Source organism: Malus sylvestris, chromosome 17, assembly GCF_916048215.2.
Source record: "Malus sylvestris chromosome 17, drMalSylv7.2, whole genome shotgun sequence".
Taxonomy (NCBI): domain Eukaryota; kingdom Viridiplantae; phylum Streptophyta; class Magnoliopsida; order Rosales; family Rosaceae; genus Malus; species Malus sylvestris.
In genome coordinates, this window is record NC_062276.1 from 7726756 (window position 1) to 7797626 (window position 70871).

Consider the following 70871-nt stretch of genomic DNA (forward strand, 5'->3'; position numbering starts at 1 on the left):
TTTTATTTTACAAAATTTGTTTCATATTTTTTCTTAATTTCATTTTTTCCTATAACTTCTATTTCACAAAATTTGTTTCATTTTATTTTAAATTCTATTTTTTTCCTATAACTTCTATTTCACAAAATTTGTTTCATATTTTTTTTTAAATTCTATTTTTTTTCCTATAACTTCTATTTCACAAAATTTGTTTCATATTTTTTTTAAATTATATTTTTTTCCTATAACTTCCAAAGCCATTATACAAGCCCTATGGCTCTTTGGCCCTTGGTTGGAGACGTTTTTTGGCCCTTAGTTTTTTAAATTATGTTTTTTTTCCTATGGCCCTTTGGCCCTCGGTTGGAGATTGAGGCAAATATGATCATGTACTGTTCATTAAAATATTAATATCTTGAAGGGCCAGAGGGCTAAAACGAGCCTTTTGGCCAGCCCTCGGTTGGAGATGCCCTAAGCCCAAGCCCGTGTAAACCCAAGCCTAGTGGCGAAGCCTAAGCCCAAGCCCAATCTGGCCCAACCCAGCAACCTAAGGTCTCGCGTGGACCTGTGTTGACACGCCCCGACCCTGATATTCCCAGAATACCAGGATAGACACGTGTTGTCCGACTCCTGAGGGTGACGAAAGCCATTAATTGATACAAAAGCTAAGACTAAGAAATAAATAAGGGTTATGAATTTAAAATAGAATGAATTAATAATTTTAGGAACGTGTTCAGAGTATACAACTAGCTAGAGCTCTAAAAGAATTAATATAAAATTTAATAAATAAGTGGATGTGGGTCCTTGATAGGAGCATATTTATGCGACTTAGTATGTTTGTTTTCGTGCATTTATGTTCTTAGTTCTTAGTTATGTTAGTAGTTTAAGCCATTTTTGTGTGTTTGTAGGTTCTATGGGCCAAGGATGCAAGAAGGTGCATTTTGGAGCACTTTGGAGCATTTTTGGGCTAAGATTGGATGGTGCAAACATGGAGACATGAGGATGGACGTTTTGGGCTTTTGTGTGTGCAAGTGTGTGTGTGTAATTGCAAGGATAAACACATGCAAAGAAGCCCACATGCAAACTCAAGGCAAGAGAGGGAGAAAACACATGCAAAGAAGCCCACATGCAAAGTGAAGACAAAACTCATGGCAAAGGTGAAGGAATTGTGTGTGTTTTGTGATTGAAATGATGAAGCATGTGTGTGTAAATGTAAAGGGGAAAACATGGCAGCAAACACATGGCAAAGAAAGCAAACACATGGCAAAGAGAAGAACATTGAAGCATACACATACAAAACTCATGGCAAAGGTGAAGGAATTGTGTGTGTTTTGTGGTTGAAATGATGAAGCATGTGTGTGTAAATGTAAAGGGAAAAACATGGCAGAAAATGTGTGTGTTTTGTGGTTGAAATGATGAAGCATGTGTGTGTAAATGTAAAGGGGAAACATGCCAACACACACCCACACAAGCTCACATGCAAAGGAAATGGAGTGGTCCTATCTCAAGTCTATAAATACCACCTTCCATATTCATCAAAGTCATAAGAGATTTTCTCTCCAAATTTAGCCAAAAACCACCCCTAGCCACACCACCCATCAATCCTAAACCTTTCCATACCATTCCCCATCCATTCTACACCATAAAAACCACCCAAAACCGTCCAAAACTTCTAGTGCCGCAGCTTGCAAGTAAGGAAGGAGAAGGAACATCTTGTGTCGTGCCTAAGCCCAAGCCTTGGGAGTGTTGGAGCGTTTCTAGGTGTTTTCTATCTTTGATTTCAATGTCTAATTTTATGTATCTTTGTTTTGCAAGTATGAGGAACTAAACCCCCCTTTAGCTAGGGGGTGATTCGAAACTATGTTTATGCTTGCAATATGAATTGATTATCTTTGGTTGGAATTTCATAAGTTGTGGATTCAATTTGTTTAACCGTTTGATTGATAACTTATTTATGTATGTTTATTGAGAGTGCACGCTTAATTTTCATGCATAAATATGACGCTAGAATATAAGTGAGTTTCACCTAATCGTTATGAACTTATATTCACAAGTAGTGGAGGTTGCTTATAAACAATCGCGTTAAATGAATTCTTGGCACTAGTTTCATGCTTTTCATAGTAACGAATGCCTCGTCAACACTTATAGTTTTCATGATGCTTAATGATCTTTGATTGTATCTTTATTGTGCTTTTCACGTAAAGGACTTTTGGAGAATGTTGTGAATTGCGTTGCGCAAACCCATCCAATTCATTAACTTAAGGAGAACTTGACGGTTAATTTAAGCGGACCTAATTAACCTAGGGTGTTGAGTTTCATAATTTATCGAAAGACCAACTGAGAATCGATCTTGTATTGCAAGTGTGACATGTGTGGAGAAGAACCCCTTAAGCTATTCCATCATCCATATTTTTCATTGCATTCATATTTACATTTTGCCCTTAATTATAATCTGTCCATTTAATTTAATCTCGTCAAAAACAACTCAATTTCCCCCCCCCCATATTTTGTTAAAGTCTTAGTCTTTCAAATCTATCTTATTTTATGCTTTTAAGTATTTGGAGTCTTTTGAACTTGTTTTGAGTCTTTTGGTTTGTCTTAGTGTTTTAAAAGTTAGTTTTATTTATTTGAGTCAAGTGTTTAGCACCCCTAGTTAATCCCCGGTTAGAACGATCCCTACTTACATCATTACTACAATTGTCACAAATAGGGTTTAATTTGTGTGTTTATATATTTCGCATCAGTCCTACACCGAGAGGACTCGAATATGCCAATGCGAAAGCTTTGATGTCAGGATCGTATGCCTCGATTCTAAATCCTGAAAAGGGACGCAAAACAAGGGTGAGTGGACCAAGTTCATATACATACATAATGCGAAAACAATTATAAACATACTAACCCCCAGGTTTATATATAATGAGAACTACTAGCCTAATAAATGATAGGTTTTCTGAACTTTAGCATGCCATAAAACATCTCAACAGGTAAAATGCGAAAAAACATCATATAAATCATTGTGTGTATTGTCTTGTAAATGCGGTGTGCTGCTAGTAAGATCACTGAATAAATATATATCTCCCGACCCTATGCCAACACCGTGGTCTCTACGCCCGTAGACAGATATTACCAACTCCAGGCCCAATGCCTGCTCCGTGTCCCTCAGCCCGTAGCTAGGGATTATTTCTCCCAGCCTAATTGCCAACACTAGATCCTCGCCCCAGGTTGCATAGTGTCCACTAGGTACGCACAAATAGTTACGCCTCTCATAAATAACCATTTCATAGTATAAAATCATCCATCGTGTATACTATAAAGAGGGGTTTCTAAAACATGTTCTAGCATCCTATCATCATCCATCAGATAGTCTACCAGTTCATGGTTTTTATAGAAAATACGATATATTAAAATATAGCTCAATATAGGCCAACAATTAAATTCCTCACCAAAAACACAAGACGAAAATCAACAAATTCAATAAACATGCTTAGCATAAAATCAGTTCATAAACTCGTAAGGCATGCTATTCATTTATACAATTGAACTATAAAATCATGTAAATTTTAGAAGGGGTCCATTCACCGTACACCGATGGTGCAAAGCTATACCAACAGGACTAATAGAATCATCGTTCATATTTGCACCTATTCACATAAAGGAATACCTTTAGTCAAATTCTATTTAAACGGTTGAATTTGGGAAAACTGACTTTAAAGACGGGTCCAGAACGTCGAAATTAGCCTAGGAGAGGTCCCAGACGAAACCCCGAAAAATAAAGTCTAAAAGTCAACGTTGACAGGTCAAAGTCAAAGTCAACGCTGACCTTTGACCGAGTCAATGGTCAAAGGTCAACTAGGCTTGGATTTGGGTTGGGCCGAATTTAAGGCTTAGGTCTTTGGGTTTGGAGGATTTAGGGAAATAGATTTAGGATGTTGGGTTTTTAGGTTTTGAGCTTAAAGCTCTTATCAGAAATGGCCCAAGGGCCCTAAGGGTTTTTGGGTTCAACAAAAGGGCACAGGCCAAAGCCCTTAAATGTAATGGCTCAAAAGGGCCTTTAGGTTAAAAAGGCTTAGGCCTTAACAAATAAGGCCCAAAGGCCTTACTTTAAACCGAAAACAAAAATAAATAAATAAAATAAATAAATAAAAGAATTAGGTTTGGGCTGCAACGGGCCTAAGGCCCAAGGGTTTAGAACGGCCTGAAAAGCCTGGGTTCGACGGAGATACACGCCGGAGCTTTCCCAGCTCCGACCGACTGCAACCAAAGGTCCAAAGCTCTGATCTACACACCAAAATGAAGTATAGAGAGAGAGAAAAAGGTTAGTACCCTTGGTTCGCCGTAGATCGGCTGGGAAGTGGTCGGATTCCCCTCGACATCCATGATTTCGCCGGAGATGGAAGTGGGTTCCTCCGAGTCAATCTCGTTCTAAAAACCTTACAAATTAACAAGATTACACTCAAAATCACATCCAAGCTTTAATCTAGAACAGATAGAGAGAGACCCGAGGTTTACCTAACCAGAAAAATGAAGAAATCTCGCCGGAGAGCTCCGGGGTTTCCTCGAGTTGTGCAGCGACATGAGAGAGAGAAAAAGACGAGGTTTGATGATGATAATGGTTGATTTCCTCGTGCAGGTACGCAGTTGGGTGTGTGTGGGTGTGTTTCTAAGGGAAAAGATGAGAGAGTTGCAAAGAGTTTCGAAGAGAGAGAAAGATATACGGGATAGGGAAGAAGGAGAGGGACAGAGAGAAGAAAAGAGGGGTCACAGGGTGGGGGGACCGAAAAAGAGAAAAGGGAGAGAGTTAGGATGCTGCCACGTGGCGGTTTAGGGTGAAACCACATATAATATCAATAATTGGGGGGTGGTTGTAACATGTGCAGTGTCGGCGCGTGGACCTCATGCGCCGCCGAAGCTGCCACCTTGCGGTGGCGCATGACCGTACCCGAGGTCATTTTTATGTTTTTCGATGTCCTGAATCCATTTATGATGTCTATTTCCTGAAATTCAATCGTTTGAGTATAGTTTTATCAATTGTACCCTTTATGTGCTTAGGTGGGAATATTAGCAACGATTCTGTCATCCCTATTTCGTACGACTCTTTGACGACGAAGTATTTGTGAGTGGACTCCTTCTAAAATGCATGTTTTATTAGTAGAAATGCTTACAAGCATGATTTAATATTTACGTTTTACATTTTACGAAACATTTTATAAGTAAATTGGATTTACATTATATGATTATCATGCTATATTGAGAATATTTTGAAATATCATATTTTATCGAACTTATGTTCTTTGTAGTATATATGATGGATGACTATATACTATTTATGAACATGTTTTCTTTACATTTCTTTATAGTATATACGATGGATGACTATATGTTATGATGATGATTTTGAGATATATGTACTTATGTTTGGAAATAGTATGTTCAATGTTTTGTGCATATCTAGAGGTCACTGTTTTTCTTACGGGTAATGAAATATATAGGCCTTCGGGTCGGGTGATATATAGGACTTCAGGTCGGGTGATGTAGGGGCCTTCGAGTCGATTGAAAATTTATATATAGGCCATCAGGTCGATTTGAAGATTTATATATTGGCCTTTAGGTTGGGTGATGTAGGGGCGATTATGATACCACTAGTTAGCACACTATATACGAGATATGTTTTATGAAAGGTTTTATGGCATGCTAGGGTTTTCGGAAAACCTATCACATATTATGCTATTAGTTTTCATAAAACTTTGGAGTTAGTATGTTGATAACTGTTTTATTATATATATATATATATATATATATATATATATATATCAACTTGGTCTACTCATGTTCGTTTTGCGCCCCCTCAAGACATAGGAACAAGGAATACGATTCAAGATACGAGACTTTCCCCTACCAGTGATACCATGTCATCCTCTCTGCTTGACATCTATTGTAATGCACTTCTCTATCTTACCTTCCGTTTGTACTCTGGATTGGTTGTATGCTGTAAACATGTCATGCATTATCATTAGATTAATTGTTGGGAGTTGAATATTAATATTGTGATAGTATCTTCACGTAGGAATGAATAGTCACATCCTATTATTTTGCTACAATTTATGTAGTTTGAACGCAATTTATACGCATGAGTTACTTGTTCTCAACATATGCATTCATTAAATAGCTTGCGTCACCTTCTGGTGTCCACCAGCACGTGACCATTCCGATGTCCCTTGGACATAGGGATCGGGGCATGTCATGTTAGTTGCAGTAAAATAGGATTTTGAGAAGAAATATGTTGTATATATAAAGATGGCAAAAACAGCAATGGTGTTTTTGATCTTTTGGATTAACAAGTCTTTCTGTACATAACCCCATTTGCCATTAGATCCATGGGGTGCCCTTTCATCCAGTATTCTTTCTGCAAAGACACAATCTTTGTGCAACCAACAGATTTTGAACATGAAATTCCCGTGCTCGAAAGACGGAGAAATGCTGCGAACCACCGTCTGGTTGTTGTGCTTTCGTGATTTCAATGCTGCCTAAATTCGTGTAGCACAATGAAGAATAGGGAGTACTTGACAGATACAAAGAAATTACCACAAAAACTTGAAGGCCAATTTCATCTGCACACATGGTTTTAGCACTACTGCATTACTTGAACTCCAAGCAACCTTTAATTTGCTTCCAAACACAACCAAAGCATAAGGAAATTTTTTTCCAAATTAAATTTTAGCTACTCTATATGAAAAAACTAGGTCTCATCATCTGAACTGAAACCCTCCTCCACCCGCCGTTCTGCAATTGCTGGAAAGAGCCGTTGACGCATATCTGTAGGTGGTGGCTGACGATTTTTTGGAGTTGTTTCTGTCGCTGTTGGGACTTGACGCATAGCTGTAGGTGGTGGTTGACGAATTTCTGGAGTTGTTTCTGTTGCTGTTGGTGCCTGGGCCTCTGTAGGTGGTGCTTGACGATTTTCTGGAGTTGTTTCTGTCGTTGTTGGTGCCCGGGCCTCTTTCTTGGCATTCTTCGCCGCCCTCATTGTTGAATTTCGAACCTCTGTGCATATCTTGTTTAGAATTACCAAGAAATCACGGACAATCGCAAATAAGCGAATGCCTTCATCCCTCCCTGCGTTCCCGTGGAAGTAATCCGCTGTGCTTTTCACAAGAGCAGTTATCCTCTTTTCTTCTTCCAACAACCATGTAATATCAGATTCTGCGTGCTCCACAAAACTGACTAGTGTGCGTTGGAATTCACTATCTTCATCCAGATTCTTCATCTCAACATTTATAAAATCTCGAGTTTTGGTTAGTGATTGGCCAAGATTTGCAACTGTCGACACTAGGCTATCAGCATCTACAAGTGCCGCCTTTTTCACATCTTCAAGTTCATCGCTTAAACCTGAGACAACCTGAAGACCGAGGCTACACAAGTGCTCCTCTGATTCATCATTGACATCCTCAGCTATGTCCTCTGTACTCAAGTTTGACATGCTCCGGCTTTCTCTGGCTGTGCGAATAGCTCTTCGACCCTCAGAACGGATGATCTCTTGAACAACAAAGTGCATGAGTGTGGTTTTGCCATCAGTGCCTCTTACATCAGCAAGTTTCAAAAGTGTATCAAGCCTAAATGCCTGTGCACCACCACGGTAGGTGCCATCATTCATACGGTTTCCAGTTTTAAGAACCGCTTCTAAAAGTTTTAAGAATAGCCTGTTCTTTCTGAGTTTGTTGCAAGCAACCTGACATTTACGACGAGGAATAGTAAGATAACAGAGAAACATTGAGGTTTCTTTGACTGGCTATAATCGTTCAAGAGATATAGTGCTAGTATCTCACCTCTAAAGTTATAAAGGACTCTTTAGTGGTAGAAACGTCCTCTGGGAGGGAACACATGAACAACAGTGACTCCATGCGCTTAAAAGCAAATGGTATGTCAGCCATGACTTTGAGGAACCGCTCTGCGGCACCAAGTTGAGCAATATCGCCTGTGAATAACCTAAGCTTCAATTCTTCTTCTGCAGTCGGTGCCATCTTCAGCAAGGTTTGGAGGAACTCCACAGGAAGCTCATTACCTGACTCAATCAATAAAGGAAATAACTATGTTACAGATAAGAAATATCACATAGACTAGCCCATCGTTCTTTATAACTTATTAAACATGGTAGTTCCTGTTTTTATTCAATTCAAACATGGTTTTTTTGAATTCTTAATTTCTGAGGTTCCATGTTATGTTCTTTCATTTTAGGTTTTTATTCTTCGTAACATGATAATCGAGGTGGTATTTCAATTTTGTACATGGCCCCGACTTACTCTATTGCTTCTCATATTTTGGTACTTGGAATCAAAATTGGAGAAACATAACATGGAACTTCATAGTGGCAAACGCCGAAGGATGAAGAGTTGATCACATGTAAAGAGCATACAAAATGGAATATATCCTAGAAACATTTCTCACGACGAGAGAAACAGAGAGAGTCACCTTCTCGGAGGGCATCAGCAACTTCTTCCGTTGTCACATTCAATGCTCGTAGAAGAATTGCAAGATTTTGTGCTTTCTTTCTGTCAATAATTTGAATATACTGGACTGCAGGTTCTAAGGCTGATGGTTCCTTCTTCCGATCATTTTTAGCTTTATCCACTGCGTTATAACCAAATAGCGACTCTATCTGCTCCTCATTGAATCTGTAAATAAGTTGGAAGTTAAATTGCAGTTTCTTTAAGTAATTTTGTGGATGAAAAATTCGATCCATCAAGAGAAAGTAAAGCCTTACTGGAATGATCCTGCACTGATCTCATGCCACACCATTGACTGATCCGAATTGGCATTAACCTTATCCCAGAAAAATGGCTTTAGCTTGGTCTTTTGAGATCCCTCAGCATCCATATCGCCACTATCGCCACTGTTTGCTTTGCGATTAGGTCCTATAGGTGGACGGTTGATCTTACCGGCCAATGGTTTCGGTGGAGGTGCAACTTTTGGAGGTGGTGGGGCTTTAGGACGAGGAGGAGGAGGTGGTGGTGGACCTGGTGGTTCAGGCGGCGGAGGAGCTTGTCTTCCAGGGGGAGGTTTTAGGGGAGGAATTGACCCTCCTGCCATGGCTTCTGATGTAGTTGCATCACCCGGTGCAGATTCATTGTCTTTTTTCATGGCCATATTGTTTACAAAATTTGCGTTAGTGCCAAACTCTTTGTTACCGGAGCTTTCTAAACTAGTAGACTTCTGAGAAGAACCTGTGGCATTCAAAGATTGTGACACGCCTCAAAATGCGAAGAAAATCATCATCAATCAGCGCAAGAGATCTGAGAATTGCATACATACCAGCGGATAATGTGAGAAGAGGCCTGTCATCATTTGGTCCATTTCTTGGACCAATTTTTCGGCTTCTCCTTTTCTTAACACAGCAGAAACAGATAAGTGCAACAATGACAAGTGTTACTACTGCAATTCCAACAATAGCAATTAGTTTAATCACACCGCTGTTATCCTTTTGTGGCGCCTTTTGTTTTCCGGATGAGGGATTCTTCGCTGGTGGATTTTTCTTTTTTGGTGAGGCATTCGCATCCTTTGATGTTGGATTTTTCTTTTTCGACGAGGGATCCTTTGATGCAGGATTTGGACTAGCACGTAAAGTAGTATGAGTTCGTTTAGAAGGTGAGGGTAAAGGTGCTTGACGTCTAGGCAACTTAGCAGCAGGGCCAGGAGCTATAACTGGAGTAGGCCCTGGAGCTAGAGATGGAGAAGGGCTTGGCGTTGTTAGCCTATGCGAATCACTGGCCAAATGTCTTCTAGGAGCATCGGGCCACCCTAAAAGCCACTCTAAGTAGTTGATGAACCAATTTTTCGAGGTAGCCTTTTTTCCAGAAGCACGAAGCAGAAGCCCTTTCTTTCTTAAGCAATCAAAAAATGTTTGTTTCACATGAGGAGGAAGAACTAAAACTGCATGGTGTATGTTGCTTTTCATTAAGAACGTTGTTTCAGAGTCAGCGGCTGCTTCCTGTGGAATGTACAAGTTAAAATTTTTGACAGCATCTTTCACGTCTATCAGTTCTTTCCTGCAATGAAGCCATGCCTGCTCTACCTGTAGTCAAATTTATCCCTAATTAAATTCATACAACTATATATGTATCTACCAAATTACTATCCCCATTACGAAATGGCAAAATGTTCAACCTTGAAATTAGTCATAACATGGCTAAATGCATGAAAAGGAGAAATAATCTGCACAAAAAATAATTTAGAGGGTAATTCCATACCATGTCTTCGTCTATCTCCTCCGAAAGCCAATCGCCACCATTGCCGGGAAACGTTTCTTTAGTCCTCCTCACCCCCTCCGACGCCCCTATCACCAATGCACAAAGCAGAATCACAAAAACAACCGCATAACCGTCTCTTCTCATTTCCACCCCGTCCATATATTTTCCTTCTCATTTCATCGAACTTGTGGCACAATCCTCCAATTTTCCCTCCAACAAAACAGAAACGAAACGTTTCCAAATTGAAAAAATCAAATATCAGCCTCCAAGCTCCACCTGCAACAATGGCGGCCGCGCGCTTCTGCTCCTCCTCCCAAAGTGATTAAAAATCTTCAATTTTGACGACAACCCACGTCAGATTTCTCAGCTCCGAGAAGAACCCACAATGTTTTAAACCATCTCGATCGGAAAATCCGAGACGTTGAAGATTTGAACGTGGAGATATGAACATGCAAAAACAACAATGCCTGAAAAATAAATTTATACTTTTTGATACGTCAGAGCATTGTTGTGTTCACGACCGCCATTGATAAATGCAATAAAAAAGATGAATCAAAACATAAAGTCATGGGGGGCTGTAAACTAATTCAACCCCAGAAGGATTTTAGCTAATTTGGATTTTTTTTAATAATATTTTTGTGTTTAGATTTTTGTTCGCCGGCATATTTCTTGTTTTTCGGGGGTTTAGGAGAAGAGAGAAAGAGAATGACGCGTAATATAAGACGTGAGGAGAACAATGTGGGACGCCCATGATTGTCTTTAGACTTATTTTGGTCATTTGTCTCTTGACCTCCTTTCTGGCTTTTACAATACTTGCCTTCAATCAACTTTTTGTTTTTCTAATTTTTTTTCCTTATCTAATACTTTCCATATTTTTATCCTAAATTTAGCTTCCACGTTTTTTTATTAGAGTAGAGGGCAAAAATTGAACTTAAGCTCTCGAGTTAAGTGATAAATAATATTAATCAATTGAGTTACAAACTCTTATATTTCAATGTTGTTTAAAGAACGTTTAAGGAACTCATTTTCTTAGCACTTGAGTTTGAATCCCCCCCCCCCTTCGTTTAAAAACGTTACGATGGTAGTCGCAATTATCTTGCCTCTCTGCACTACTGCTTCTCTGAAGTGCGTAGAAGTTTTGGCTGTTTATATACAAATATTTGATTGTCATGCGTATACATATATAACATGTAACAATGTTGCTCATCAGCTAGCAAACGATGCTTTTTAAGTTGTAGACTTGTAGTAGGGATACAGTATGGATAGAAGACGTTCCGACTTGGTTGGAGGTCTTTGTAGTAGAAGATGTACCTGTACCCCTTGATTTGGGTTCAATGAAATCAATCATTCACCCAAAAACAAAAAAAATTATTTGTACAATTGAAGCAAGCCTTTATTCATTTTTTGTGTAGTAATAAGGGTAATTAGCAGGAATGATCAGTTTTAGATATTTGGTTGCAAAATGATCAATGTTTATTATATCTGTCATTATATTAGATTTAGGATCGTTATGTGGTTGTTATGTCATCGTTGAGTCATCGATATATGACTAATATGTCGTCGTTACTAAAAACTGATCAGTTCTCCAACTAAATGATCGATCATTCATGCTAATTTGCCCTTTTAAGAAGTGTAATATTACATTTAGCATACTATCAAACATCTATCGTTTACATATGCATGTGTGAATGATAACATTTTAAGAAGTGTAATATTGGACTAAGCATATGTCTATAAAACTAAAATCTATTTAAAATTGTTTTCACTCTGGACTTGTACTTGTAGGTCTCGTTGTTGCTTAGGATTGTATAACTCACTAAACTAAATGAATGTTAAATGGAAATATGGATATCAACTTTCATATTTGTCCAAGTAAAGGTAGATGATAGAGAAATCATGCCGAAAAATTATTTATCCTAATTAATCCCCACAAAATAGTGGGATTTGAGGGACAAGTTTTCTTCATGACTTCTCTATCTTTTATCTTCACCTAGATAAAATATACAAATTTATATTTATATTTTCATTCAATATTCACTGAATCTAGTGGGTTATCCAAGTCAAACCAATCCAAAACCACAAACGAGCATTTAAACAAGTCCAATGGTACGTTATAATAAGAGTTGTTCATTAAACAATCAATCGGGGATGTAGCTCAGATGGTAGAGCGCTCGCTTAGCATGCGAGAGGTATGGGGATCGATACCCCACTTCTCCATCCTTTTTTAAGCTTTTCGGTTTTTTTTTTCACTTTTTTTAATGAGAGAGGCAAAAGAGGGAGAGGAAACTGAAATGCCGGCCATCTTCACGAGATTATCAAATATATTTACACACACACACACAAACTACTCAAAAAATCTCTCTGCACCTTCACTCTCCATCTCAAACAACAATCTCTCAGCCCACCATTCACTTCCCTGCAATGCGGAACCACCTTCAATCCCTCGCCAAAACCAAATCCTTCCCAAAAGGCCAGCAGCTCCAAGCCGTCGCTGTCACCACAGGAAATCTCAACAACAACACCTATCTCTGCACCAAGCTCGCCGCTTTCTAATCAAGCTGTGGTAAAATGCCGCAGGCGGAGGTGATTTTTGATGGCATTATACTGAAATACTCGTTCCTGTGGAATTTCTTGATCAGGGGTATGCCTGCAATTGCTGTTCGTTCAAGTCTCTGGTTTTGTACCTTGAAATGCTTAGTTCTGGACAGAAAGCGAACAATTCTACGTACCCTTTTGTTCTCAAGGCGTGCGGCAATCTGTTGGTTTTTGGAAATTGGGAGGAGGGTTCATGGGGAGGTTGTGGTTAGTGGGTTGGAGTCGGATATTTATGTGGGCTAATGCTCTTCTTGCAATGTACTAGAAGTTCAGGGATATGGGGTTGGCAGGGCGTGTAGATGACGCATATTAAGACCATGGAAGTCAAAACCTAGCAGTGATACATGGGCTGCACTTCTTTCTGCTTGCAGGCTACACAAGAATGTTATGTTAAGCTGGCGGACATTGCAGCACAAAAAGTTCCGAAATGAACCCAAATGGAGTGGGGAGCTACATTTGCCTTTCCAACATTTATGCTTCTGAGAAGAGATGGGATGATGTGGAAAGAGTGAGAGCCAATGTGAGAAGGAAGGGAATGAAGAAACACCCGGCTACAGCTTGGTGGAGTTAGACAAGAAGGTTCACAGGTTTTTGGTTTGAGATAAGTCACACCTACTGACACGATATATTTATGCCAAGTTAAAAGACTTGAATCTGCAGCTCAAGGAAGCTGGGATACAAGCCTGACACCACTTCAGTATTCTATGACGTTTAAAGGGAAGTAAAGGAGAAGATGCTTTGGGATCGTAGCGGAGACTTGCGATTGCTTTCGCCCTTATTAACCCAACCAGGGACAACAATCAGGATAACCAAGAATCTTCGTGTATGTAGCGATTGCCACACAGTAACAAAAATGATCTCTATGCTTATGAATCGAGAGATTATAATGTGAGATATCCGTAGGTTTCACCACTTTAGACATGGAGTTTGCTCTTGTGGGGATTATTGGTGAATGATACTGTCATAAGATTATCTGTACATTCATTCCATGGAAAATACAGATTCTTTTATTTAAACAGCAGACATCTCAAATTGTTTTGACATTGCCACCCTATGCCAATTTATTGGTTGCTTCACTCCCAGCTTGGCAGTTGTATCGCTTAACTAGAGAGAAGATTTTTCTTATCAAATTAGAGAGTAGCCCACCAAGTCCACCAGCTCCACCACTGACACTCATATCTGTTTCTTTATCCCATGGGAATGGCTCCAATGCTTTGGTTGCTTCCAGAAGATCTTCAATCGAAATCTCTGGTTTCGACTGTTTCAGAGGACCTAGGTGGTGATTGTACTTCTCTGGGTCTGAACAGTAATCCTGCATAAATGAGGGATCTGATGACATATTTCACCAGGAAAGAGCATGTCCTTAAGGCACATACATAAAGATTTGCTTACCTGATCAGCATGCATCTTTTTTACAAATATCTTGAATGTATCAAGATTCGTCTTTTGTAGTAGTTCATCAGACAAACGAAGGAATGTCACCCCGTACATCCTTAATTTTGGTTGGCCGTCTTTATTGATGGCATTTGGTCTAGCATTTAGAAGGATTTGGTCATAAGCCACACTGTCGTATCTAGAAAGTGCATTTTCTCCGGCAACTTCTATGTTTTCTCTCCAACCTCCACTTAAAACCTGCACATGTATTTTGCAAAACATGATTGTCATAGTATGCAGTTGTCCATTTTCAATGCATCCTCGGTTTAACTTGTTTGTTCCTTCTTATTTGTTAGTGATGCGCTTTTACTTTCCATATTTTTCTCATTGACAATAGTATAAATTCGTTAAGATACATATTTGATTCCGAACCTGGGTGTTACTGGACATCAAGAATCGAATTCATTTTTCTGATTCTGTATACTTGTAAAACTGAAGAAAGATAATTTTTTGTAGGGTTTTCCAGGAGAATCATTTCAACATGTTTTATGGAGGGAATTGTACAAGAAGAGAACAGTAAAACAGTATTTTCTCAACGAGAAACGAAACTGAAGTAGGAAAGCTGGTCTTCATAAATTTCAAGATCTTTACCTGCTGAACAAGTTCCTGAGGCGCACTTTTGGCGTCAGCACTTTGTTCAGAGTTCCTCATCTCTAAACATGTGAAATTCAAAATTGCATGATGCCTTGACAGCATCCTTGCTATAGGTCGGTACCCATCTCTATCTTTCACGTTGTAGTATCCTGCAGTAAGCTCCGCGGCATGATTATCAACTTCATACCACCAGTGAATTCCCGATACCTGCTTCGATAATCAAGCACAGACTCTTGGATTAAAATGGGGGTTAAGATGGTAAGTAATGCTAGTATGAGTTTGTTACGACATTAGAATATTTACTTTGGCAGCTAGCTTTAATTTACAGCCCTCAAAAACTTTGTTGGCTTCATCCAGGATCTGATCACCATGGATCAGTAATTTATTAGAGTACCAAGTCAAGAAGAACTTCCCTTTCTCAGTAACGTACGTCCCGTTTGATCTGAAGAACCCTGAGGATTCAGGAGTATCATTGTATTCTCCGGCGTTAACTGGCAATGCCCATTCAGAATGACCTGCAACCGTTGCAGCCTCCTTAAACTCTGCTTGGAGATACTTGTCATAGCACTGCAATATGGAATAGGTAATGTGCTTAAAACTTAAACCTGCTTAATATTTCCAGTAAGCCATAGGATTGTCAAATTAATAAATCAGTCCCACCTGAAATTCTCCAATCCCTGGAAAAGCCCATCCTTGACTTTCCGGATAAGAGGGGTACCTGAGCTCTCCTGCAGGGCCAAGCCCTACTTCAATGTCTATAATAAGTCCGGTTTCTAGAAAATCCGACATGTTCTCTCTGAAGCTTTTCATGTAATCGCTGTATATCTGTATAACAGAACGATTAACGATGTAACCTTGATAAAATGAACGCTAGCTGATGGCATGAACATTTTACATGTTGAAATCTTGTGAACCTTACCTCCACAGCAGTTCGTCCGTCAAAGAGACGCAGGTTATCCACACCTAGAGTGAGGTATTCCGGGTTCCTGTTACCTTTGAGATTGGTATAAAAGATATCGGGGTCTGATTCTCCGATCTCAAGTACCCATTTGGAAATGGGGATTGTTACAACATCTCCGACATTCTTGAACTGATTGAAACACGCTCCTATAAGCACTCCAATCATACTGCTTAGGCCCTTTGGATTCTATGATCCCCCACCACACATCTATCATAACCCTATCAACACCTGCCGCTCATAGCTCCTTCAGATCCTTCACGAGTTTGTCTCTGTCTTCCAAAACATTGTCAACCGTAACAAATCCCAACTGGTACGAAGACAAACCCAAAAAGAAAAATTAGAACTTTTTGTGATGATCATTATATTTCAAACTATAATGCATACATAATGCTAGTGAAAGGAAGAATTATGACTTACAGGGAGCATCACGAAGATCGGCACATAATTTTTTAGCATCGTTTCTTGATAACTAAGAGAAGTTGCCACCTGCATTGTTGTGTAAGAGAAGATCTTTTAGGGTTTGATTTCTCTAAAACGATGGAGTTTATGCAGTTTTACTACTCCAGCCTGCTGCCTTTTATAGAACATATATCACTATCTTGATGACCAAAAAAAGAGATAAGCACTTCTTCTGCTGCACCTTATCTTTGCACAAATTATTGGTAGCCCCAATGGGGGGTCATTTATCATCTAAAATCCACATGCTTATTTTGTTTGCATTCTTATCTGCTATTTGGACCACCTCTGAGAGTCTGATACCATATATAGCCCTCAAACAACTTTACAAAACTAGGTCATAGATGCATCATACAAGGAGCATTAAGGTCATTGAACTTACCTACAGCATCATTAATCTTACAGTGAAAACATAAACTTGCCCTCCTTTCAGCACATGTTCTAGGCTTTTTAAAGATTCAAACTCATGGATTTTTTTTTTGTTTGGTCAATATTTCAAACACATGCTTCTTGTGTCTGTTTCATGACAAAAACTTATTTATGCCATGCGGCAGTATCTCAAACCAACCACGCACTTTCTTACACGAGTTATTGACTTAAGATACCGTCACAATAACCCCTTAATAAGGAAGTTCTTCTCTTGTTGCAGCCCTTAAGATTTTTATGAAAGAATTTGTAGATGAGAAGATTGTGAGGAAGTCATTACCTTTCGTTCTGTGGTGGAAATTTCAGATGCAACAGCTCGAGGACTTTGGATTACACTGCAGGAGCGGAAAGCTGGGGCTGAACTGGATCGTTGCCTCCATACTCTACTTGCTCCCTCTGCACTCTCGAGCACGTTTGAAAGTGGAACATGCGGGCAGAAGAAGCACCTACTGTGATAAGCAGTTACTTTCTCTCCCAAACCACTGAGAGCTGTGCTTGTTGTCATGGGGACTATACGTAACGACGATGCTACCACGCTGTAATATTATGGAGCAGAAAAGAGGCCGTGCGACATGAAGCGTGATGTAGTATGAAAACTCTGGTTTCTTGTTGCCTGCATTGATATATAGGTTATGGTAATGGAAGATTTTCTAGAGAGTTTTGGTTGGAGAGGAAAAGAGAAGACGGTGGCCACATTATTTTCTGGCCATGCTTATTGTTGTCTTCTTTTCAAGTCATTGTCTTCTCCATTTTTTGTGGACTTGAGAGCATCTGTTCAAAGATAGAAACAAAAAATGCATCCGAACAAGAAAATATTGTATTCCTTTGAAAAGTGGTATGCTTTTTCGTTTTTTTTGACGAATGATAGGATATTTATTCATAACAAAGCTCCGTCACTCCAATACGTTAGTCACAACTGTTGCTACACAAGAAATTGTCCGATCATTTTCGCTGTTTCAAGAGCCAAAGCGTCTCAAGAGCCAAAGCAACTCGCTACGACCCACTATTGCTACACAAGAAATTGTCCGATCATTTTCGCTGTTTCGTTGCGAATGACGGCTATGAAGGAAAGATGCTTGAAAAAATGCTTCAATGAGGTTAAGGGTAACATAGGTGGCCAAGAGAAACTAACCAAATTGTTGTGCGAGCTTCATCTTGTTTTTGGGATAAAATATTTCTAGAGCAGCTCTTAGTCACGACTAGTTATCAAACTCAACATAAATATTCTTCGGCCATACATTCAAGTGAATCAAGCCGGATACATCCTCAATGAAATGGAGACAAGTACCACTAAATCAAATGTGTTACTTGTTAATTGTGACGTGAATCAATGGTTTGGACATATTGAGCTTAGCTATCATAAATCCAAGATCCAAGTTAGCCAAACCAAATCTAGAGGCTCGCAACTAAGAGCAAGTCCACCCCTAAGGACTTTACGTCAGCACCCAGCGTATTTATCCACCCAAGTGAACAGTAATAGACCCCAATGAACAGTAATAGGCTAAAGCAGCTCCACCCCTAAAAATGGACTGGCACCCAGTCCATCTAATATTATATTATTTTATTCATATCAATTAATATTTTATCATTTAATTTATTTTTTCTTCCTTTCTTTGTCCGGTCCTCACCCTTTTATTCTCTCTCTCTCTCTCTCTCTCTCTCTCTCTTTTCCAGCTCACTCCCGTGAGCTCTCTCTCTCTCTCTCTCTCCTTTTTCTCCATGTTTTCTTCTTCAAATGAGCACCCAGCACCTGAAATGGACCTCTTCCCCCAAAAATGGGAGGTCGCCGTGGAGGTGCTCCACACCAACGGATGGGATCTCGCCGGAGCTCCACACAAACGCTCACAGGCACCTCGTTGTCGTCTCCTCACCGGAGCTCGCCATGGAGGTGCTCCACACTCACGGAGTCGGATCTCGCCGTGGAGGTGCTCCACACCAACGCTCCTCGAAAAATGGACCTCCTCCTCCTCCGCATTACCCAGCTGGCGTCAGCATGAGTCAGATGTACCGGGCAACACCTCAGTCAATTTTGGACTGGGCTACAGACCAGCTTGCGCTGGGTGCCAGTCAATTGGGTCGGGTGGAGGGGTTTCACAGGGTGCTGGGCAAAATGCCCTCCGCTGGAACTGCTCTAAAAGGCTTCAAAAGCAATGGAGCCCATAGGACAAGATTGTAAATAGGAGGAAACCGAGGGTAAGTTGTTAAAATCAAGTGATCCAGCTCAGAGGATTCTTTTCTTGGAAATGTAAGAGATCCCGTGATCATGACCTATTACCGTATATTATGCGATAAAAAATTATTTTAAATTTTAAATTAAATATAAATATTATTTAACGAAAATTGACTGCACGATAAATAAAATGATCCGGCCAGATCCTTTTCCATCCATCCAGCTCCATCCCAAGGGGAATGACATGGCACTCTGGCAGGCAGACAGGGTTGGTGGCTCGACTTCCAATATATCCTCTTCAACGGCTTCACTTTATTGATGCCCCTACTATTACAGATATTAATTACTCCTCACCTAAAATACCCCTATTAGAGCAAAGATACTACAACAATGTCATTCAAGTAAAACTTACATGATACCAGTCGTAACTATAACGGTGTACTCAAGTAGATTATCGTTCCAAACCGCACCATATAAGTTGTTCTATTAAAATAAAATATTATCCGCAAAAGTATAAAGCCTAAAATATTATCCTATACTGGTATAACTTCATGTGAAATGCGTTCTAATAACTCAAATTCTCGAACAATAAAAAATGTTAAATTAGATCAGCTGACCCTCTAATCTCCGAGAACAATGTAAGTTACATCCTTATTGGTTATTAATAAAATAATAATGACATCCTGTGTTAATAACACTTGCCTTTATATTATTAGTACGACACGCTCGATGACGATAAAACCATGCCTTTACCCATATGCTTTCCACTTTCCCATTTACCCTAAATTGGTCTTCACGTGGCCACAATTACTTCTTTCTCCCAAATTCCCAATCCTTAAAACTCCAAAAATACCCACACACCTTCACTACCCTCACTCTCTCCCTCCGCCTTCTAAGCCATGAAAAGAAGACGACGCAAAACACCCAGCAAATCCCACCACCACCGCCATTCTGTCTGAACTCAAACCCAGCAAACCAAAATGTGCTATGTGGGGAAAGCAACAAAGATCTTCATTTTTGTGGTGACAGTGCTGGTGGTACTTGGGCTGGTTTTGGGATTTGGGGTTCTCCGCCACGGCTTCCAAAAATCCCACAAATGCTCCGCCGATTCGTATTCCTGCCGCCCTCTCTCCTCCCCACCAATTCAATTCCCTAACCCAAATTCCGGTTCGAACCAGCCCATCCCACCAAATTCCGATCCAACTCTGACCCAGCCCAGCCCACCTAACCCCAATTTCAACCCGCCTCCTCCGCCTAACCCAGATTTGACCCCGTCTCCGCCGACATCAATCTCAACCCCGCCTCCTCCAACTCCGCCGACATCAATCTCAACCCCGCCTCCTCCAACTCCGCCGACATCAATTCTAAGCCCACCTCCGCCGACATCAATTCTGAGTCCACCGCCGCCTAACCCAACTTCCAATCCGCCATCTTTTCCGCCGCCTCCGCCGGCTACAACGGCGGCGCCGCCATTCAGTCCGCCAAGTGAGGCCCAGGTGACTTCAAGTCCTGCCCGTGTTTAGCTGCAATCTCATAGTACAAGTTCAAATTGGCCCAATTTGTTATATATTTTGGAAAGCAGCCGTTTTTATTCTTTTGATTCATATTCTTGGATTGATGATCAATGGGTTGGGTTGGGTTGGATTTGTATATAAGATGTTTAGTGGACGGATAAGAATCAAACATCGACGTCATATCGATCACAAGATAGCATCATTTGTCATGCAATTCGAGAATTTTAGTGAATTTAGACAGTCTCGGTCAGTGTAACAGTGTTTCTTTTTTTTACTATGAATCTGATGACTACTTTTTTTCTTTCTTGTGTGGGTTTCGATGTGTCCGTATGCCTTTTTGTCAATCAGGTTGACTACGTTGCCCTACTGCTACAATATTTGGATTTTTTTTTTCACATTGCAGTTTCTGTTTTTTATATAGGGTAATGTTGGGTAAATCAAATTTTTGGACTAAGTTTACAAATTATGTAACGTGAGTAGACCAAAGTTTATAATAATACTAATGATAGGAAAACCATTTTATTTACGAACATACTAACCCCCTGTTTTGAAAACGCATATATATATATATATAATACTACATAGTAATTTCCAAAAACCCTACAGGCCATGAAAACGTTCATAAAATCAGTACGTATAAAACCATGCTCAGAAATGATAATATAGCCGCCTGAAGCCAAATCCGTAAAACCTCCGTAAATCATATCAATGTTGTACTCTCTAAGGGTATCATAGTTGCCCGAAGGCAGTACATGTCCATTACCCGAAAATGAAGCTATACGACACTGGGTTATGCCAATGAAGAAACATGGTAGGCCCCATCACCCAAAGGTGAAGCTGTACGACTCTGGGTTATGCCAGAGAAGAAATATATAACATCACACACCGACACTAGCTGTGGCTAGTGGAGCTGTCCGACACTGGTTTTGCCAGTGAAGTTGAGGGTATGGCATAAATATCTCACTCCTCATTCGCCCGAAGGCAATACTTGTCCATCACCCGAAGGTGAAGCTGTATAACATTAGGTTACACCAGTGAAGAAACATGGTAGTCCCCATCACCCAAATGTGAAGTTGTACGACTCCGGGTTACACCGGAGAAGAAATATATACATAGACATCCTCAACTGTGTCCTATGGTCATAGACGTCTACATACCCGTGTTGTGTTGATGTGTTGTATGATAACCCGCTAGATAAGTACCGAAAACATATCTCAAAATCTCATCTCAAATTCAGAGCTCAAAAGCTCAAAGTCTCATCTCATAACTCCATCATAACTCATGTTCCGTAAATAAATCGTATCCACAAATCCATAGAATTTCATCTACGAAAATCCAATAATTTATAAACCTTTCGTAAAACATAAATTTGATAAATCGTAATTATCTCGTAAAAGCAATTTAAATAAATCATAATTTCTCTGTAAATCATAAATATAAAAATCCGCAAAGCATATTATAAATCATGGAGTGTGATATCCACACACCGTTTTTTACTTCTCACACACCCTTCTAATTTTCGGCCGTCGGATCAGATGAATTGAAGAAGATCAATAGACAGAAATTAACAAAGGGTGTGTGAGAACTTAGAAGTAAAAAGGGGTGTGTGGATAGCACAGCCCTAAATCATGCTCCATTCCTGAAATATGCAATGCATGCAAACCCAGATTTGACCTCGTCTCCGCCGACATCAATCTCAACCCCGCCTCCTCCAACTCCGCCGACATCAATTCTAAGCCCACCTCCGCCAACATCAATTCTCAGTCTACCTCCGCCTAGCCCAACTTCCAATCCGCCATCTTTTCCGCCGCCTCTGCCTGCTACAACAGCGGCGCCACCATTCAGTCCGCCAAGTGAGGCCCAGGGGACTCCAAGTCCTGCCCGTGTAAGGCTGCAATCGCATAGTACAAGTTCAAATTTGGCCCAATTTGTTATATATTTTGGAAAGCAGCCGTTTTTATTCTTTTGATTCATATTCTTGGATTGATGATCAATGGGTTGGGTTGGGTTGGATTTGTATATAAGATGTTCAGTGGACGGATAAGAATCAAACATCGACGTCATAAAGATAGCATCATTTGTCATGCAATTCGAGAATTTTAGTGAATTTAGACAGTCTCGGTCAGTGTAACAGTGTTTTTTTTTTTTTTTACTATGAATCTGATGACTACTTTTTTTCTTTGTTGTGTGGGTTTCGATGTGTCCGTATGCCTCTTTGTCAATCAGGTTGACTACATTGCCCTGCTGCTACAATATTTGCATTTTCTTTTTCACATTGCAGTTTCTGTTTTTTATATAGAATAATGTTGGGTAAATCAAATTTGTAGACTAAATTTACAAATTATGTAATGTGACATTAATGAGAAATAAACACGTTAATTAATATTAAAGTAATAATTTAATCATCAATAACCATGTCATTGTTTTACAATATTCAATCTAAATAGTTAGTCTCTCTACCATAATGCTTTGATATATCAATAGTTTGTAAATAACCATCAACGAATATGTCTATACCATTAATGGATAATTTTGTGAAGGAAAATACTTGCATCCATTTTATATAATGCATCGCATTATTCACTTTTTGTGACTAACGTATTTTGACCTTATAAATATTGTAATCGGAGCCGCTTATGTTTAAAGATCATATATATAGAATATCAACCAAAGAAAATATGATTTAGTCATCCATATAATTGAACAAACAAACAATGTTGTACTAATTAACAAACCCACGATGAACCATCTAAATTCACCATATAACCCTTATAATTCAACTTGTTATTTACAAAAAGTATAGATAGTTTGTAAATAACCATCAAGCAATATGTCAACAACATTGATGCATAGTTTGTGTAAAGGAAAATACTTGCATCCATCCAAGGGTCTAAAATGCATTGGTCGTGCCACATCTCGATCTCGATATTTCTTTACTACTAGGATGGGCACATGCTGGCTAATACCCGAAGGTGACGAAACCATTTTTAAAATGCCGACGAATAAAATATGTAATCAGAACGAAAATGCTAATGCAAAAACGTGTTCAGAGCATACAACTAAATAAGAATAATATGAAAGAATTATAATAAAAAAGTTATGAACGAAGGGAAGAATCATACACTGAGAAGACTCGAATATACCTATGTGGACGTGCTTTGACGCCAAGATCATGTGCCTTAATTCTAACTCCTGAGGGGCGCAAAAACATAAAAGGTGAGTGGACCAAAGTTTATAATAATACTAATAACAGGAAAACAATTTTCTTTATGAACATACTAACCCCCTGTTTTGAAAACGCATATATAATACTACATAGTAGTTTCCGAAAACTCTACATGCCATGAAAACGTTCATAAAATCAGTACGTATAAAACCATGCTCAGAAATGATAATATAGTCGCTTGAAGGCAAGTCCGTAAAACCTATGTAAATCACATCAATGTTGTACTCTCTAGGGGTATTATAGTCGCCCGAAGGCAGTACATGTCCATCACCCGAAGGTGAAGTTGTACGACACTGGGTTATGCCAGTGAAGTAACATGGTAGGCCCCATCACCCAAAGGTGAAGCTGTACGACTCTTGGTTACTCCAAAAAAGAAATATATAACATCACATACCAACACTAGCCATGGCTAATGAAGTTGTCCGACACTAGTTTTGCTAGTGAAGTTGAGGGTATGGCATAAATATCTCACTCCTCATTCGCCCGAAGGCAATACATGTCCATCACCCGAAGGTAAAGCTGTACGACATTGAGTTACGCCAATGAAGAAACATGGTAATCCCTGTTGATGCACAAAACCGGAGGTCTTGGAACAACGTAAATCCGACCGTGAATCCGCAAGAAATGTAAATAACACAAGATGTATCGTGGTTCACCCCAATGTTTGGGCTACGTCCACGCTAATATTGTATTTCTCTGTTTGTGAGAAGATGAGAGCTTTTTTGAGGGTGAGAGCTCTGTAATGTGAGGGTGAGCTCTCTGAATGTGAGGGAGTTTGTGAGGTGAGAGTGAGGCCTCTGGGGGTGAGGAGGCTCTCCCTCAATTGTGAGGGTGAGGAGTCCATTTTATAGAATAAGGGCTCCTCACTTATTACATATTTGCCCATTCCTTTATTACATAATTACATTTAAGTCTCCCGAGTATTTGTACAAGATCTAAATACGAATACCCTAAATATGGTATAAACAATAGTCCCCCAAGTCTTCAGTCAATAAAGTCTTTTGGTTGGAGACTTGAAATTCAGTCCATGTGTGGGCCGAAGTAACTAGATGTCGTCTTGAACTGATACTCGATATGAGGTGGTGCTCAATCTGAAATGATGCTCAACTAGAAATAGCACATGCTGCGAGGCTGCTCGGCTCGTGGCTTACGTTGCCTTGGTTAGCTTGGCTTGTGGCGTTGAAGGTGAGGGAGTCCATTTTATAGAATAAGGGCTCACTCCTCAATACATGAATGATGGGCTAGAGTTGATGCTCTCTAATGATGGTGAGGGAGTCCCTTTTATAGAATAAGGGCTCGCTCCTCAATACATAAATGATGGGCTAGAGTCCCCCAAGTATTTTTCATGAGTGCTTTCTAATGAAAGTGAGGGAGTCCCTTTTATAAAATAAGGGCTCACTCCTCAATACATAGGTGATGGGCTAAGTCCCCCAAGTATTTTGTATTTTTCATGAGGCCCAGTTGAGGCCCAATATATGGTACATAATGTAGTCCCCCAAGTCTTCGGTCAATAGAGTCTATTGGCTAGAGACTTCAGATTGAATCCATGTGTGGGCCGAAGTGGCGGTTGTTCGAAGGCAGTATTTGTATACCCTGCACTGAAGCTTTGTAGGTGAAGCTTTGCAAGTGAAGCTTTGAAGCTAGAGCTCTGTAAATGAAGCTTTGCAAGTGAAGCTTTGAAGCTGGAGCTCTGTAAATGAAGTTTTTGAAGCTAGAGCTTTTGTAAATGAAGCTTTTGAAGCTAGAGTTCTGTAAATGAAGCTTTTGAAGCTAGAGCTTTTGTAAATGAGGCTTTTGAAGCTGATTGACATGAGTGATGCTCATAAATGTTTATGTATGATTGATATGAGTGATGCTCATGAATGTTTATGTATGATTGACATGAGTAATGCTCATGTATAATTTGAAGTACTGGGCATACTTTTGATATTGACATGAGTAATGCTCATGTATAATTTGAAGTACTAGGCGTACTTTTGATCACCTAGTTCGTGATAATAGCAGCGGGCTGCCGAATAATTTGGAGTACTGGGCGTACTTTTGATCACCTAGTTGGAGATAATAGCGGCAGGGTGCCGAATAATTTTTTGTAGTATTGGGCGTACTTTTGGTCACCTGGTTGGTGATAATAGTGGCAGGGTGCCGAATAATTTTTGTAGTACTTGACGTACTTTTGGTCACTTGGTTGGTGCTATTTTGGCCTTATGGGCCTTTGCCCTCCACACAACATTCCAGCCCATTTATTTTGGGCTTTGCCATTGTTTTTTTTTTTAATTACCATCTGATGGGGTTTATACAGATATCTCTGAAAGATAAAAAAAATAAATCACATCATACAAAAACAAGAAAAGTAAATCACATCATTCTGGTGGGGTGTTTATTCCTTGCTTTTGCTTTCTCTTTTCTTTTCTGCTTTTGTTTTTCCTTCTGCTTTTCTTTCTACTTTCTGCTTTGGATATGTCACTTGATGACATGATTAAGGGCAACAGGGGTAATCGTGACAGAAATAGAAAACATCATGGTAGGGGTTCTCGTGGCCTCGGTGGAGCACGTGGCTCCTTTAATGCTGAAGGGGTGGCCTGGTTGCTTTCGGCATGGTTGCTTTCAGCCTGGTTGCTTTTCTTTTGCTTTTGCTTTTCCCCATCTTGAGATGATGGGCCACGAAATCCGATATCAAAGACTGTCCGTAACCTGAATAATCATACTCTACCAAGTTAACTTGGAGGTGGAGACTCAACTCACTGGACAACTCGTACATCTGACCCAGATCAACTGTGTTCCTATGTGAGTGCAAAACAGTGAGCTTCATTTCTGGTCTCCCGCACCGAGGAAGTCCACAAGGTAGTTCTTCGCAGAGCTGCTTCAATAGTTGGCGCAGGCAATTATGGTCAGGAAAATTAGCGAACTTGTAGATGGAGACCACCACGAGAATCTCATTACTCATTATTCCCCGTATCTCCTGCTTTCGCTTCGTCACCAAAGCCTGAGTCTTCATCTGCATCGCCAGCAGCACGTTATGCCATGTGTTCACTCTCGAATTCACCTTCCCGTACACCCCTACATTCACATCCGGCAAATCCCGCTTTTCCACTACCAGAACCTCACCCGCCTCTACGCCGTCGAGCATCCAAATCAGGCACGAGCATAACCCCTTCGAGATCTCCGAGTTGCTGTCCGCCCGGAACCTAATCCTCATTGCCTCGCCTATCTCCACCTTTGCCGCTACTCTCTCAGCCAAAGCCACCATTTCCACCGTCGGAGGCAAAAGAGGAAGCGGAGCTACCGACGCATTCTAAACGGCGCTGTAAGAACGGGCTAGCGACGCAGACACTTCTTAGAGACGAGGAAGAGAAAAGATCAGGTTTAGGGGCCTGAAAGCTGTAGTAGCTAGTGTGCACCGAAGTGAAATGCCTGTAAGCAAGAAGACGACTCAGAAGGCGTTGGCTGAGCAAGGTCCTCCTTTCCAGTCAGCGGTTGAGGGATAATAACAGCTGCAAGTTTCTGCTCAAGCTTCAAGTTGAAAATCGCCGCCTCTTCCCTTAAGCTTCAAGTTTCTGCTCTACTATCTATCTTATCATATAAAGATAATTGCAGGAGATTTGAAGTCACACGTGCGTGCTTAATAATAACAGCTGCAACACATTCGGAGTGGAGCGACATGACAATACCGTCACTGTGACAAATCGACAATTTGACAAACTGACAATCGAATTGAATGCGGTGGTTGTGGTGGTGGTTGTTGAAGTTGCAGAGAAAGACTGAGTGAGATAAGAGGTGGCTCCGTGGGTTTTCTGGAAAAGTTTTGGATTCTTGGTTTCTGCAGATTCACGGTGGACAGTGTGGTGAGGTCTCATGATGGTGAGATGAAAAAATGAAAGAGAACTAGCATATTTTTTCGTGTCGTTTCCCACAGACGGTGCCAAATGTTGATGCACAAAATCGGAGGTCTTGGAACAACGTAAATCCGACCGTGAATCTGCAAGAAATGTAAATAACACAAGATGTATCGTGGTTCATCCTAATGTTTGGGCTACGTCCACACTAATATTGTATTTCTCTGTTTGTGAGAAGATGAGAGCTTCTTTGAGGGTGAGAGCTCTGTAATGTGAGAGTGAGCTCTCTGAATGTGAAGGAGTTTGTGAGGTGAGAGTGAGGCCTCTGGGGGTGAGGAGGCTCTCCCTCAATTGTGAGGGTGAGGAGTCCCTTTTATAGAATAATGGCTCCTCACTTATTACATATTTGCCCATTTCTTTATTACATAATTACATTTAAGTCCCCCGAGTATGTGTACGAGATCTAAATACGGAGACCCTAAGTATGGTATAAAGAGTCCCCATCACCCAAATGTGAAGCTGTATGTTATGCCAATGAAGAAACATGTTAGTCCCCATCACCCAAAGGTGAAGCAGTACGACTCCGGATTACACCAGATAAGAAATATATACATAGATATCATGAAATGTGTCCTATGACCATAGACGTCTACATACCCGTGTTGTGTTGATGTGTTGTATGATAAACCACTAGATAAGTACAAAAAACATATCTCAAAATCTCATTTCAAATCCGAAGCTCAAAAGCTCAAAGTCTCATCTCATAACTCCATCATAACTCATGTTCATAAACCATAAATAAATCCTATCCACAAATCCATAGAATTTCATCTACGAAAATCCAATAATTTATAAACCTTTCGTAAAACATAAATTCGATAAATCGTAATTATCTCATAAAAGCAATTCAAATAAATCATAATTTCTCTGTAAATCATAAATATAAAAATCCACAAAAGCATATTATAAATCATGCTCCATTCTTGAAATATGCAATGCATGCAAACCTAAGATTTTATAAAAACATGCAAGTTTAGAAGGGGTCCACTCACATATATTTTGTTGCCCGGGAATCACTCGAGCTAGCGAGGATGGAGTCACTTCCCACTGATGTGCCTAACCATAATTTGAGACCATTTAGTAAAACTATACCTAAATGATAGAATTTGGGAAAACAGACGGCGAATTCGGATTTGGCACATCGAAAAACCTAAGGAGGGACCTCGGGTTCCCACCACGCGCTGCCACACAAGCCACCATGAGGCGGCGACTCGGAAGGCCACGCGCTGCACAAGAATGTAGATCTTAATGAAATGAACAACTTTCATACATGGGTTGAAGCCCAATTCGGCCGAGAAACACCTCAAATCACCCTCAATCCGTCTGAAACCCAAAAAATGAGTAAACCCCGATTCGTCAAATCTGCAACTTTGCCGCCCCTAAACTTGTTTGAGCTTTGTTCCTGACCTCAAGAGGAGTTGAATGAAGGCGGTAGTTGTCGTCAGAGTTTGCAATATCGGTGGAATTGCTGCCGTGGAATTCGGGGACCGACGTGGGTGTTCGTCATGGAACAATGATTAAAACAGCTTGGGTTTGATGGAGAAATGAAGATGAGAGGTCTCTGAGTTGATTTATGGTGGTGAATGGCTGCAATTTGCCAGAAAAACTGAAGAGAAATCGACGAAAATTTTGAAGGGAACCGAGTCGGGTCACACGGGTCAAGGAGAATCCGACTGGTTCCTCTCATTCTCTCCTCCCTCATTTCCCCTCCTTTCCTCTTTCCTGATTGGGTAGCCTCTCTTCTCTGTTCATCTTTCTCCTTTCATCCTTTTATCTTGGCCACACACGTGACACCAGATTGATACTCTAACAAATCTGGAGCCTTCCAGATTTATGGTCAAATGATCATTTTGCCCTCAACTTCAATCGTTTATAACTCTTTCGTTATAACTCCAAATATGATTTCGCTTACGCCCACGTGTCTGTAATGCTGAGTACTACAAGGATACGCTAAGGGAATGAATCTTACGTGACACAATAAGGTGGTCAACAAAAGCCAACACATTTTCCTTGAAAGGCATTTTCGTAATTTCACATTTTAAAATTATAAAAACCTTAATTTTTTTTTTGGGTCGGGTTGTTACAAGTCGGGCGACGGGCATGAACCGAGTGCAACTTTGTCCAATTGTAGTTAAGTAAAATTGGATTTTTAGTTATAGCTTGAACATTGTATACAGTAAACACATTAACTGCACAATGAATTTGTTTTCCAAATGCTGAAGTACGCCTGGCAAACAGGTCGTGTTTGTCGTGTTCGTGTCGTTTTCGTGTAACACCTGTTATCTTAACGGGTCGTGTCGTGTCACACCTGTTATCTTAATGGGTCCTTAACAGGTCGGGTCACTTTACCCAATGGGTAAAGTGACCCGACCCGTTATGACACGTTAAGAAAAATATAATTTTTTCTTAAATTTGCACATACCACACATTACCACATAAATATTACTTCAAAACATTAAAACAGATTTGTCATTTAAGTACTACATCTACACTCGAAAATAAGAGCCTAATAAAAAACAAGTTTGACGGTTGGATCGTTAAAATTAGTTTCATAGAATTAATATCCCATCAAAACGATAGATTTACTAACACTTTATTTATACTTTCATTAAGTATAACATAAGATTTTATGGTATCCACTTGTGTAAATATTTTAAATTGACGATCAAATTCATTCATTGTATTCGTATAGGGTCAAGGAGTATAGTTGTAAAAAATCATCAAAATTGGAGTTAAAATAACTGTTAAATCGTGATTTTTTGTTTTATAACCGTCGGAAAGCTTTGTCTCATTACTTCATTTATGAATGTTTGTTTTTTGTGATTTTTGGCGTATACGATCTCGAAGCATATACAAACAAGTTTGACGGTTGGATCGTTAAAATTAGTTTCATAGAATTCGTATCCCATCAAAACGATAGATTCACTAACACTTAGAGTTTATTTATACTTTAATTAAGTATAACATAAGATTTTGTGGTATCCACTTATGTAAATATTTTAAATTGACGATTAAATTCATTCGTTGTATTCGTATAGGGTCAAAGAGTGTAGTTGTAAAAAATCATCAAAATCAGAGTTAAAATAATCGTTAAATCGTGATTTTTTGTTTTATAACTGTCGAAAAATTTTGTCTCATTTCTTGATCTCTGAATGAGGATATCCGAGGTAAAGTAGGAGTAGCCGAAATTGTAGGAAAATTGAGAGAAAATCGGTTACGGTGGTTTGGACATGTGCAAAGAAGGCCTACTGACGCTCTGGTTAGAAGATGCGACTACGGGACAGAGGTTCAGGGCCGAAGGGGTAGAGGAAGACCTAGGAAAACTTTGGAAGAGACTCTAAGAAAGGACTTAGAGTATTTGGATCTAACGGAAGACATGACACAGGACCGAGCACAATGGCGTTCTAAGATTCATATAGCCGACCCCACTCAGTGAAGAAGGCTTTGGTGTATTTAACACAATACGTTGAAATGAAGCAAAACTTATTTATTGATATCTCCGATAAGTTACAAATATGTACATATACATGAGTCAAAATAAACAAACAAGAGGGAGCCTTCACAAAGGTTGCTTAGAAGAAGTCTCAGCAGTCGGTAGAGCCCCTGAAAGAGAAGGCACCAGAGGGGGATCATTCGGAGCCTCAGTACTGGACAGAACCCTAGAAGGAGGAGGCATCGGAGGTTGATCATTTGGAGCTTCATTACGCGGTACAACCCCAGAATACGATGGCAATAAATGTCTTTGGAACAAACCCACAAACCGCTGATGATCAAGTAAAACCTGACCATCAGATTCCTTCATCTGGTCAAGCTTCCTCTTCATGTTTGTAGCATAGTCATGTGCGAGCCGGTGCAACTGTTTATTCTTATGCTTGAGCCCTCTAATCTCCTGTTTGAGACTCATCACTTCAGCCGCCAATGATTCAACTTGGCGGGTTCGAGCAAATAGGCGTTGGGCCATATTAGACACAGAACCTGCACACTGAACACTTAAAGCCAGAGAATCCTTAACAGCCAACTCATCAGATCGTTTGGAAAGTAGTCTGTTATCTTTGGGAGTGAGAAGGTTCCTGGCCACCGCCGCAGCAGTCATATCATTCTTCATCACGGAATCCCCAACGGTAAGAGGACCAGTAGGGGATAAAAAGGATGGGCGCCATATGTTGTCTGGAGAAGGCGTGGCTGCCTCTTCAACAAGGTTCAAGTCAAAACGACGGTCGGAGGGGCTAGACATTTTCAAAGCTGTTGAAGAGAGAAGAGGTCGGACAAATCAAGATCTTAGAAGTGCAAAAAGGGAGCTTCTACTGGTGAAGATTCAAGTGTGCTTTGGAACTTAATGCCAGCCTCTATAAAAATCTGCACTTGACGGAGCTTCAGAAATCGAAGAGGCGCCTGCCCAGAAATCGAAGAGGCGTTTGCTTTCTCAAAAGCTGGGCTACTCAGAGACCACGAGGGCCGATCTCAGAAATCGAAGAGGCGTTTGCTTTCTCAAAAGCTAGGCTGCTCAAAGACCACGAAGGCCGATCTCAGAAATCCTTTCTCAAAAGCTGAGCTGCTCAAAGACCACGAGGGCCGATCTAAAAAATCAAAGAGACACCTTCTTTTTTCAGCCTTGTCAGCACCTGTCACATGCACACTCAGCTTTGCTGAAATTACGGGCATTCTGTTGAAGATTTCTGGTGAAGTAGAAAGCACGTGAATCTTACTGTTCAATCATCCATTTTCCACACGCACCATCAGCTCATGGGTACCACAGATAACTTTGACAAAGATCTCTGACAAAGTTTAGACACGTGAAGCTTGCAGCTCCCACTACATCGCTATGACCAAGAAGGGTAAAATAATAGCAAAGAAACAGCACTAACAAAGTTTAGACACATAAATTTTGAAGGTCTAGTTACCATATTATTACCCACAAGGGTAAAGGAACAGCACAACTGCTGGATAATTGGAAAGTCCCTGTGTGTCAACCTCTGTGCTCCGTGGCAAGGTAGACTAGCAAACATGCCCAACCTTTACTCACATTCGAGAAAACACTCCCAACAAGATTGCTTGCTCCAAAATCGAAGAGGCACCGTCCTCCGAATTTCTAGAGCCAGACTCCCAACATGATTACTTTCTCAAAAATCGAAGAGACACCGCTCTCCGAATCTCGAGAGCCAGACTCCCAGCAGGATTGCTCTCTCAAAAATCGAAGAGGCACCGTTCTCCAAATCTCGAGAGCCAGATCCTCGACAAGATTGCTTGTTCGAAAACCGAAGAGGCACCGCTTTCTCAACTTCGAGAGCCAGATCTCCTTGGATAAAGCTCGTCTGTAATCTTCACACGCAACATCAGCTTTCCAGATACCACAGACCACTTTTTCAAAGTGCTCTGACACACGTGAAGCTGGCAGCTCCTACTACTGTGCTATGACCAAGCAGGGTAAAGGAATAGCATTACTACTTGTTGTTAGGGAAACTCCTATATATGTCGACCTCCATTTTCAACGGACAGGCAGACCTGCAAAAATGCTCAACCCTTCCTCATATCTGAGAAGGCACTCCCAACGAAGCCTCTCGAAATACTCAGCTTTCTTTCCCTCCGATAATACCTCTGCAAACAAGCTACACCAGAGCAAGAATATCTCATATCATCAGGGTTAAAAGCAAGAGTATCACATATCATGCTTTTTCCCTGTCTTTTCCTTTGGCCTTGTTCTTACCTGCAAGACAAGGAGAAAGAGAGCAATCAGTCAGCACTTGGAATCAAGCTTCCAGTCAGAAACTGATTGCTTGGAACCCCTTACTTGATTACTTACCTGGCATTGCTCTCGAGTACTCATCTTCAACATCTTATGCTTCCAGAGAAGATACCACATCTGCTAAGGAACAGATAGGGAAAGTGAGACGAATACAAGGAAGCATGTGGAGACAAACGTAGTAGAACACGTGCCGATACATCCACTACTTTGTCAACAGCAAAAGTATCCCATATCAGCAGGGTCGAACATACTCTAGATTTGATGGACTTGTTTTGACCCTCAAATTCTTCAGTTGGCCTTATACTCTGGAGGAAACCAGAAAATCCTCCAGCCCAGTTCAAGAATAAGCCTGTGGAAAGTTACTTCTTCAAAAGCAAAAGTATCTCATATCATTTATTCTCCTTTTCTTCTCTTTATCCTTCATGCTGCCTGCAAGATAGGGAGAATGAGAACAATCAGCCGGAACTCGAAATCAAACTTCTGATTTGGGACTGATTGCTTACCTTGTCTGTCATCTCTTTCAGCATATCCCTTAGCTCGGCGACTTGGGGGACTCCTACTACATGGTTTGTATCGTGTTTGACCAAGCCTGAAACTACAAGTAAGCTTCAAGTGAAATTGATACATTACCTTGTGCATCTCCACCAGTTAAAGATACCACCCCTGGATGGAGGAAGAGTACTTCCAGAGAAGATGTCACATCTACCTATGAGACAAATAAGGCAAGTGAAGACGAGAGCTTGAACCTATGTCATTTGTACTAAATCATTCACTTGTACTCACTAAATGAGAGCTTGAACCTATGTACTTGTGTAAACCCTTCACAATTAATGAGAACTCCTCTACTCCGTGGACGTAGCCAATCTGGGTGAACCACGTACATCTTGTGTTTGCTTTCCTGTCTCTATCCATTTACATACTTATCCACACTAATGACCAAAGCAATCTAGCGAAGATCACAAACCTAATACTTTATGTTGTACCAAAGTCCTCACTGATTGTGTGCATCAACAATCCTTAAGTCCTTACCTTTTTGCGTTGGTAATTGATGAGTTAACAGGACATATTCAAGATGATATTCCTTGGTGTATGCTTTTCGCAAACGATATAGTGTTGATAGATGAAACTCAGGAGGGGTAAATGCGAAGCTTAACCTTTGGAGAGAAGTGTTGGAATCTAAAGGTCATCGCCTAAGCCGATCAAAGACAGAATATATGGAGTGCAAGTTCAGTGCAAATGGAGGCCAAAATGAGTTAGGGGTGAGGATCGGAGATCAGAAAATACCAAAGAGCGACTGTTTTCGCTACCTAGGATCTATCTTGCAAAAGAACGGAGAATTAGATGGAGATCTCAACCATAGAATACAAGCTGGATGGATGAAGTGAAAGAGTGCATCCGGCGTGTTGTGTGACTGTCGTAGGCCACTAAAGCTCAAGGGAAAATTTTATAGGACGGCAATAAGGCCGGCGATGCTGTATGGCACATAATGTTAGGCGGTGAAACATCAACATGTACACAAAATGGGTTTGGACATGTGCAAAGAAGGCCTATTGACGCTCCGGTTCGAAAATGTGACTAAGGGATAGAGGTTCAGGGCCGAAGGGGTAGAGGAAGACCTAGGAAAACTTTGGAAGAGACCTTAAGAAAAGACTTAGAGTGCTTGGATCTAACGAAGGACATGACACAAAACCGAGCGCAATGGCATTCTAGGATTCATATAGCCGACCCCACTTAGTGGGAAAAGGCTTTGTTGTTGTTGTTGTTGTCGTCTTGATCTCTGAATGTTTGTTTTTTGTGATTTTTGGCATATGCGATCTAGAAGCATATACAAACAAGTTTGACGGTTGGATCGTTAAAATTAGTTTCATAGAATTCGTATCTCATCAAAACTATAGATTCACTAACACTTAGAGTTTATTTATACTTTCATCAAGTATAACATAAGATTTTGTGGTATCCACTTGTGTAAATAATTTAAATTGACGATCAAATTCATTCATTGTATTCGTATAGGGTCAAGGAGTGTAGTTGTAAAAAATCATCAAAATCGGAGTTAAAATAACCGTTAAATCGTGATTTTTTGTTTTATAACCGTCGAAAAGTTTTGTCTTATTACTTGATCTCTGAATGTTTGTTTTTTGTGATTTTTGGCATATGCAATCTCGAAGCATATACAAACAAGTTTGATGGTTGGATCGTTAAAATTAGTTTCATAGAATTCGTATCCCATCAAAACGATAGATTCACTAACACTTAGAGTTTATTTATACTTTCATTAAGTATAACATAAGATTTTGTAGTATCCACTTGTGTAAATATTTTAAATTGACGATCAAATTCATTCATTGTATTCGTATAGGGTCAATGAGTGTATTTTTAAAAAATCATCAAAATCGGAGTTAAAATAACCGTTAAATTGTGATTTTTTGTTTTATAACCGTCGAAAAGTTTTGTCTCATTACTTGATCTCTGAATGTTTTTTTTTTTTGTGATTTTTGGCATATGCGATCTCGAAGCATATACAAACAAGTTTGACGGTTGGATCGTTAAAATTAGTTTCATAAAATTTGTATCCCATCAAAACTATAGATTCACCAACACTTAGAGTTTATTTAAACTTTCATTAAGTATAACATAAGATTTTGTGGTATCCACTTGTGTAAATATTTTAAATTGACGATCAAATTCATTCATTGTATTCGTATAGGGTTAAGGAGTGTAGTTGTAAAAAATCATCAAAATCGGAGTTAAAATAACCGTTAAATCGTGATTTTTTGTTTTATAACCGTCGAAAAGTTTTGTCTCATTACTTGATCCCTGAATGTTTGTTTTTTGTGATTTTTGGCGTATGCGATCTCGAAGCATATACAAACAAGTTTGACAGTTGGATCGTTGAAATTAGTTTCATAGAATTCGTATCTCATCAAAACGATAGATTCACTAACACTTAGAGTTTATTTATACTTTTATTAAGTATAACATAAGATTTTGTGGTATCCACAAGTGTAAATATTTTAAATTGAAAATCGAATTCATTCATTGTATTCATATAGGGTCAATGAGTGTAGCTGTAAAAAATCATCAAAATCGAAGTTAAAATAACCGTTAAATCGTGATTTTTTGTTTTATAACCGTTAAAATTTTTTGTCCCGTTACTTGATCTCTGAATGTTTGTTTTTTGCGATTTTTTTGTTGATGCGATCTCGAAGCATATACAAACAAGTTTAACGGTTGGATCGTTGAAATTAGTTTCGTGTATCCCATCAAGTTCAATGGTGTGTATATATATATATATATATATATTATGTAGATTTAAATCTATTTATTTTGTACATATAATTATTATAGTTTTTAGGGGTATAAAATTTAATTTAAAACTTAATATATATATATATATATACATATAATTATTATAGTTAATTTAATATATATAATTAATATAATATTTTTTACAGTTATAAAATTATTAAATTAATATTCTGCTTATCGTGTATCGTGTTACCCACGTGTATACCCGAACCAACCCGTTATCTTAACAGGTGCTTATCAAGTTACCCGATAACACCCGATTCATTAGCGTGTCGACCCGAACACCTGTTAATTTCGTGTCGTGTTGTGTCGGGTTATCAGGTCGTGTCAAGGAATTGCCAGGCCTATGCTAAAGGAAGCAATCATAAAATTGGAATAAAATGCTGAGGAAATTTTGTCACACAGAAAACACAATTGAATACATTTTTCATGAACAATAACGTAAATCTTCCTTGCTTAAAACCTTAGTAGGCTAGCAACAACATGATCACAACGCTGAACCCCATAGTGAGACTGATTGGGAGACCGCCTTTGTAGTTCGATGATGATGCAGAAGGTTGCCCTGAAGACTCGGTTCGAGAAATGGAAGTAGGAGCTTCAATTGAAGGAATGTCAGTAGGGTTTGATGCAGGACTGATGGGCAATCCGGATGGCAAAGTATGGGGCAATGTGGGAGCATATTGTGCTACCGATTCTGCTGGCGAGGCAATGGAAGTTTCTGGAGCCAAACTAAGAGTCTCCGGTGAAGATGATGGAACTGAAAGAGATTCTAGTGGGGAAGGGCTTATGGGAGAAGCTGTTGGTGTGGCAGAAGTTGCAAGAGTGTTGACTTCAAGCTTCATTCCTTGACTACAATGTCCAATTGTTCCACAGATGAAGTACCTCTTGCCTGGAGAAGATAGAGGAATTGTAGTGCTTCCCCCAGTGTAAGACTGAATTGAGTTACTTGCTTGGCAAGAATCATAGTCTGCCTTTGGCACTTCAATCACATCATGGTTTGGTGAGTACTGAAAATCTGGATTCATACAAAGGTATGTGTTCATTAGTAGAGGAAAGTAGATGTGAGAGTAAAAATTGGGAAATGTTATTAGTATTTCAAAATCGTCATCGCGCAATCTTCTCTTTCTTAACTGTATTTTTTTACTAAGGACTGCAGAATGACTATTGAAATGTGCGAATATCAGCTCCTATGTTATAAGATATTTGCATTCAGCATCTTCGAGTATGGAAATAACTTACTGAGATTATCTCCGACTAAGAATGACTGCAATGATGCCCACGTCTGAAGGTCAGTACTCGAATCCCATGCGCCGTTTGGACCTCCGACCATGTAAGTGGCTGCCATGGCCAATTCTATGAGCATGGTCACAACAACCAAGCTCATCAATGTTGTTCTTGGAGCTGCCATATTTGCTTAATTAGTTATGAAGGGGCGAAGAAGTTGAAGGATAGAATGAAGAAGTAGAGAGAGTCGACCACGTAGATATAAATTTAGGCACTTCATGTATATAGACGCTGAATGAAAAAGGAGAGACATTTGAAAGTGAAGATAATATTAATTTAGGGTTTAGTTGTTTTAGTTGGTCAAGTACCATGATGATTAGGCAAGGACAGGTTGTAGATAACGTATTGAAGTAAATAGTTCAAAATTTTCTCTTCTTTTTTAACGAATACATAATTGAAATCTATGGACAATTAAAGGTGGAGATAAATTTTAATGTGTATTGTGGTGTATCATTTCATGTGTTATAATAATTAAGTGGATGAAAATGTTGATTTATCACACTTTTAGACAATGGCAGAGACACTATGGGACCAGAATGGTCCCTGGCCGATCTTGCCAGTTTTTTTTTTCTTCTAGCTATACCCTTAAAATTCTAGTGTGTTCTCAATTCACACTTTTTCCATTCTAGATCATGCCTCATTTTTCTTTCAATCTCTCTTATTGCGGTGCAATCTTCATTTCTCCTCCTTATTATATCAACTTTTCTTTGGCTTTAACTTATATTTTGAAAAAATTCTTGCTTACTCTTTACCTATATTCAAGTTTTTTTGTTTGTGCAATGTTTTTAGTTCTCTCTATTTAGGGTCTTTCAATTTTTATGTAAATTACTCCAATCACTTATGTTCTGAGTTCAAATTACTTATATATGTGATCAGAAGCTTTTCTACACATAAAATTCTAACTCCACAACTACTTTTAGATTACATTAATAAAAAACAAACACACGTGTTATCATTTGTGTTGAATAACACTTTCACGTGGTGGTGTTACAACTTACAACTACACCGAAACAGAATCTGATGGTTAAATTTTGTTAACAAAAACAAAAAGTAGACCTGAAAAACAAAAGAGCGAAGCCAAACTTATGCAATGGAGTGGTTTATGGCTTCCACGTTGAAGGGTCAATGGACAGGGTGGCTAACTTCATCTTCATGCATGTTTAGTAGGTATACATCGATTCACCTAATCTACTAATCCAACCCAGCAGAATGTTAAATAAGAAAATGTATGAAGCTTTCCATGACGAGGTCCATTGAGATAGTGACACGTTTCATTTCCAAATGTCTGAACACAACTAACCAAACCAAGCATCCAGATGCTCTCCTTCAAGAAAAAGATTCATAAGAATTACGAGGATGCAGCCTCGATGAGGCCCCGTGCAAAATTACGAAGAGATTGTACTAATTTTTCACGTGTTATAATAAGAATGAACGATATAATCGATACGCTTTATTTTAAGATATATTAATACAAGATAAATTTGCATGTTATCATTTATGTAAAATAATAACGTCCAGTTGTCATATTTCAAGTATATTAAAAGTTACTTTTGAAAACAGATCAAATGTATGGATGTACTACTCTTGAAAATGAAAAATGTCCACATATTCTAATACAAACTTTCAGCAGCTACTGAGATTTGCATGTATAGAAGAACATGAAAGTTATAGCTTCACCAAATTCTGGTTTGGTTTACCAAAATAGAAGGTTCACCAAATTTTGGTATGGTGAACAAGATTTCAAACAAGGGGGACAGGAGAACTGAATTTGTAGATACTATGTAAAATCTCAGCACAAAAGATTCAGTTATGAATGCTAATAGCTTGGGGTAAACAAACTGTGCCTTCCATTGACCTGCAACATGCATGTCAAGCAAAGAAAATTGTTGATTTGTGATCTCCTTGCTATTTAGTGATTGCTTTTGTAAGGATGTGAAGGTAAAAGAGTCACATTTGGTGCGAAAAAAAAAATAGATTGCAAGAGATTATAAGGAGTTTATCGAAATGATTTTGGTATTACTGGTTTGACAATTTAAGTAAGTTCACAACATATACTGATCAAATTTGGAATGACTGTAACAAAATGCTTTTTAGCTAAAATGGTCTCTGAGATTTGCATAACTTCTTATTTTGGTCTCTAAGATTTGAAATAGATAGAATTAGTCCTTGAGTTTGTCCACAATCAATCATTATGGTCATTCCGTGAAAAATCTCCATAAAATAAGAATAAAATGACAAAAACACCCTCAATTTTGGTCAAACCATTTTGGCCCATTGTTTATTAAGTTGAGGGTAATTTTGTCATTTTGATCCTTATTTAACATAATTTTTTACCTAATGATCAAAATGATTGATGATAGACAATCTCAGGGATTACTTCTATTGATTTCAGATCTCAGGGACCAACGTGAGTAGTTATGCAAATCCCAGAAACAATTTTGGCTAAAAAAACCATAACAATATGGTGTTCATAAATGTTTTGCTCATCCCGGGGACCATTTTGGCTAAAAAGCCATAACAAGATCTAAGTTATTGACTATATCTATGGGTGAGCGATATCTTAAAGTCAATGGTAAAGTTTTGAGAAGAAATAGTGATGATACTTCCACAATTGTTAAATGGCATCTGCCGACTAATAGTTTTGTTAAGTTAAATTTTGACGGTTCGGTGGCTGGGGACAAGGCGGCAGCGGGATTTGTCTAAAGAAATTATAATGGGCAGCTTATTGGAGGCGGAGCTTTAAATCTAGATGGTGCCACTATTTTAGAAGTGGAGGTTAGGGCTCTCAGGAAGGGCCTTCTTTTTGCTCAAAGGAAGGGCTATACAAAGATTATAGTTGAAGGTGACTCTAAGTTGGTCATTCAGTCAATGTTGGACCGGGGTATGACGCCATGGAATCTGGTTCTTATTATTGAAGATATCAAGTGGAAGGTGACCAATTTTGATTGCATTGACTGGAAACATATTTATAGAGAGGCTAACTTTGTAGCGGATGCCTTCGCTCACTAAGGCCTTCTTATTACTGATTGTCATATTTGGAATCATTGTATTCCTTCATTTGCTTTTCATGCTCTTCAGTTTGATTCTGTAGAGAACGGTTGTACTCTAGGGTTTTCCCTTTAATATATTTTCTTGATTAAAAAGAAATAAAAATCAAATCAAAGTTCGTATACATAATTTTCCAAGTTTTTTCTAGGACCTACATTTTTGTATAATAAAAAATGACTAACAGTAAACTAATACTTTCTGGCTAGCTAGATAGAAGAGAGATCTAATATCTTTCCAATTATTGTGACATTGCAATTACTAGCTAACCTAGGGAGGATGGTGTTGAGTGACTGTAAGGTCATTTACCGATTGAGCTGCATCTTCTAACTTATCGAGTTCAAATCCACCAGACTTCTGTGAATTTGTCGAGCTTTCCTGCCGGATATAAAACGCTGGCTGCGACGGCACAGCGGAGGTTGTTGAGTAACTATTGAGCATCATAACAACCTCCGACATGGTAGGTCTTTCAGCCGAAGCTTCTTGAACGCATAGCAACCCAATGTGGATACACTTCAAGACCTCATATCTAGGCCACTGGTCTCCCAGACTTGGATCCAATAACTCCAATGATGTTCCCTTGGCCCAATATTGCCATGCCTATGTAACAATTTTAAGAGTTCACTTCAAGTCAATCTAAATTTACAAAGCTTATTCAACCAATTTAACATGTTATGTTGACATACAGTAAATGTGAATTGTTAATCAAGTGATCAGTTCTTGTGCGGCTGTCAGATTTTTAAAAATATAACATATACATACTTACATAACTTTGAAGATTTGAGAAAGTGCTGGAATTCTTTCGACATGTTATAATTTTCAAAAGATTTTTATCACAAATGTTTCTTGAAATGGATCCATATCATCAAGATGATCCTTGAAATTGAAAATCGATTAATGTAGTCCCCGAAAATAGGTGTTACAAATCAATGTGGTCATTTTGTCACAATTTCGTCAAAATTTCTATTATGTGCTGATGTGGCACATAACTAGGTCCCACAATTCAATTAAATATTATTAAAAATATTTAAATAATAAATAACAAATTTTATTTGTATAGTTAAAAACTAATATATATATATATATGAACAGTACTGTTAATCTTCTTCTTCCCCACCAATCACCCTTAATTTGTTTTTTCAACTTTTTTTTTCTGATTTTTGTGGGGATAATTAAGGGTAGGTCTCATCGGTCTTTGTCCTACGCTTTTCATGGCCAATGGGAGCACAAGGGACCTGGATTTTGTTTCACGGCCACCTCTTCTTCCAGATTCGAGGCCAATAAACAAACTAAAACCAAGAACTCAGAAAGATTCAATCTTGGGAAAAATGGTCGACGAAGCCAACAGAGCTGCGTTCTTGAAGATTCAAGGTCGCATGATTGAGCTCATTGCGAAATTGAAGCATGTACAGATGCACATGCAGAGCAAGGAAGGAGAAAATTAGCAGGAGTCGAGGAGGAAAGATGAACATTACTGTTCATCTTCCTATTCCCCACCATTAATTTTTTTATTTTTTTTTAGTTTTTAATTATACAAATAAAAATTGTTTTTTATTATTTAAATATTTTTAATTCACATGGTAATTTTTTTATTTATTTGTGGAATTCAGTTATGTGTTGATGAGACACATAACAGAATTTTTGACGAAATTGTTACGGAATGTCCACATTGATTTGTGACATCTATTTTCAAAGACTACATAAATTGATTTTCAATTTCAAATATTATCTTAATGGGATGAGTCAATTTCAGAAACCGTTTGCAATAAAAACCCTTTCCAGAACTACAATCCCAAAGCTGGCTTCTGGCGTATTTGGAGGGAACTCGGATTCTACCGCACGTGGCTATTGAGTTATGGAAGCAGCAAGTCAATGAGTTTAGGGAGGCTATGGTGGATAAGATAGTGGAGGGAGGGGAACAACGAAGAAGTAGGGGGTCAATGGGTCATGGATGGGGCGTAGTCCAGGGGAAGGGCTCGCGGGACGGGGTCCCAGTCGGGGGGGGGGGGGGGGGGGGGAGATGTCTGTCAATGGAAGAAACTCATTTTTGGGGAGCTAAAGCTGAATTGCAACGCTGCATGGAGGAAAGACACGAAGGTGGGTGGGGTTGGATGGGTGCTCCGGGACTTTGCTGGGATCCCTAGGCTTACGGGAGGGGTGGGAGGGGGAGCGGTTCGTGGTGCAATCATGGCGGAGGCAGAGGCAATTAGGCAAGGGATGGAGATGGTTATTGGAAGTGATGTCCGGTACTAGATTAGTGGTGGAATCGGATTCTAAGGGATTGATTCAGATGCTAAACAAGGATATCACGGTTGATGTGATGGGAGATTTAGCTGGGATGAGTTAGGTCCAGAGTTCCTTCTTAATATTATAGCAGAAGATGCAAATGTAACTGTTCGTATCTAAATTCAACAAACTTCTACCTTTCGACAAAAAAGAAAAAAACAAAAAACAAAACAAAAGGCATCAAATTTGGTTGCAAAATTTTCATTTTTAGCATATTCTAGTGTGATGTATCCCCTGCAAGTAATGCATGAGTTAGAGAAGCATATATATCAAGCGATGAGCATTGCGGATCTAACTAGGAATTAAGCTTAGTGACATACAAAGTACCAGATATGCGATATGTATTGCCATGAGTTTGGCTTCCGTGGAACAGTTTTGCCAAACCAAAATCCGATATTTTAGGGTTCATGTCTTTGTCTAAGAGGATGTTGCTGGGTTTCAAATCTCGATAAATAATTCTAAGTTGAAAATCTTCGTGCAGATAAAGTAGCCCTCGTGCAATTCCAACGATGATTTTGAATCTTCTTTCCCATTCCAAACTAAATGTTCTCCCATGATCTATGTCCAAAACTTTAATGAGTTCAATATGAACATAATTTTAATGTGATGAAGAGAAAAAAAAATACATAATCTACACCAAAAGCAAATAACCTAGGGACAACTAATTAATACCAAATAATATCTTGTCCAAGCTCCCGTTGGGTAGGTATTCGTAGACGAGTAACATCTCTTCATCTTCTGAGCAGAAGCCCAGCAGTCTCACCAGATTCCAGTGGAGTAACTTAGCAACGAGCATTACTTCGGTTTTCAGTTCTGCTAGACCTTGGCCTGAACTATGTGACAGCCTTTTCACCGTTATGTCCTGTCCATCAGGCAGTTTTCCCTAGAGGTGCATATATGGACAGTGTCATTTACGTACAAATGTCATCAAACTGTAGAGAATGCATTAATTGCAATTGAACTGGAAGTACGTACCTTGTAAACTGGACCAAATCCACCTTCTCCGAGTTTATATGCTACTGAGAAATTGCCGGTTGCAACTTTAAGTGTATGTAGTCCTCAAAAGTGCATCCATTATATTGTTACCATCTTCACGAACATCCGAAACATCATCTGCATGACAATATGCAAAGCTAATGTCTTTGGGGGCATATATAAGTTAATGTCTTCATAAAGCTTGTAGCTCAAGTGATTCATTTATGTGGCCATCCGAGATATCCTAAGTTCGATTCCCCCTTCTCCAATATATGTATATAAAGTAGAACTTAATGCTTCAATTGATAAGAGGTATGTATGATCCACTTACCAACTCCATTTCTCCTGGTCCTTTCCCACAGCAAACAAAAAGCGCAGCTTGTGGGTATCACAAACCCCACAAGAAGTGGGATAACTATGATAATTAATAATGGTTTTTGAAATCTTCTTCTTTACTGCATAAACATGAAATTATTACTTCTCTAATTCATATCTAATTCTCTAAAGGAGTACTCAATTCATAAAACTAAAAGTTTTGTATGCTAACTAAGTTAATTAGCATGATGATTGATTTGATGCAATTGATTATTCTCAAGAGTATCATAGTAGTTACTTTCGCGGAATTGGATAAAGGGAAATGATTTCCACTTTTTTCCAATGTACACACTTGCTTATTTCTGGCACTTGAATCGAATAAACAAGGTGTACGTGCATAATGAGAAAAAGAATGTAAAGAAATCATTTCCCGTTGGAGTACCATCTTGTAGATTTTACATGAGCATGCAGGAAGCTTTTGAATGCATCAAAAGAACCTAAAATTTTACCAGGACTAGTCTTATTAGTGCCGCTAGTAGTACTTGAGTTAGACTCAAGCAATGAAGGAAATAGAGAAGATGCCGCTGCAGGTGGTGGATGTTGTAATGGTGACTGGAAAAACGAATACATCTCATACCGGAGATAACAGCTCTTAGAAATTAGTGTAATCCCAACAAATCCATCACAGCACTCCGACACATAACTGGCAATCTCCTGCAGGCAAATTAAGCAGCTATTTTCTGCTAGGTCTTGGGTGCACTGAGTCATGCCATATATATCGTTGAAATCCGTGTAACTGGTGACCCCTATTGCGATTTTGAAGGATCGGAAGCAGCTTGTATGATAGGTTCTTAACTAAGTTGCCTACCTGACGTTTGCAAAGAACGGGGTCAGTTGCTGTATGGACGTCCTATAAGTTCCCCCTTGGGAAACTGTCTAAGTAGAGAAGAAACGCAGGTCGAACGAGCAATTTATGTAGCCAACCGAAGCCTGCTTCTGGCAAAACTGCCTGATCTCAGTTGCTGTTTTATTTGCTCAAGCTTGGCAATCAATTTTAGAGAGATCACCGCGGCATTGAACAAGGCCATAAACCACATCATTGATCTGACCCATGCTTGTGACGTAAAATCCTGTTTGAAATGCATTGGCAACAAGGAAAGTGAGGGTAATATTTATGTTTTGCTCATAGACACTCCCGGAAGTGTAATTGCCAGTGGTATTACCGCTCGAAAACTGGTCGATCTTTTGCGCTTTTGCGGGATAGTAAATTTGAAGAAAGCATGAAATAAAGAGAAAATAAGAAGCGTATAAATATAATGCGAGGAATTGCATTTTATAAGATGATAAAAAGGATTAGAAGCAGAAAAATTTTCAGGAAATGAAATACCAAAGATTATGTGATGAATGCTAAATAAATGTGTCCCCTGCAACATTCTAAGTAGAATACATACAGTACTTTCATTGACCAGTACCGGCACGTTTTTGTCGGCGAAATAATTTATATCTAAAAAAAAAACCATTAAATAGTTTTAATTTAAAGAAAGTACTTAATTTAAAAATGGTGAAAGAAAGATTATATATACATATGTAGCTTTTAGAATCTGATTATGTGTAGTTCTTCACTTCTGCATAATTTTAATATCATTGTTCCTTTGAAGATCAAAGTAAATCCAAACAAAAAATCCACGCACACCATGAAAGAGTCAAAAGTAAACAAGCCGTACATGACCATCCTTTAACTAAGCAACCAAGTTGAAAAATAGATACAAAACTGAAAGAAGTACGTACTCATTTCTGTCAACACGAGTTGGTGAGTGTTGGCAACGCCTTAGGACATTTTATCAAACACTTAGTGAAAATTCATGGGCCCTCGAAACCATTTTCAGACGTTGTTTCCGATCTTCTGTGAGTTCCAGAATCATCCTTGTTCCACCCCTGATTAAAGCGCATGTTCAGGGTAAGATTTCCCTCACACAGCTCCCCAGGGGTTTGGCACTTGATGTGTTGTCGGGCTTGTTGTTAGATCTCACACTGCCCAGGGGAGTGGATCCTCTATGTCTTATATGTACATGCTCACCTCCATATAGCACGAGACATTTTGGGAGCTCACTGGCTTCGGGTTCCATAGGAACTCCGAAGTTAAGCGAGAATGGGCCAGAGTAATCCCAGGATGGGTGACTTACTAGGAAGTGTTGCTCACGTGAGTTTCCAGAAACAAAACCGTGAGGGCGTGATCGGGTCCTAAAGTGGACAATATCGTGCTACGACAGAGGCGAGGCCCGAGATGTGATGAAGTCCGGGTCGGGATGTGACACTTGCACTTGTTGTTTGGTGTGCTGCAATATAAGTTTTTAGTTAGTTTGAAAGGTGCCTTTGTGGGGCCTTAGCTGTAGGCCTTGAGGCTCGTAATCAAAACTAACAAAGTGCTAGGCACGCCATTGTTATCTCAGTATAACAAATGTGATTTAAGTTGATTACTTGCGCCCCAAGTTACTCAAACTTCTTGTTATCAAAGGATTGTCACAAATGGGTTAAGTCTGCATTAAGTTCTTTTTCTTGCCTTGTAAATAAGGACTTTTAGTTCATAATCTAGTACGTCCAAAACAAAGGGAGTTCAAGCCCCTTTAATACTATTTCCTCGATTACAGTTCACTTTAATGAAGGTAGATCCATTAACTTAACCATATTCGAATGCAAATGGGGCTCCTAATTAGAAAATAGTTGGAAACAAATTAAATACATACTGAAAAATACATTAAGCGACAGATCTACTAAATTAAAGTACAAACAAAGAGACTTGAGCAAGATTTAACCTTGTTGGGTAAAGTTGAACTTCTTGCAACCACTTCTCTTTGGGTTTACAAAGGTTATATGCTAAAAAGGATGGATGGTAAATGGGTTTTACACAAGGGAATCGATACTACAACACTGAGGGAATGTAGCAGAGCTTTTATACTAGACAAAAGATGGCTTTTCTAAGGGGAATATAGCTAAAAAGGACTGAATCTGGACAACTTTCAGCTTTCTGGGTATGAACTGGCTTGAAAGCAGAGTTTGAATGTTGATTGATTGGTTGTTTGAGTGTCCTTACCTCTGGTGTCTCTTTCTCCTTTTATAGACGATTTGGCTCGACTGATTTAGCTTTACTCTTAGCCGAGGGCTCTCAGAGGGTAGTGAGTCATCATCTATTTACTTGTAATGCCACTAGAAAATGCTTTTTGGCTAGTGGTGAGTTGGTCTCTGTCATCTATCACTTCATCCCTAGACATATGGCCTATGCCTTGGCTAAAAAGGCTTCAGTTTGCTTCAGGCCTCTTTATTGGGCTTCGGGCAAGTCCCCATTTTGCTGTGACACCCTTGAGCCTCATTTCATAAAGTCCAATCTTAAATATTAACCCAAACAACGCGCACACATGCATTGCGCTCTTGTTTTGAGGATTTTTTTTGTTTTAATCTAGCATAGTCAAGGGCCAAAAACACCCTTACTTACCAAAATTTATTAGAAAAAAGGTACAAGGAAAAACATACAACAAAAAAAATACAATATGGCTTGTGGTGAATCGAAGAAAATACCAATCATCTTGAGGATTAATTGAATCTAAGTTCAATCGTACTGAACATGTTTTTTGGTCGAAAGTACTAATCACTTTTGAGTCTCTTAGAGCAGGTTTGGTATTCTATTAAAAAAATTTCATTACTTCTCAAAATATTTCTTAAGAACATGTTTTGAAAATAATTTTCTTTAAGACTTAAAAACTTGTTTGGTATGAGATTTAAACAATTTTAAATCTTAAAACTTAAACTGAATTGGGTAGCATGAGAGGGAGAAAGAGGAGAGAAGAGTGTTGGAATCAAATTGGTCCACCGTCTCTTGTGGTGTAGATGACCAAACTCATTAACTTGTAAAAGAACAAATAGCCCTAAGCAAGCCAAGGATGCGGGCCGGAGGGTGATTGTGTGCCACTCAAAGGCTTTCTGACGGTCAAGTTAGTAAACAATTTTAAGACCCAAACAGTAGGCAAGGGAATAAGTATGCATAGATTGCGTTATCAGAGATAAACCCTAGAATGATGTATTTAGACCAGTCAAGAAGATGACCTTTTAGGAAAGTAAAGTCCGTATTAAACCAGGAGAATCCATGAGGAAACCTCCTTATTTCTTGTTGGATTAGGTTTTCGAATCTTACGGAAAAAGAATGGTCTATTTTAGCCAAGTCAACATATTTTGCCCACTGATTTCTGAGCACAATAATGATGGCATCACTAATCCGTTTTATCAGCTCAACAATAAAGGCTTTTGAGTCTATAATTGAACTTCTGAAATGAAAGTATTCCAATTAGTTACCCAAAAACCATATTTTTCGAATAAGCTGAAATACGTACCGTTTACTTCCTTCAGACGCGAGGCGTCTCAGCTTCAATGCGTTTGGTCGTAAATTTTACCAACCAAAAACTTTTGGTTGGACTTTTTTTGGTTTGTTTGGCCGAGCCACTTTCCCAGCAGAATGTTAAATAAGATATGAAGCTTTCCATGAAGAGGTTAAATGAGAAAGTGACGCGTTTCATTTCCAAATGTTTGAACAACTAATCAAACCAAACACCCTGATATTCTCTTTCAAGAAAAAAACACATCCATGAGAATTACGAGGATAGAGCTTCAATGAGACCCATCATGCAAAATACGAAGAGATTGTAACAAATTTTTACATGTTATAATGAGAATAAACAACATAATTTATATGTCTTATTTTAAAGTATATTAACAAAATAAATTTGTGTATTATATTTCTGTACAATAATAACGTCACATGATCATATCTTAAATATATTAAAAAATTACTCCTGAAAACAGAATGTATGAATTTACTACTCCTGAAAACGAAAGATGCCCACATATTCTAATACAAAATTTCAACAGCCAATGGAAGAACATGAAAGTTACGGCGTCACCAAATTCTGGTTTGGTTTACCAAAAACAAAAGGTTCCCCACATTTTGGTTTGGTAAACAAGATTTCAAACAATGGGGACAGTCGGACACAAGAACTGTATTTGTAGATGCTATGTAAAAATCTCAGTAAACCACAAAAGAAAAGATTCAGTGATGAATGCTAATAGTTTGGTGTAAACAAACTGTGGCTAGCTTTCAAAAAAACAAAACAAAAAAAAACAAACCGTGGCTTCCATTGGCCTGCAACATGCATGTCAAGCAATGAATATTGTTGATTTGTTCTCCTTGCCATATTTAGTGGTTGTTTTTGTGATGATGTGAAGATAAAAAAATTTCACATTGGTGAAAGAAAAAACGTTACAAGAGGTTATAAGGAGTTTATCGAAAATGATTTTAGTATTTCTGGTTTCACAATTTAAGCAAGTTCACAGCATATACTAATCAATAAAAATCAAATCAAAGTAAGTATACATAATTTCCCAAGTTTCTTCTAGGATCTACATTTTTGTATAACAAAAAATGAGTAACAGTAAACTAATAATTCTGTGTAATGCCTTCTAGCTAGCTAGATAGCATGATATACCAATTACATGATCTGTATGATATAATGTTGTATAATCTGGCTATATGCAATATGAAACACCGCTACGGATGCATGCGTATTAGTTCTTCTTCTTTGCATTCTCTGATTTCGATTTCCATCAATTTGCTGCCCGTAGAAGGTAATACATCGCAACATTGCCTTCGCGGCGCCTGCAACTGATTAATTCACAAAAAAGTGGATTTAGTATTGTATAAGTTTCATGAAGAAGTATAACAATGCTCAAGTGATCGAAAGCAATACCTGTTTCATATCAAGGTCCAGCTTATGTGAGTACACTCTGACCTCCTCCAGCTTCCTCGGCGAAGCCATGTCGTAGGAGCAATTTTCGTAGGACTTTTTGTATATGCTCTTGATTCCATCCGCACCAGAAGACACATTATCCAGAAAGAAAACAACCGGCCTTCGACACGGATCCTTGTGATGTTCTCTTGTGTCAAAAGTATAAACTCCTGACAAAACACTTCCCTTTTTCCACTGGCTGAATGTCTGCTGCACGGGGAGGACGTCCGGCAGAAGAATATGATTTCCGTATACTTGAACAGCGTAACCCCATGACACCGTGATAGTCCACGAAAACCATCTGTCGTAGCACACTGTTTTCTGTAACATTCTTTGAGAATCAACATTCGCAGCTTTAAACAAATGTTTTAGAGCATCGATAGTTGTCATGTTGGGGAAGACAGGGTTTGCATGATCGAAGTGATGCAGGGATACCAAAGGCGTCACCGGATGCGAAGCCAGTAGGCCAAACATATCGCCGTGAATGTCATTCTGGTTCAATTTTAACAGCCCAGAACCACAAATTTATTTCTTTGATATATAAACTAAGAAAAAAGCACGCTGAAATTTCAATTTAAACTACTAAAATGTGAATGTCACATACAATTTGATGAGCTAAGAAAGGGTACCTGATGGAAACCGGCTTCGCTTGTTAATCCAACGCCGAGTTCTGCCAAGCAAGAGGAAATCCTAGAGTCGCTTCCATAGAGATGTGGATATCGTTCTAAACACGAATCAAACACCTTCGCCAGTACTTTCGCCAATGGGGCACTTATAGCGAAACCTGCACCACCATAAGCCATTCCAAATCCGAACACCCTATTTTGCTCATAAACTTCGGAGTTTGTCCCAATGTAGTACCACAGTCCATGATCATACTTAGAAAGTGTCTTCACCAAATTCTCAGGGAAAAAAACTGTGTCATCATCTCCGAAAACATACCACCTCACATTCGTATGGTTGAGCGCCACGGTCTCAGAAACAACGCGTGCAACACGAATAGCAGACTTGAGACCGCCTCTGTAAGTGTAACGAAATCTTGCAGTGTCACCCGAGATGCACGCAGGAGGAAGAGAAGTGTCATGGACGTGACGCTGATGATCAGGCGGAAGGCTATCGAGAAAGACACATCCCCTCATAGACTGGTTCCTCCACCAGAGCCGTACATACTCCTTCCTCTTAGCAGACCACGCTTTCTGATTCGAAGCAATCCCGAACACAACGTGCTCAAGGGAGGTCGAGGGCGGGGAATACGCATCTTGAGACAGAGAACTTATACGTCCAAGCTTTGAGCTCGTAAACACAAGGAAGAGCGACCCAAGAAGGAAGAGCGTGCATAAAGAAGATGAGACTATGAAGAAGTTTATCAACCGAGACGGACTTTGGGGTTTCGAAGGCGACTGAGGAAACGGCAGCATTTTAAGTGGAAAGGAAGAAGAACAAGCAAACAAAACAGAAATGCAGAAAATGAATCTAGAAAATACAAGTGTGGGACATAAAACCAAGATGCTGATCAAGAAGCGCAATCTGCGGGAAAAGAAAGATGTAAAATTTGACCTGCAATTCTGCACAAAAGTGTATTTAGTTGGTTAAAATTCCAAAAGAAGTCATGGTTCACACAGAAAGTCCTCCATTTTCCTGCCAACCTAATGTAAATCGGGCAGCCAACCAAGCGGCTGGGTGCGTACGTTAGGTTAGAGTCAAAGGTCAGGTCCTTGACAGCAATGGCATTGACTGAAAGTGTGAGAGATAAGGAAGAGAGGTTAGGCGTTAAAAATGGTGTTGGAAATGTATTAGGACGTGGCCTTTGGAGATTATAAGAGATTAATTAATTAATATTAATTATGCGTGGTTTTGGTAAAGGAAAATGCAGAACGTGAAAGAGCAAGCAAACTTCGGCTGCAAGTTAAAAAAAGATTAAAAAAAAAGAACTTTAACGAAAAGCTTCTGGTACTGTTTACTTTAACGAAAAATCACATTTTTACACTAAAAAATCAATCCTAATATTATTCACTTTACCTTTTATTTTATCCTTATCGTTAAAACTCAAAATTTTCAATTATTTTTCATTAGTTTTTCTTTAAAAAAAATACTTTTAACGGGCTTAGCAAAAATAAAAGTGTGGAAGTGTTACGTAAAGCAAAGTTCGAGGTTCCTAATTATGTTTTTGTTTTTCTTGGAAGAATAAACCAACAACGTTGTATGCATTTTATTGAAAAATCCAAGGAAACGATTACTTACAATTTGAGGTTTCGTGAGGCATCCATGTAACTTATGTTCAGGTGCATCGGATTTGATCTTAAATCACTTGCGTTACAATCCATTTGCTCGTGAAAAAACAACTAGGTAAATGTCTTTAAACAAACAATACTGAGGGTGTAAAAACGAATAAAAAGGACTTCATGTGCATGGCATCCGCTCTTAATCACTTGAGTTACAATCATTTAAGAAAAATCTCTTGAATAATTGCTTATTTCAAGATTAAGATACAGCTAATCAAAATGCATAAACCCGATACATTATGCTAATTTAATTACGAAAAGTATGACAAAGTAAGCAACTAAGTAGTGCGTTGTACCAATTTGATTTGATCCTGAAAATCAGATGTATGACACCATCGATGCTGGACCTACATAATTAAATTTTAAATCTAAACATCTGGGTTACTGGAAGATTCAGAGGATGCAAATGCAATAGACTTCAATGGTTTAGGCCAAGGAGGAGGAAGACAATGGATGGTTGGCAAGAAACCAAGTACGGCATTCACCACGCTTGAAAATTACAAAACCAGACCCTATACAATTTATCATCTATGGCATCAGCAAAACATGCTAAATGCAGGAATGTAAACGCAGCTAGCATTTCAACAATATTTCCTTCGCATGCTTACCAACCAATCGAAGCTCTTCCACATCATTTGATGTCTCAAAACGCAAGTTACTCTACAGCATGAATACATTACATACCTATCAGTTCACTAGTTACTGTTCGTTCCTCCGGATATCCAATTTACTCAGGTCATCTCCACTAGCGGACGTGTGAATGGCGTTGTCCTCCCTTTTTGTCTGTTCATCATATTTTCAAATAATAAGCCACTGGTGAGTTTAACCAAGAGTATCAGACATCGAAACCTTAACTGGTGGCAGATTTTTGCAGTAACTTCCGCTTTCTGCAATCTTTTTCTTGTGATTTATTGTTTTCAAGTAAATCGTTCCAAAAGCATTATTTTTGCTCCATGTTTAGATCAGAAGATAAATAGCCCATCTCCAAGTATATTCTCTTCTTCCTGCTCCTCCTGTCAAGAAGAAAAGGAACTTGAGCTTTATGAAGTGCAGATCACATCCGATAATATCACGTAGAACAGACCACTTGTAGATCCATTTCCCAATAATAAAATTTAGGAACCTAACAAGTGAACTTAATAGCAGAAAAATGAAGAGACAAAATGAGGAAAACTCAGATTTTCCATTATTTCAACTACTTAAAGATATAAATCAACTTAATGAATGGATTGCAATGCGGGGTGGACAGTTTTCCCTAAGCACTTTTCAAACATAATATAAGAACAAGAAATGACATCACAATTTACCTTGATAAGATGATGAGTGCACCAAACTGCGTGTGATTCTCTGAATTCTGCATCTAAGTATCCTCAGAGCAACTATTCCAACAGAAAACTCTAGATATTCATGGATATCAACTCATTGTCTCTGCACCGTCTAATGGTTATAGTCATGGAGTCATCAAACGACGACAAAATTTCGCAGCACTGACGGCGTTGAGCCTTCATCTGAATTATAACAAGTGGACAGTAGTTGATTAATGGCATTGACTAAAACGAAAGACAAAAGAAAATATAAGAGAGAAGGTATAAGTTATAAATCAGCTACATCTATATTAGTGAAGCAAATACCTCTTCCGCATCAAGCTCTAGCTTCTGTGAGAACACTCTGATCTGTTCCAGATTCTTTATTGCATTTTCTTTGGAGCAATTTTCTACATTGAGCCTGGTGTAGTTACTCGAGCTACCATGACTATTGGATACAACACTTTCCAGGAAAAAGACAGTTGGTCTTTTACATTTATCTCTAGGATAATCTCTCATATTGAACATGAACTGACTTGCCTCGATACTACCGCTCCTCCTCCATGGCATAAACGTTTTCTGCAGTGAAAGGAGATCTGAGAGAAGTTCATTGCCAGCATACACCTGAATAGCATAGCCCCATGCAACAGAAACAGTCAACGAATGCAAACTGTCATAGCAAACAGTTTGCTGCAATATCCTGGCAGGATCAACATTCACAGCTTCAAAAAGATGTTCCAAAGCTTGAGTCTTGTTCATGTTTGGGAAGATTGGATCTGCAGCCTCCAAATGGTGAAGGGACACCAGAGGTGACAACGGGTGTGCAGATAGCATTCCAAACAAATTCCCCCGCATATCAACCTGATTAAAAATTATGACGATAATGAGTGCCCTTCGATTCAGCACATAACTTGACACAAGTCCACAACAAGACTCTTTGCTAACAAGCTCACATTGGAATCAACAGATGATAGGAGACCAATCAAAACTATATCATGATATGAAAACTTTGGTTATCATTAAATGAAATCCAACATAACTCAATCAGAAATTCAACCTATCAACAACTGAATCGTTAACTTACGGCCATTTGATAACCATTTCGTTTTCAGTTTTCAGTTTTTGTTTTTATTTTTTCGAAAACTGAAAACTGAAATCTTGTTTGGTATCTACTTTCAGTTTTCAAAAAATTAAACTGAAAATACACTATAAAACGGCCGTGCACATAAAAATACACTATAAACTAGAAAATCAGGCCAGCATTGTGATTGCATCATATCCAAAGTAAAAACGTAACGAAACAGAGGAGCAGAAAATGTGGTATAGACGTAACTCGTTTCAACTAACTAATGTTCAAATGTTCAGGCATTCTGTTTCTTCGCAAAGGCCTATGAGCCAAAGCACTGTTATTTATTCCTATTCGCCCCCCACCCCACACCACATTCAGCATAGCACAGAAAACAGAGATTGTACCAGAAGTAACCTCCCATTCTGCAGCTCCCTATAAAATTAAGTGATACCTACGAACGAGCCTCCCCACCTAAAGGCGAGTTATAGAACAGAGCCGAAGCCGTCCCTTCGGCCTTGAACCTACTAACAGTTGACAAAGCTTTCATCAAACACACTCAGTTCATCAAACTCTATAAAGCTATTACTTTCCTAAGCTTCCTTCCTAACAAAACCAAATTTCTGCATCGTATCATCAAAATCTTATAAAGTTCATTACTTTTTCCGATAATCCATCCATAAATCGTTCAAGTCTTATCAAGCTAATTACTTTTCCTGATTTTTCACATAAAATTAATTTAATTCAACAAACCTGATGAAACCCAGGCTCATGGGTCAACCCAACGCCGAGCTCCGCCACGCAAGCGAAAACCCGAGCATCGCTTCCGTACAAGTGACCGTACCTCATCAAGCACGAGTCGAACACCCTAGCCAGAGCCGTAGCCAGCGAATGGCTTATGGCGAACCCTCCGCCCCCGAACGCCATTTCGAACGAGTACTTGGCATTCTGCTGGTAGCTCTCCGAGTTGCTCCCGACGTAAAACCACCGATCGTGATCGTACTTCGACAGCGTCCTCACCAGATTCTCGACGAAGAACACCGTATCGTCGTCGCCGAACACGAACCACCTCACATCCGGCTCGCCACGATCGACTACTTCCTTGACCGCGCGCGCCACACGGATCGCGGACCGCAGCCCTCCTTTTAGAGTGTACGGAAAGCGGGAGGTGTCGCCGGAGACGACGACAGTCGCGACGGATCGGTCGCCGGAGGAATCAGTTGGGGCGCGGTCGAGGAAAGCGAAGACGCGGGTGGAGGCGGGGGAGCTCCAGAGGCGGAGGTAAGGCTCGCGGCGGGACCAGGAGCGGGAGGAGGAAGCGATGGCAAATACAAGGTTGCGGCGCGTGGTGGGAGAGGGAGTGTAGCGGGAGAGAACGGTGGGCGGCGCGTGGAGGAAGAAGAAGAGGAAGTAGAGGTTGAGGAAAACGGAGAGGATTAAGAGGAGGGCCGAGAAGCGGGGGAGGGTTAGGGTTCTGGGCATCACGGACGGGAGGGAGAGAGAGAGGTATTGGAATCGGATTGCTTTGCAGGCGTAGTTGGTTTTTCGTTTTATTTTCTGGTACATTAAAAAGTTACAGAGAAGATGATAAACAAGTCGCAGTCGCAGTCGCGGGGACAGTATTGGCATTCGAAGAAGAAGGTGATGAATTCATGTGGTAGATCCACCTGATCAAGGTCAGCAGTGACATAAAATGTTTGTTGGATTCTGCAGTTTGCTTTTGTCCCGAAGAACAAGCCGTATGTCACTGGTTAAACGACACGGCGTTCCGTACTAATATTCTGCAGTATTGATATTCAAAGAAGAGGTTGATTGCTTTCGTCATGTTAGTCTATTTTTTCAGGATCGGAAGATTCATATAGGTGTTTCAACCTCTCTAGCCACTAGAGCTGAAAAAAAATCCCAAAAATTTCGAACTATACCGAAAAAATCCTGATCCCAAACCGAAAAAATACCGAACCGAAATTCCTGAATTTTTTTATACCAATCCCAAACCGATCCGGAACCGTTCGGTACGGGAATCGGTGTCATATTTTTCTTTGTTCGGGAATTCCAAACCGATATATATATAAATAGATATAAATATATATACACACACACATATATTATTTAATTAACCATTCCTCTGCCCAATAACCTTTGGGAATCCAAACCGATTATACATATATATTATTTAATCAACCATTCCTCTGCCCGATAACTTTAATTAACCATTCATTTGCTCGATAACCTTTCTTCACTGCCTTTTCCTTTTTTTATTCTTTCTTTATCTCATGACTTATTGTCTGCCATCTTCACGAACCTTTCTTCTTTATTTTGTTTCTTGATAACTCGCACTCTCATCCAACAGACAACCACACATTTTCTCTCCCTCCACCGACTCCCTCAAACGCAAAAGCAAGCTCAAGGCCTCCAAATGCTTTCTCAATCTTCAAAAGCAGCCACACCCGCAACCTGCTCTTCCCAAAACGCCATACCCATTGCAACATTCGTCTGAGAAACCCAATCGTTCTTCCAAGACATCAAATCCATCGCTTAAGCCTGCAAAGTAGAGTAGCCCTCTGATGGCGATTTCGTTTGGCAAGACATGGAAAAGCTCACACATCGACAATGGTCGATACCTGATTCTGTTCGATGCACTTCGCAAAGCCCTCCGACTCCCAAAGGCAGCAAAGACAAGCCCAGGAATGAGAGGGATGAAGATAGGAGTGGGAAGGTCGACGAATCTAAGATGAGGTGTGGCTGTGTAGGCTGGTAGGGAAACTGGGAGGTCGATGAATCCCGAACCATACCGAAATCCCGAAATTTAGGAATACCTTTATTTCAGTTCGGTTTTGGTTTTCAAAACTTTGTCCCGAAAAAAATCGGTTTGGGATTTGGGATCCCATTTTCGGTTTGAGATCCCATACAGAACCAGCCCTACTAGCCACCATCGTGTGATTCACCAACGTCAGGAATCGAACTCAAAACGTACCATGTGAAATATCGACTTGAAATTTGTTTCGAACCACTAGGTCATCCTGTGATGGTTAAATTAACTCTCCTTTTTAACAAGGGTAAAAATACTACCATGAAATAAGAATGTCGTACGTCTATTAGCGGTATATCCAAGTTAGTTATATACTTTTATGTAGAAAAATTAAAATTCACAATAGTGCGTGATTAGCTTAAGAGATCCACCGTAATCATCATCCTTATTATATGTAAGTTTCGATCTCCAACGGATTAAGGGGATTTGAATTTGGTAACTCTCTCAACAATGGGAAAGGAAGCATTACTAGGTTAAGAAGTTGTTGATGAACAACATCTATTTAGGCCATGACTATCCCTCATAAATATAAATAGAAATATAAAAGGGAAGGCAAGGCTATAACGCTTGGTTAAAAATTGTTAGTGATTAACATCATTCTCTAATCTTGATTATTTATTGACTAATGGACTAAAGGTAGTGACTCCTAGCTAATGTTAGCTAAGCTTATAATTGTGTCAAGGGCGTCAGGTAGTCGACAGCCGGCACTCCATGATCACGTCGAATCCTTATGAAAATGAATCCAGAACGAAATCGCGCTAAAGCTAGGGCGTCACCCGTAAGTGGCGCACTGTGTGGCCTGAGCACAGTGATAAGTGAGCAAGGGTCGCTGTATCTCCATCGGCACCCGGATACAGTGTTAAATGAGCAAGGGGGCTATAGAAACTTCTTTTCGAACGACTCCACTCAAAGTTGTTTGGGAGCATATGCTCCTATCAACTTTACACGGGACACACAAAAGAAGTACTTTGATCCTATTAGACGGGGAAGGGTGAAGAAGCTAGGACAGAAGGGTAGAGTTCAAGAGAGCAAAATGCGTTTAGGAACGTGGAATATAGGAACCTTGACGGGAAAATCTATGGAAGTAGTCGAAGTTATGGTGAGGAGAAGGATAAATATTATGTGCCTACAAGAAACTAAGTGGGTTGGTCGTAAGGCAAAGGATCTAGAAAACTCAGGGTTTAAACTATGGTATTCGGGCACAAATAGAACGAGAAACTTTGTTGGCATCATCGTGGACAAGACCTTGACACAAGATGTTGTAGATGTCAAGAGGGTAGGAGATAGAATCATGGCAATCAAGATTGTAATAGGACAAGAACTTATCAATGTGATTAGTGCGTACGCACCTCAAGTAGGGTTGGATACGAGTTCGAAGGAGAAATTTTGGGAAGACCTTGGAGACTTGGTGCAAGGAATTGCTCAGACGGAGAAGTTATTTATAGGAGGAGATTTAAATGGACACGTGGGCAGGGAGACATGCAACTATGGAGGTTTTCATGGTGGCCATGGTTTTGGGGAGAGAAACGAGGATGGGGAAGCTATCTTGGATTTTGCAATGGCATATGATCTCTTCTTAGCCAACACCTTCTTTAAGAAGAGAGAAGAACATGTGATCACCTACAAGAGTGGGTCGTCAAAAACACAAATAGATTTTCTTCTAATGAGGAAAGAGGATCGTATAACTTGTAAGGATTGCAAAGTTATACCAGGAGAGAGCGTGACTAATCAACATCGCTTGTTGGTGATGGATGTACATATCAAAAGAGTGAGAAAAAAGAACAAGACTTGGAAGTGCCCAAGGACTAGATGGTGGAATCTAAAAGAAGAAAAACAAGCCATTTTCAAAGAGAAAGTAATCACCCAGTGTGTGTGGGATAGAGAGGGGGAAGCTAACCAAATGTGGGATTCCATGGCTAGTTGTATCCGAAAAGTAGCAAAAGAGGTATTAGGAGAGTCCAAGGGCTTTGCCCCACACCAAAAGGAATCTTGGTGGTGGAATGAGGAGGTACAAGCAAAGGTGAAGGCTAAGAAGGAATGTTGTAAAGCCTTATACAAGGATAGGACCGATGAAAATGGTGAAAGGTATAGAAAAGCGAAGCAAGAGGTGAAGAAAGCTGTGAGAGAAGCTAAGTTAGCGGCTTATGACGATATGTATAAGCGACTAGATACCAAAGAAGGAGAGTTGGATATCTATAAACTAGCTAGAGCAAGGGAAAAGAAGACAAATGACCTAAACCAAGTGAGGTGCATCAAGGATGAGGATGGAAAGGTTCTTGCTACAGAGAACGCGGTTAAAGACAGATGGAAAGGTTATTTTCATAATCTTTTCAATGAAGGACATGAAAGGAGTGCTTCTTTAGGGGAGTTGAGTAACTCAGAAGAGTGTAGAAACTACTCTTTTTATCGTAGAATCCGGAAGGAAGAAGTGGGTGTAGCTTTGAAGAAGATGAAGCATAGAAAAGCAGTAGGCCCAGACGATATACCAATCGAAGTGTGGAAAGTTTTGGGAGAGACAGGTATAACATGGCTCACTGACCTTTTCAATAGGATTTTGAAAACGAAGAAGATGCCGAATGAGTGGCGAATGAGCACTTTGGTGCCTATCTACAAGAATAAGGGCGATGTACAAAATTGCATGAACTATAGGGGAATTAAGCTAATGAGTCATACAATGAAGCTCTGGGAGAGAGTCATTGAGCATAGATTGAGGCAAGAGACACGGGTTTCGGACAACCAATTCGGGTTCATGCCAGGGCGCTCAACCATGGAGGCAATCTATCTCTTACGAAGATTGATGGAAAGATATAGAGATGGGAAAAAGGATTTACACATGGTCTTTATAGATTTGGAAAAAGCGTATGATAGGGTCCCAAGAGACATTCTTTGGAGGATTTTAGAGAAGAAAGGAGTACGAGTAGCATATATCCAAGCTATACAGGATATGTATGAAGGAGCAAAGACTGCCGTAAGAACTCATGAAGGACAAACCGAAAGCTTTCCCATAACTGTAGGATTACATCAAGGCTCATCCTTAAGTCCTTACCTCTTTGCGTTGGTAATGGATGAGTTAACAGGACATATTCAAGGTGATATTCCTTGGTGTATGCTTTTCGCAGACGATATAGTGTTGATAGATGAAACTCAGGAAGGGGTAAATGCAAAGCTTAACCTTTGGAGAGAAGTGTTGGAATCTAAAGGTCTTCGCCTAAGCCGATCAAAGACAGAATATATGGAGTGCAAGTTCAGTGCAAATGGAGGCCAAAACGAGTTAGGGGTGAGGATCGGAGATCAAGAAATACCAAAGAGCGACCGTTTTCGTTACCTAGGATCTATCTTGCAAAAGAACGGAGAATTAGATGGATATCTCAACCATAGAATACAAGCTGGATGGATGAAGTGGAAGAGTGCATCCGGCGTGTTGTGTGACCGCCGTATGCCACTGAAGCTCAAGGGAAAATTTTATAGGACGGCAATAAGGCCGGCGATACTGTATGGCACAGAATGTTGGGCGGTGAAGCATCAACACGTACACAAAATGGGTGTAGCGGAGATGAGGATGCTTCGTTGGATGTGTGGGCACACAAGAAAGGATAAGATTAGGAATGAGGATATCCGGGGTAAAGTAGGAGTAGCCGAAATTGAAGGAAAGATGAGAGAAAATCGGTTACGGTGGTTTGGACATGTGCAAAGAAGGCCTACTAACGCTCCGATTAGAAGATGCGACTATGGGACAGAGGTTCAGGGCCGAAGGGGCAGAGGAAGACCTAGGAAAACTTTGGAAGAGACCCTAAGAAAAGACTTAGAGTACTTGGATCTAACGGAGGACATGACACAGGACAGAACACAATGGCGTTCTAAGATTCATATAGCCGATCCCACTCAGTGACTTGGATTTTCCAAGTCTCCAACCGAGAAGTTTTCCTCACTCGGGAAATTAAGGGAACACTACCTCAACCTATATGCTCCACTCACAAAGCTTCAACATACAAGCTTCAACAAAAGAAAATTCAAAGAACTTAGCGAAGAAGGCTTTGGTGTATTTAACACAATACGTTGAAATGAAGGAAAACTTATTTATTGATATCCCCGATAAGTTACAAATATGTACATATACTTGAGTCAAAATAAACAAATAAGAGGGAGCCTTCACAAAGGTTGCTTAGGAGAAGTCTCAGCAGTCGGTAGAGCCCCAGAAAGAGAAGGCACCGGAGGGGGATCATTCGGAGCCTCAGTACTGGACAAAACCCTAGAAGGAGGAGGCATCAGAGATTGATCATTTGGAGCTTCATTACGCGGTACAGCCCCAGAAGACGAAGGCAATAAATGCCTTTGGAACAAACCCACAAATCTCTGATGATCAAGTAAAACCTGACCATCAGATTCCTTCATCTGGTCAAGCTTCTTCTTCATGTTTGTAGCATAGTCATGTGCGAGCCGGTGCAACTGTTTATTCTCATGCTTGAGCCCTCTAATCTCCTGTTTGAGACTCATCACTTCAGCCGCCAATGATTCAACTTGGCAGGTTCGAGCAAATAGGCGTTGGGCCATATTAGACACAGAACCTGCACACTGAACACTGAGAGCCAGAGAATCCTTAACAGACAACTCATCAGACCGTTTGGAAAGTAGTCTGTTATCTTTGGGAGTGAGAAGGTTCCTGGCCACTACCGCAGCGGTCATATCATTCTTCATCACGGAATCCCCAACGGTAAGAGGACCAGTAGGGGAGACGAAGGATGGGCGCCATATGTTGTCTGGAGAAGGCGGGGCTGCCTCTTCAACAAGGTTCAAGTCAAAACGACGGTCGGAGGGGCCAGACATTTTCAAAGGTGTTGAAGAGAGAAGAGGTCGGACAAATCAAGATCTTAGAAGTGCAAGAATGGAGCTTCTACTGGTGGATATTCAAGTGTGCTTTGGAACTTAATGTCAGCCCCTATAAAAATCTGCACTCGACGAAGCTTCAGAAATCGAAGAGGCGCCTGCTCAGAAATCGAAGAGGCGTTTGCTTTCTCAAAAGCTGGGCTGCTCAGAGACCACGAGGGTCGATCTCAGAAATCGAAGAGGTGTTTGCTTTCTCAAAAGCTGGGCTGCTCAAAGACCACAAAGGCCGATCTCAGAAATCGAAGAGGCTTGCTTTCTCAAAAGCTGGGCTGCTCAGAGACCACGAGGGCCGATTTCAGAAATCGAAGAGGCACCTACTTTTCCAGCCTTGTCAGCACCTGTCACATGCACACTCAGCTTTGCGGAAATTATGGGCATTCTGTCGAAGATTTCTGGCGAAGTAGAAAGCACATGAATCGTACTGTTCAATCACCCACTTCCCACACGCAACAGTAGCTCATGGGTACCACAGATAACTTTGCCAAAGTTCTCTGACAAAGTTGAGACACGTGAAGCTTGCAGCTCCCACTACATCGCTCTGACCAAGAAGGGTAAAAGAATTGCAAAGAAACAACACTAACAAAGTTTAGACACATAAATTTTGAAGGTCTAGCTACCATATTATTACCCACAAGGGTAAAGGAACAGTACCACTGCTGGATAATTGGAAAGTCCCGGTGTGTCAACCTCTGTGCTTCGTGGCAAGGTAGAATAGCAAACATGCCCAACCTTTACTCACATTCGAGAAAACACTCCTAATAAGATTGCTTGCTCCAAAATCGAAGAGGCACCGCCCTCCGAATCTCGAGAGCCAGACTCCCAACATGATTACTTTCTCAAAAATCGAAGAGAGGGTAAAGGAACAGTACCACTGCTGGATAATTGGAAAGTCCCTGTGTGTCAACCTTTGTGCTTCGTGGCAAGGTAGACTAGCAAACATGCCCAACCTTTACTCACATTCAAGAAAACACTCCCAACAAGATTGCTTGCTCCAAAATCGAAGAGGCACCGCCCTCCGAATCTCGAGAGCCAGACTCCCAACATGATTACTTTCTCAAAATCGAAGAGAGGGTAAAGGAACAGTACCACTGCTGGATAATTGGAAAGTCCCTGTGTGTCAACCTCTGTGCTTCGTGGCAAGGTAGACTAGCAAACATGCCCAACCTTTACTCACATTCGAGAAAACACTCCCAACAAGATTGCTTGCTCCAAAATCGAAGAGGCACGGCCCTCCGAATCTCGAGAGCCAGACTCCCAACATGATTACTTTCTCAAAAATCGAAGAGACACCGCTCTCCGAATCTCGAGAGCCAGACCCCCAGCAGGATTGCTTTCTCAAAAATCGAAGAGGCATCGTTCTCCGAATCTCGAGAGCCAGACCCCCGACAGGTCTGTAATCTTCACACGCAACATCAGCTTTCCAGATACCACAAACCACTTTTTCAAAGTGCTCTGACAGAATTAAAACATGTGAAGCTGGCAGCTCCCACTACCGTGCTATAACCAAGCAGGGTAAAGGAATAGCATTATTACTTGATGTTAGGGAGACTCCTATATATGTCGACTTCCATCCCTAACGGACAGGCAGACCTGCAAAAATGCTCAACCCTTTCTCTTATCTGAGAGGGCACTCCCAACAAAGCCTTTCGAAATATTCAGCTTTCTTTCCCCCCGATAATACCTCTGTAAACAAGCTATACTAGAGCAAGAATATCTCATATCATCAGGGTTAAAAGCAAGAGTATCCCATATCATGCTTTTTCCCTGTCTTTTCCTTTGGCCTTGTTCTTACCTGCAAGACAAGGAGAAAGAGAGCAATCAGTCAACACTTGGAATCAAGCTTCCAGCCAGGAACTGACTGCCTGGAACCCCTTACCTGATTACTTACCTGGCATTGCTCTCGAGTACTCATCTTCAACATCTTCTGCTTCCAGGGAAGATACCGCATCTGCCTGAGGAACAGATAGGGCAAGTGAGAAGGATACAAGGAAGCATGTGGAGACAAGCGTAACAGCACACGTGCCGATACATTCACTACTCTATCAAAAGCAAAAGTATCCCATATCAGCAGGGTCGAACGTACTCTAGATTTGATGGACTTGTTTTGACCCTCAAATTCTTCAGTCGACCTTATACTCTGGAGGAAACCAGAAAACCCTCCAGCCCAGTTCAAGAATAAGCCTGTGGAAAGTTACTTCTTCAAAAGCAAAAGTATCCTATATCATCTTTCCTCATTTTTCTTCTCTTTATCCTTCATGCTGCTTGCAAGATAGGGAGAATGTGAACAATCAGCCGGAGCTCTGATTGCTTACCTTGTCTGTCACCTCTTTCAGCAGATCCCCCAGCTCGGCGACTTGGGGGACTCCTACTACATGGTTTGTATCTCGCTTGACCAAGCATGAAACTACAAGTAAGCTTCAAGTGAAATTGATACATTACCTTGTGCATCTCCACCAGTTACAGATACCACTCCTGGATGGAGGAAGAGTACTTCCAGAGAAGATGCCACATCTACCTATGAGATAGATAAGGCAAGTCAAGACGATACCACACTCCGGTACTTAGAAGTTTCGTGGCTACGAGATCATTCTCCCACAATATTTCCTAATGTCATTTGTACTAAATCATTCACTTGTACTCACTAAAGGAGAGCTTGAACCTATGTACTTGTGTAAACCCTTCACAATTAATGAGAACTCCTCTATTCCGTGGACGTAGCCAATCTGGGTGAACCACGTACATCTTGTGTTTGCTTTCCTATCTCTATCCATTTATATACTTATCCACACTAATGACCGGAGCAATCTAGCGAAGATCACAAAAAGTGACCGTTTTCGCTACCTAGGATCTATCTTGCAAGAGAACGGAGAATTAGATGGAGATCTCAACCATAGAATACAAGCTGGATGGATGAAGTGTAAGAGTGCATCTGGCGTGTTGTGTGACCGTCGTAGGCCACTGAAGCTCAAGGGAAAATTTTATAGGACGGCAATAAGGCCAGCGATGTTGTATGGCACAGAATGTTGGGCGGTGAAGCATCAACGTACACAAAATGGGTGTAGCGGAGATGAGGATGCTTCGTGGGATGTATGGGCACACGAGAAAGGATAAGATTGGGAATTAGGATATCCGAGGTAAAGTAGGAGTAGCCAAAATTGAAGGAAATATGAGAGAAAATCGGTTCCGGTGGTTTGGACATGTGCAAAGAAGGCCTACTGACGCTCCGGTTCGAAAATGTGACTACGGGACAGAGGTTCGGGGCCGAAGGAGTAGAGGAAGACCTAGGAAAACTTTGGAAGAGACCCTAAGAAAAGACTTGAGTACTTGGATTTAACGGAGGACATGACACAAATGAGCGCAATGGCGTTCTAGGATTCATATAGCCGACCCCACTTAGTGGGAAAAGGCTTTGTTGTTGTTGTTGTTGTTGTGGCTCTCACGATTTTTTTAATGCTAGAAAAATCGTAAAAATGATTTTGTCATTGAAACATTTTTACATCAATTTTTAAAGAAAATAGTACAGGTAACATTGGAACAACCAAGGAACAAAATGCTGATAATATCGGCGATATTTCGCCGATATTATCGGTTTTTCACGGGTCCGATATTTTAATAGGTATCCGACGGGTTTTCGGAAAAATATCGCGATATTATCGATATTATCGATAATATCGTGATATTTCTGAAATTATCGCGATATTTTGGATACGTGCGAATCAGAGAAGAACGCCGGAAATGGGTGTGCCGATTTCGTCCCAAAAACCTTGCAAAAACACGATTAAGATCAAGATCTAAGCTACAGAGCGATTGAAAACACAACCACAATTCATATGCATGAATCAATCGAAGAGGTAAAAAGGTGAGGGACCGGGAGTTGACCTGACCACCGACGGCGATGGCGACGACCTGCATCGCAACTTGCGTCTGCATCTGAATCTGGCCTTGATAGAGGTTTCTGGTAAAACTAGAGAGAGAGAGCTGCACCTGCATCAAACTCGCAGCTGCACCTGCATCGCGACTTGCGTCTGCATCTGAATCTAGCCTTGCTAGAGGTTTCTGGAAAAACTAAAGAGAGAGAGAGAGAGAAAGAGAGATTTTCTGGGTTTGTGTGTAAAGGGTCACCGGCTGATAAGATATTAAGCTGTGGGTTTGAATTTTGCGGTTTGGTGGAGGGTGGAACCTTCTTCTTTTCCGTCTAGGAGGCTTCGTTTGGTTGATGTTTTGGTGGCTGCAAGAGGTGTTCATTCAAGGTCGGCGGATCTGAAGGCTTCAAAGTTGCTAGGGTTTTTTTGTTTTTGTGTTTTTGTTTTGGGCTTAATGGGTTGGGTTTTTGTTTTAAGGTCCATATTTTAGTTTTGTGCTTTATTTGTATTGGGCCTCTGTTTTTTGTTGTATATTGTGTGCTTTGGTGGTAATGAATTACCTTTGTCCAAAAAAAAAAAAAGTGGGTAGAGATCTGTAGAAACAAGGAAACAATGCTTTTCTTTGCCTCGTCTGTAGCATTAGAGAATAAATTTATTTTTTTATAAGAAAACAAGGTTGTTATTAATTGAAGGGCAAAGACCAATATTTGAATAAAAAAAAAAAGCAAAGTCCAATAATGAATTAAATACGTAAACTGAGTAAATGATACAAAATCAACATAAAAAACCCTAAAATATTACAAATATACTCATATTTTATAACATATATAGTAATTTTACGTAAATCCGCCTAGGTGCTAGGCCCCAGCTAGCCGCCCAACTAGCGCCTAGCGTTTTTTAGAACATTATCGATAATATCGCGAGACGAAACCCAAAAATACTTGAAAAATGCTGAAAAGTCTCAATCTTGAGCATAGAGGGATTCGAACCCCTCCCTTTGTCAACCACGCACCTGGGCCTTATCCAACTCGCTACAGATGTGTTTGTGATTACATATTCAGTCTGTAATATTTATATGGTCGTTAAGATGTCTGCAAGGCTTGCAAGCTAATATTTATTATCTAGGATAAATTTCTATATTTAAAAAAACACCAAGGGATTCGAACCCCTCCCATTTTACTCCTTCAACACCTTGACCACCATATCATTTATGTTTTTGTGAAAATATGCTAAAATACACTTACTCTACACATGGAGATGATGAAGATAGTGAAAATTTTGAACCTCTTAGGAACTCTATGTGGTACTAAGTCACTCGTGTATCTTACCATGCAATGTATAAAGTGTAAAATATTGTACTAATTCATTATATATAAATGATTATGGTGTGTTTAAACTTCTTTCATTAATTACTACATATTTTCTACACTCACAATGTTTGCCAGCTCGCTATATAATCAACTTAAATCAGTTAAATCAATCATGCAATGCATTTCCTTCCAATTTTTTGTGATAAACTAATAGATAATTGACTAAATAAATATCCTACAAAGTTTCAATAAAAATTTCCAAGTTTTTCTTACAATTTCCGTGGTTTCCATATTATTTTTATCGATATCGATAATATCCCGATATTTCCATCGATATTTCCGTGTTTCTGGACTACCGATATTTCCGATATTACCGATATTTAATACCTTGGTAGTGAGAACACTAGATAAGTTTCCATTTAGTTTCAACCATTATTGAAACATTTTCATCAAGAGTATGAATATGGAGGTGACAAATGCAATTTGGAAAGTAAAGAAGATAAGCATTTCAATCAAACAAGAACTGGTTACATTAGCTTACCATTCTATTTCAATGCTTAGTTTTCTCTAATATTTCTATATATTTAAATTTGACCTTAATAAACTTATAAGGGCTCATTTGACAGTGGTTTTAAAATAACTAAAAGCGTTTTTAGAGAAAATGTTTTTGGATTTCAAAAGCACTTGAAGTGTTTTTTGCAAGAAGCATCAATTATGTGCTTCTTCTAAGAAACAATTTAAGTGTTTTTCCAAGATTTACTTGCATTTTCACCAAGTATTGAGTCAAAAAATATTTTCACCAAAATCTCATTCAACCATTTTAAAAACACTTTCAAACGAGTTCGTTCGATACTTCACCGTTAAATGGTAATTTTATATATATATAAAAATGTCATCTGATTGTAAATGTATGGAATGTGGATAAACAATAATGTCCATAACCTCTTATCTTAATATTTTGTAACCAATGCTCTAAATAGTGTATTTAGTGGTCTGCAACTAATGCTTTAACGTGTCAACCCAATAAACAATATGTGGACTAGGACATCTTCTACATGCATACAAGCTCTATGAATCCCAATTTGAAGAAGGCTTTAATTCTTGGCCATACAATTACAAACGAAAGCTTTCTTCTCTAGTGATCAAAATTGACCGGTTAACTACTCACCAAGAAAATTATGGCCCAAAATCTTGCACCAAGTCGTCTCATAAAGCTTACTTCTAGCTTAATCATGTTATCTTCTTTTTTTTCAAATTAGTGGTTTCTATTTGTCAAAACTAGTGGTCAACTTATTAATTTAATAGGACCTATTTTATAAATAATTATAGACCAAGTTTTTTTCTGAATCACAAGTTTAAATTAGAAAGAAAAAATAAAAAAATTGGAAAGGTGGAACTTAAGAAAAGGAATAACAATGAGACATTTGTCATGCAGTCGAGCACGCATGGTTGTCATTGAAGACTTGAATCCTGGACATAATTCATCTTCATCCGCTGTAATTCGACCGTATTGACATCCCAACCCAAACGGTCCTTATAAATGGCTCTCTTTGGTTCCAACTTCTTGGCCATTGTCATACAATATAATTTTTGAGATTCTAAAATGTGCAGAGGAGTACAAGAGAGTGGCTTCTGGCAGTCACCAATTCTCATTCCTTCAGGAGGGTTGGTTTGCTGTGAACTGTGCAACTCAAGGGCTTCATTGTATTGCCTAGCAGACGATGCATTTTTGTGTAGGAAATGTGACCGATGGGTTCATGGGGCTAATTTCTTGGCACTCAGGCATGCCAGGTGTTTATTGTGTAACACATGCCAGAATCTTACTCAAAGATATGTCGTCGGAATTGCAGTGAAGGTGATGCTTCCAACCATTCTTAGTCGGGTGGATAGAAACCGGTGCGAATCAAATGCCAAAAGTCGGGTAGATAGAAACCGATAGAGAACCAATGCAGTCTCTGAGGTATTGAAGAGGGAGTTTAGGTAATGTGAAGTCACCTTTTCTTTAAATGACTTGAGAACAAGGATACTGAGATAATGCTTCCAAAGTTTTAGTCAGGTCATTAACTTTAACTTCTTATTAATGTCATTGTAATCTCAAATATAATGATTTGAGAACCAAGGTCACTGACATAATGCTTCCTAGGTATTGATTATTGTAACTATCATGGCTATGCAAGCTCCGTCTTCTGCATACCTGCTAGCATCCTTCAAAATCATCCTAATTAATCATCCGGTTATGCTAAAATTATTAGTTGGAGCAGATTTTTACTAAGAAATGGTCATAAGTAAAACCAGTTTCAGATGATGATCATACTCATAACTCACGTATAGAGAGTTACTAGAAAATAAGCCCACACGTTACGGCGGGAACCAATTGTTTCAGACGTAACTGCATGAATAAGACACATTTAACCTGAATAAATTCAACACAATCATAAATGAACAGAGGGACACATGAGTGAATGAGGTTGATAAGATAAGTAGTTTGGCTTTTATATACATTCAACTGAGCTGACATGTAAAGACATTGCACAATTAGTAGGAAGAAACTGAACGTTCTTGATCACAAAGACATGGTTGCCAAAAAAGTTTTGTTTCCATAAGAAACAGAAGAAACATGCAATTCACACATATTTTGCTCTTGTAGTTAAGATGCCAAAATATGTGTCCTACAGATGGTTTAAGAATCACGTTAACAGTAAGTATAGCACATTCATGGGTACAGAGTTAGCATTTAAGATCATATGCAAGACAACGGTGGAGATTGTTTTCAAAATCAAATTGGCAGCAATCAAAGCAACCTTGCAAAATCACATTTAGTTTCATTTGTCTAGAGTAAACATGTATATCAACTTGTCATATTTTATAAAACTAATAGTGTTTATACCATACTTAGGGCCTCTGTATTTAGATCTCGTACAAATACTCGGAGGACTTAAATGTAATTATGTAATAAAGGAATGGGCAATTATGTAATAAGTGAGGAGCCATTCTTCTATAAAAGGACTCATCACCCTCACAATTAGGAGAGGCCAATTCTAAGGCCATACCCTCACCCTCTCAGAGCTCTCATCCTCAC

At 39.6% G+C, this 70871-nt stretch overlaps 6 protein-coding genes, 1 non-coding gene and 2 pseudogenes across 15 annotated transcripts in view; 2 read left to right on the plus strand and 7 right to left on the minus strand.

The window, feature by feature from the left end:
* Window positions 1-6616: 6616 nt before the first annotated feature.
* LOC126610287 (formin-like protein 3) lies at window positions 6617-11152 on the minus strand. The gene is made up of 6 exons (XM_050278299.1): window positions 10218-11152; window positions 9283-10042; window positions 8735-9194; window positions 8443-8645; window positions 7800-8035; window positions 6617-7702 (listed from the first exon to the last, which is right to left on the minus strand). The coding sequence occupies exons 1-6, from the start codon at window positions 10374-10376 to the stop codon at window positions 6713-6715; spliced, it is 2808 nt and encodes a 935-aa protein (XP_050134256.1). The 5' UTR covers window positions 10377-11152; the 3' UTR covers window positions 6617-6712.
* A 1209-nt stretch (window positions 11153-12361) lies between these two features.
* TRNAA-AGC (transfer RNA alanine (anticodon AGC)) lies at window positions 12362-12434 on the plus strand. The gene has a single exon. It is a non-coding gene; the product is annotated as a tRNA-Ala (tRNA).
* Window positions 12435-13754: 1320 nt separating this feature from the next.
* On the minus strand, window positions 13755-16421 carry LOC126610288 (beta-amylase-like; annotated as a pseudogene).
* Window positions 16422-19595: 3174 nt separating this feature from the next.
* On the plus strand, window positions 19596-22546 carry LOC126610294 (leucine-rich repeat extensin-like protein 3). Of its 2 annotated transcripts, none has more exons than XM_050278306.1 (2): window positions 19596-20155; window positions 22074-22546. In XM_050278306.1, exons 1-2 carry the CDS (start codon window positions 19834-19836, stop codon window positions 22334-22336), a joined length of 585 nt encoding a protein of 194 aa, XP_050134263.1. In that variant the 5' UTR covers window positions 19596-19833; the 3' UTR covers window positions 22337-22546. The 2 variants fall into 2 exon arrangements, with proteins under 2 accessions (XP_050134263.1, XP_050134264.1); XM_050278307.1 differs by lacking the exon at window positions 22074-22546 and adding an exon at window positions 20192-20668 and having other exon boundaries at window positions 19605-20155.
* A 14344-nt stretch (window positions 22547-36890) lies between these two features.
* On the minus strand, window positions 36891-38011 carry LOC126610293 (uclacyanin 1-like). The gene is made up of 2 exons (XM_050278305.1): window positions 37778-38011; window positions 36891-37553 (listed from the first exon to the last, which is right to left on the minus strand). The coding sequence occupies exons 1-2, from the start codon at window positions 37944-37946 to the stop codon at window positions 37003-37005; spliced, it is 720 nt and encodes a 239-aa protein (XP_050134262.1). The 5' UTR covers window positions 37947-38011; the 3' UTR covers window positions 36891-37002.
* A 3126-nt stretch (window positions 38012-41137) lies between these two features.
* On the minus strand, window positions 41138-45775 carry LOC126611738 (cysteine-rich receptor-like protein kinase 44; annotated as a pseudogene).
* Window positions 45776-49805: 4030 nt separating this feature from the next.
* On the minus strand, window positions 49806-52672 carry LOC126610290 (uncharacterized). Its single transcript, XM_050278302.1, has 3 exons — window positions 50904-52672; window positions 50236-50766; window positions 49806-50150 (listed from the first exon to the last, which is right to left on the minus strand). Exons 1-3 carry the CDS (start codon window positions 51690-51692, stop codon window positions 50037-50039), a joined length of 1434 nt encoding a protein of 477 aa, XP_050134259.1. The 5' UTR covers window positions 51693-52672; the 3' UTR covers window positions 49806-50036.
* Window positions 52673-52941: 269 nt separating this feature from the next.
* On the minus strand, window positions 52942-56738 carry LOC126610289 (uncharacterized). Of its 2 annotated transcripts, XM_050278301.1 has the most exons (5): window positions 55680-56738; window positions 54188-54721; window positions 53864-54064; window positions 53412-53569; window positions 52942-53339 (listed from the first exon to the last, which is right to left on the minus strand). In XM_050278301.1, exons 1-3 carry the CDS (start codon window positions 56553-56555, stop codon window positions 53954-53956), a joined length of 1521 nt encoding a protein of 506 aa, XP_050134258.1. In that variant the 5' UTR covers window positions 56556-56738; the 3' UTR covers window positions 52942-53339; window positions 53412-53569; window positions 53864-53953. The 2 variants fall into 2 exon arrangements, with proteins under 2 accessions (XP_050134258.1, XP_050134257.1); XM_050278300.1 differs by having other exon boundaries at window positions 52942-53569.
* A 13898-nt stretch (window positions 56739-70636) lies between these two features.
* Window positions 70637-70871, minus strand: part of LOC126610292 (peroxidase 3-like) — an 8679-nt gene continuing 8444 nt past the window's right edge. For all 7 annotated transcript variants that reach the window (XR_007618459.1, XR_007618460.1, XR_007618458.1 and 4 more), the window contains exon 9: window positions 70637-70871. This exon is cut by the window's right edge. The gene's annotated coding sequence lies outside the window, so the exon portion shown is untranslated.

Bases quoted from the DNA above. Each gene is read 5' to 3' on its own strand.
- LOC126610287 (XM_050278299.1), bottom strand. From the start codon at position 10,376: ATGGACGGGGTGGAAATGAGAAGAGACGGTTATGCGGTTGTTTTTGTG. The intron at 10,043-10,217 runs GTATGGAATTAC...ATTTGACTACAG, and splicing joins AGGAGATAGACGAAGACATG to GTAGAGCAGGCATGGCTTCA. The intron at 8,036-8,442 runs GTGACTCTCTCT...TGATTGAGTCAG, and splicing joins TGCTGATGCCCTCCGAGAAG to GTAATGAGCTTCCTGTGGAG.
- LOC126610290 (XM_050278302.1), bottom strand. From the start codon at position 51,692: ATGCTGCCGTTTCCTCAGTCGCCTTCGAAACCCCAAAGTCCGTCTCGG. The intron at 50,767-50,903 runs GTACCCTTTCTT...AAATTGAACCAG, and splicing joins GCGAAGCCGGTTTCCATCAG to AATGACATTCACGGCGATAT. The intron at 50,151-50,235 runs GTATTGCTTTCG...TGAATTAATCAG, and splicing joins TGGACCTTGATATGAAACAG to TTGCAGGCGCCGCGAAGGCA.
- LOC126610294 (XM_050278306.1), top strand. From the start codon at position 19,834: ATGTGCTATGTGGGGAAAGCAACAAAGATCTTCATTTTTGTGGTGACA. The intron at 20,156-22,073 runs CTCCTCCAACTC...TCTCAACCCCGC, and splicing joins GACATCAATCTCAACCCCGC to CTCCTCCAACTCCGCCGACA.
- LOC126610289 (XM_050278301.1), bottom strand. From the start codon at position 56,555: ATGCCAATACTGTCCCCGCGACTGCGACTGCGACTTGTTTATCATCTT. The intron at 54,722-55,679 runs GTTTGTTGAATT...ATTTTTAATCAG, and splicing joins ATGAGCCTGGGTTTCATCAG to GTTGATATGCGGGGGAATTT. The intron at 54,065-54,187 runs GTATTTGCTTCA...GTTATAATTCAG, and splicing joins TAGAGCTTGATGCGGAAGAG to ATGAAGGCTCAACGCCGTCA.
- LOC126610293 (XM_050278305.1), bottom strand. From the start codon at position 37,946: ATGGCAGCTCCAAGAACAACATTGATGAGCTTGGTTGTTGTGACCATG. The intron at 37,554-37,777 runs GTAAGTTATTTC...GTATGAATCCAG, and splicing joins CTTAGTCGGAGATAATCTCA to ATTTTCAGTACTCACCAAAC.